The following is a 60,948-nucleotide window of genomic DNA, read 5'->3' as shown; positions in this document are numbered from 1 at the left end:
GATTCTGGCGTTTATCACCGTGATTGTGAAACATAACTTCTGCTGTTGCAGCACCCGCTTCCCTTTCTGATGCGTTCTGAAACTTGCGCACGGACACCGAACGTTTCCATTCTCGCAGGGTACGAAGTCCTAGGAAAGCTCGGCGCTGCAGGGCGAGGCGGTCACGTACACGCTGAAGGAACGCCTGCCACGTGCCCGAGCCTCACGGTCCGACCGAACCGAGGCGCAGTTCCCGCGAGCCTCCCCGCAGCCTCTGACGCTATCGGCAGGCGCCGCAGCGCGGCCGGGCGGCCCGGCCGTGGCGCGGCGCGGCCGCAGAGAGGGTGCCGGCTCCGCCCTCGCTCCGCGGCGGCGGCCCCGCGCGGCGCCATGCGCTGCCCGCTCGCCGCCTGAGGGAACCGCCGCTGCCCTATGGCCTCCCCGGCGGCGGCGGCGGCGGCGGGGCCCGGCGCCGCGCTGCCCCCGGGCCCGGCGCGCCGCGACTTCTACTGGCTGCGCTCCTTCATCGCCGGAGGTGGGTGCGGGCCCTCCGCAGCGCGGCGTCCCGGCCGCCTCTGCTCGGCGCTGGGCCCGTCCTGCGAGCCGGCTGGGGCAGGGCCGCTTCTGCGTCGGGGTTCCGTGACGCTCCTGCCGGGGCAGAGCGACCTCGGGAAGCGTGGGCTTTTTAAAATTTATTGTTATTTTCGCCCCTAACGCACTTGACTTCGTACAGGCGGGTGGCTTGCGTGCGTTTCGGAGTCGGTGAGAGGCCCAGCGTAGCTGCCGGCTGAGCGTGCCAAGGCCCCGTGCTGCCGTTGTGACTCCGGGGCAGCCCGCTTATCGGTGCCCCGAGAGCTGCCGGCCGTCGGGCTGCGGTGGTGCGAAGGAAGTCAAGCCAACGCCAAACCGCGCCGCCGGCTCCTTACAGCAGAAGCACGTCGTGTTCTCCCTGCGGGGTGTTGTCACAGGTGTCTTGTAACGTGGCAAGGAGGCGTGAGGTTTATTTCAGGTTTTCTCGTGCTCTCGCTGCGGTTCTTGCTTTCAGCCTGGAGCCCCAGAGGAACGTGTGCGGACGCAGGCTGCCGCTCTGGGGAGCTGCTCTGCCCACACATAGCTCAGGCTGGTACAGAGGAAGCAGGCGTTGCTCTGCGGCAGCTTTCTCTGGAATTTATTGCCGGGACCTGAGCAGCCAGCCTCGGCTGTGTGGTTGAGCAGAAGCAGGTTGTGCTGATTTTCAGTAGAGCTTGAAGAGTTGTGTAGCATACTTTTAATAGGAGCCTTTTGCTCCTAATTGGGACTTTCTCGACTTACTAATTAAGTTTCTCATTACCTACTCCATTTAAAAATAGCTTTTAAAAATCCATTGTTTATCTGCTGAGTCAAAGGGCTTTGGCATCCCATTGGTTTTTCTCTCCCTTTGGAAAGGTGTTGCGGGATGCTGTGCCAAAACAACCACTGCACCACTTGATCGAGTGAAGATCTTGCTGCAGGCTCATAACCACCATTACAAACATCTAGGTAAGATGGCTGCTGCCTGCATCATCAGCATTTTTAAAGTGTGGTATGTATCATTTAGGTTTGCTGATTTATTACGTGATCCAACTGTGATAAAGAGAAGTGCTGATCAGACAGTAGGTTGTTTCTGGCTGGCTCGTCCCTTTGCCATATATTGTGTTAAAAAACACAACAGTGTTTGAAGAACACCCTTAAATAAGAGGCATTGAGCATGTACAAGTGGTACTGGTTGACAGGTTAGAGATGTTAGAATAATCCTTGATACTGCGTAAGAGCTGTAGCTTGATCCTCTTCTTACTGAAGTCAGCAGGAGATTGGTAATCAGAGGTTCAAGCTCGAGATTGTGTATGTAAAAGCTGCCACCACTGGTAACTGCTATCCTTATAGGTGGTACTAGTGTGCAGGGCGTGTGGGAACAGGTGCTTTCCAGAGCCTGGAAGTCCTTGCAGAGGGGCTGGTGTTTACAGAGCCATGAGTGCTGAGACCTGCAAGACTCCTGCACTTACTGCTGCAGACAGAAGTGTGATCGATCCAAGTTGAAAAGAAAAGTGGACTTGTGCTTTGCATGGGCTGATGTGTTCAGCATCTGTGCTGCATCATGGTGAGAGAATAAACTCAGAACTGGCAGCATGTTCAGAACTAGTCTCTGTGGGGCTGTAACAGTGCCCTCTTGTGCGGAATATGGAGATATTTTATGTCATACGTTCTTCAAATGTGTTATAACTTACATTCAGAAAGTCAAGCGTGTATCAAGAAGAAATGTTTCTGATTTAGTTAATTTCTTACATGTCATGAAATTTAGAAGTTTTTGATTTAAAGATCATGTTTTAAAGGCTGGAGAAATAAATATTGAAATGAAATACAAGGGTGGTACGTTAATGGAAGGAAGACAAGAGGCATATGACAGCTCGGTAACACAGTCACTTAAGTATGCATTCAAATGTGCAGCCTGACAACTGAAGGCTGAAGTAATTGGTTTGACTAATATTTTAAATAATTATTTTCTGTTTAGTTTGTTTAGTGCAATAGCTGGCAAGCTAGGTCTTAGATTTGTTCCTATATACAGTGCTATGTGTGATTTTGATCATTAGAAATGCGTTTGACTTGAATTAATGTTCCTGTTACGTGTAGGCAAAGAAGAAAATTATGTGGATGACATACCTGTTTAGTGCAGAGAGAGTAGGTTGGTTCATCATGGCCTCAATAAATCTGTTTCCTGCCCTTTCTCTGTGGAGTTCATGGCATTGTGGATCTCAGAGCATTTGCTGTAAGAAATAAAAACAGTATCTCATCAATTCTAGTCACGGCATAAGCATTTTTAGAGGCATGTAATAAGTGTAAAATATTGAAGATAGATTTAATACTGTATTCTCGGAACCCCTGAAACTAACATTTGCTTGATTTAATTTTTAAATGGAAGCTTATCGTCAGCCTTCCTTGTCTTTTTTGCCTGAAAAGAAGAAATGTGTAAGCTTTTTTCAGGTTCAGCTCTACTGTTATTAAGCAGCTGTGTACGAATGTGAAAACAGATCTACTATTATAGTTTTTTCTTTACTTGAGAGAAAAAAGGCAAAAAAACCCCAGACATGTCAATTTGGTAGCATTTGTGTATAATTAAAAATGCGTTCAACATAAAACTGTAGGTTTTGCCCTAACTTTGTGTGATCTTGCATTAACACCTGTTAAGAGGGAGTAGCGTTGCTTCTTCTTACAATGTCTCTGGGACAGGAAGTGTAAAATGCCTAAGTTGTAAATAATGATAGTCTCAAACTTGTTTAATTAATTTCCTCAGTGATGGTATTTACTTTCTAGTTTGGCAAGTAACAACAGTTGAATGTTTGCGCATTATTTTAGATATTTATTTTTATTTTAAATTGATTTTTGATTTAACTGAAATGCAACTCAGCTTGCTTCCTTCTGTTGCTAATTGTAGCTTTCGTGTGTGAATATTATCATCTGCAGTGGGATTGCTGGTAGTCAAGTAAACATGGGACTGGAGATGCAGGAATTCAGAAAGCTCACTGAATCTGGGAGGTGGGAAAGTTGGTAATAACCTTAAACCTCTTCCCTCTGTCAGTGGCTGGGCATGGAAAAGTGCTTTTTCCACTCTCCATCGTTACAGGAGCAATGAGGTTGGGCTGTATTACTGTGCATACTTTCCTGTTGTCAATAATACTCGCTTGAGTTTTTCTTCCCCAATGTAATTGTTAAATACCTCTTTTTGCATTGCTAACAGGAGTGTTTTCTGCGCTGTGTGCTGTCCCCAAAAAGGAAGGTTACCTTGGGCTGTATAAAGGAAATGGGGCCATGATGATTAGAATCTTTCCATATGGTGCAATTCAGTTTATGGCGTTTGATCAATACAAAAAGGTAGTGGTATTTATTTTGTTCTCTTTTTTTCCCCTGGTTACAGTGAATACTGATATTTTTTAAGTGATAAAAACTAACACTGAAACTTCTGTGTCTTCTTATTACTCTGTACATCTTCCACAAGGTTGCTTGATTTTATCTGAATCTAACCCTTAAAAATGTCAGGGCAACAGTGAAACAGCTTGCAGTGTTTAAGGAAAACAAAATTCCCAACAGTTTTTATAGCTTTGTATTGTATATTGTATGTGTGCCTATGCGTGTACAAGTATATATATATATTAAATCTGCTGTTGTGTTGCTAAAAAACAGTGCTTTGTAAATGAAATAGGAACAAAATAGAAAATGTAAGCTCTTTAATGTTAATTATACTGTGTTGGAGTTTCTTAGTACCTGATGGGTAGAATAACTTCAACTTGCAAATCTGTCTGGCTGAATGACTGTTAGGTTTTACCTGAGAAATGACTGTCAGTGTAGATAAAAATGAGCTGGAAGAAAAGATATGCTTATTTCAATGGCCTGCAAAATGTGCATGTTCCTTTCTATTCTCATGCATTTACTCTTTCCTAATGCATTCATAATAAATTCATCAACATCATTTGTGAAATGTCAGACGTTAGCATGACTGTGTTCTTAAGCTTCTACGTGGTGAAACATGCAATGTTACATTAGTTGTGAGAAATTTCATATTGAAAGCACAAATTTAGTACCATTGAAGTAAACAGTAGAACCTTCACTAGAGAGTAAGTTTCAGATTGGGATTCCTTTTCCAAAAGAGCAAATTCCAGCAGGGTGATGCAAAGAGCTAACTGCAGTGAGCTTGGTATGTTCTTTTATGTGGTAATTATAAATGCTCTTGATCAAAACACTATGCTTGTTTTATGCTGTGTTGAACAAAGGAGTAGGTGATATGTTTTATAAGGAGGTGGTTTAATAATCCACAAATTTCAAGAAAACATTTAATTTCATAGCACTTTCTCTTATCTATTAACAACAGACATTAAAGATGCTTTGCAGGAGAGTTTGAAAGGCAAAAACAAAACCAACAAAACAGTTCTTAAAGAGAGAACATGTGAAATAATCCTGTGAATGATTTGTCATAAGATTAACCACTTAATATTTCTGAGTTACTTGATGTAAGTCTGAAAGCTAGTTTCTTGCAAGACTTAATGTAGTTTAGGAAGTTCTTGTTCTCAATACTTGCTCAGTTTCCCTCTTTTTTTTTTTTTTTTAATGCAGTTGAATTCATAAAAGTTTCCTTATTAGAGTAAGTTTCACATGCTCTGCACGAGAAAACAGTTTTTCTTATTAAATGTGTAAGTCTTCAACTTTGCTCAGTGTTCTTTGCACCTTATAATGTGAAAGAGATAGTATTCAGTTTGCCTTGGTTGAACCAGGTTAATAACTCAAAAAGCAGTCAATAAGCTTCTGAAGTACAAATAATTTCAACTGATCATTCTGCCTAGCTAGAGGAATGTTGGTCCTTTGGTGTCCTTAGTAGGAAATTGGTACCAACCTAAATTTTCAAAAAAAGTTTTTAGCAGTGATTAAGTGCTCTGGTTTGAGTTTGTGGAGTTGTAAACTTGTTATAGGAGCCACAGAGTTTGCATTCATGTGCTGGTGAAACGTTGTGATGCATTTCCCTGTATTTACTCCTATAAAACTGTCACAAATGTTCCATATTTTGTAGGTAATAAAGAAGTACCTTGGGATTTCAGGGCATGTGCATCGATTGATGGCTGGATCCATGGCAGGTATAGCTTTGGACTTGCATTTCAGACATCCTTTTCACTGAAAAGTCAGTGTTTATTCAGAGGGTGATTTAATAAGTTTTCAGGTCTAACTTTTGCAAATTTGTATTGAGTAAAAATACTTGTAAATGGTTAATGTAACAGGTACCTAATTGAAAAATGTGTATTCTTTGAAATTGTTCAAACACTGAATTCCCTGCTGAAATGTAAAGCGTGATATTTGTGGTGTTCATTGTGGCTTCTGAAAAATGAACAATCCAAGTGCCATCAGGATGAAGAATAAAGATGGAGGTTTTAGCAGAATTGGCTCATCAGCCAGTCAGCCATTGCTGTTAAGTTGAACGTAAACCCAGAAAAGTTGAGAGATTCTTTTGGTTTCCCAGAAATGTTTATATTTTTGACGTGTGACGTAGGAATTTGTGCAGTAGCAATAGGAAAAAATGATTGTAAGCTGCCAGTATATAAAGTAATTGTATGTGTCTGTTCTTCTCCTGCTGGTCATTTCTCAGCCAAAGTAGCTCAGAGTGAACAGAGGAAGTTAAACAGTAGTGAGCAAATTTTTGGTCAGCATGGTTCTTTGTATGTGTTTTGACATCGTAAAGCAGTGTTTATACTGTCCATTGACAGTCCTTCATTAGCTGTGATGTATGAAAACGTAGCTTCTTTTTGAGGGGGAGAAAAGGAAAAAACAAATGCAACTATTAGTTAAACTAGAAAGAAGCATGAAAGCATTTTATTTTGCATGCCATCTGAGAAAAGGGTAAGAGAATGAAGAGAGGCAATTCAGAGATCTTAAAATCTAGGAAGACTTGGAAAAATCAGTTAACCTTGTCAGTGTTGACATGCAGGAATTCATAGATAATTCATAGATAAATTTCTAGGATCTGGTGTAGCTTTGAGTAATTTTCTAGTTAAGTCAGTTTTGTGTGGTTAGAGTGACAGAAGTAAAATCAATATACATTGCTGTCTGGTAACCTTGATCAAATGACATGAGTAATGTGGTACATTCTACCAGCAGTATGAGCTAGACATAGGTGTGCAGTGAAAATGAATAGAGCACACAGGTAGAGTAATATCATGACATTGCTGAGTATAAGTAAGGTATTTGTTTACCAGGTAGCATTGGCATTAGATAAGGAGGGTTTGTATGCCAGCAAAATACGGGGGAGGAAAATGTTACCAAGAAGAGCACAGCCCAGAATTTTAGATGTACGAGTTCTCTGGAATTGCAAGCGAGATGAGAAGACTTTTAAAAGCAGCTAGAGATATTTCTAGTTTTAACTCCCACGACTTAGGGCGCCTGTAAGGGGATGTTATTTTGCTTCATCCGTATTTAAATAACTAAAGGAGAATGTGCTTCATGCACCTTAGTGTTGGTGGAGAGAAGTCTTTACAGTTTCATAAGGGGTAAGGCTGTGCAGCTGAAAATGGCTAGGTATTTCTTTTTGTCCCTGTTGTGCCCAGCTGCCTGCATTCACATGAGTGCATGATACAGTTACTTAAATCTTGCTTGTGTCAGTGTTTCCAACATTGCTAACAATCATCAGACCCGAATCAGCTTCAAAATGGTGGGAAACTTTTTAGTATCTTTTGTAACTGATAAACGGGATCAAAGGCTTATCCACAGGGAAAGGCAAGGCGGGGAGGTAGTGGAATGAGAGTCAAGAAGAAGCTATTGTAATGCATACGTTTAAGGAGGCCGAGCTAAAGTTACTGGGGAAACTTCAACTCTGAATTTCCTGAGTCTTGTGTGATTCAAATTTCAGCTGTAACACCTCATTAACAGATAAATTACTTATAACTGCTTTTAAGTAAAAGCAGAGCTGAGGAGAAGACAGAGAAATCATAGATGTTAGTAGGGTCTAGGAAACGAAGTAGTCAGCTAATGCCTGTATTACAGAAAGGCTTTGCAACTCTGAATATTTCAATTTTCCTACAGAAAAAAAGTGAAGTAAAATACAGAAATGCCTGTTTTTCTCCCCTGCATTTGATTAACCAGGGAGAAAAAAAAAAAAAAGCCGAAAAACCAAAACACACAAACGAACTGACAAAGACCCTAATACAGAAAGCCTGGTGGTTGTTGTTTGATTTTGTTTTACTTAATAAATGCAATTGGAAAATGCTGTGGATTAGAAGAATAATGCGATGTCAATTTTAAATGGGATGTAAATAAGTCATTTAGTCGAGTCAACATTTTAAAACAAACTGAGTCTACTTTTTCAGGTGCAATTTAGCAAGAAATACAGGCAGGTGCTAAGTGTCTAGACATACCCGGACTTGTAAATCATGCAGTTCTTTGACCTGTCTGATGCATGTTCTTTGTCATCAGCTTTTTCTGTCTTCATATAGTTCATGAAGCTTTGCTTTTTACGAACATGCTTTCTTGATAAATTAATCTCTTTTATACTTGTGAAGGAATATGTCTCCTGCAGTTGAAGGCTTTGACTTCTGTTTGTAGTTTTTGAAACTGTACACCTTAGAATAACTTGGTAGTACTAATTTGGTCTATGCAGAGCGTGATGTAGAATTCAGAAAAACATGTGCATCAAATATATTTGTGCTACCTGATCTTTGTAAGCCTGTTTCACTTGTTATTTCTTCACCCTGGGTATTTTATTTTTTATTTCAAGGAAAGAAAATGAGGAATAGTAGGGAAATTGTGAGACAGCTATTTTGCCTATACAGCTAATCTCATTGTCAACTTCCAAAGCATGGACCGTCTAATACCTGTTGTGCTTCATTTGTGCTAAGCCTCAGTAGAAGTTTGTGTAACCCAGTGTCTTGTCCCCAAGAGTGGTCAGAGGTGCTTGAAGCAGTGATTCAGTAAAATGTTCTCTCTGTGACAATTTTTTTACTTCAGCGGGGTAGGTACTTCTGAGTCAACATTTGCAATGAAAAAGTTGCTGTATTTGAAGAAAGTAGTACCTTAGAGGAGGAGGAATGGTATTTGTCCTATTAGGATTACTTCAAATAAGATTTCAGATAAGATATCTTCAGATAAGATAAGATGGGATTTGCTGTACCTGTCTCTGAACTGGGCAGAGACTTCCAATTCTGTCCTGTTAAACCAGCCATGGGAGAGATTTCTGGATAGACTTATGTTAGTTGAAAAGCATTGCTTCCTCGGGAGAGAGAATCAGCCTTAAGGTGTTCTGGTCTGTCTTCTGTTAAGTCATAGTCTTTAGGGAGCAGAGATGAGATTAGTGTTTTTGTAAACTTCTCCAAACCTGACTACTGTTCCTCACAGAGAGATGATGTCTCTCCTGAGCCTCAAAGGAAGTGTGGATCCTTCCTGGACATAACATTCAGCTCTTATGAACAGTAAGCAGTAACATGCCACTTTGAGTTGCTTCAGGAAAGCATATTTTGTAGCTTTTTCAAACGGCAAAGCTTAGAAATCCTTTTTTTTTTTTTTTTTTCTTTTCCTCCCCAGAGTCCATCTCTACACAATTTTAAAATAAAGTGAAAAAATGAGTCCTATTTAAAGGTCCTGTTTAGTGGATATGACTTCTTTCAGTCCAGTCTGATTTTTTTCTTCTGACTTGTGCTGTTTTTGGACTTAGTGTTGAATATTAGTACTCCTACTAACTCTTGGTTGGTCTGTTTGCTTGTCTTTGTACAGAGAATATTCCTGGATGCTTATCAGTGCATGACATGAAAAAAGAAGGGGGATAAGTTTGCATTTTGTATTAGGATAACTTTCCTGTGAATTCTTTAAGCTCCATAAAAGCCTTTTCTTTTTTTCCACTCTTTTATTGAAATTGCTTGAATTGTCAATTTTACAGTATTTCTGGACATCTTGGAAAATTCCTTGTGAAAAGGGTGCAGGGACTGAATTTAATAATGTAGGTCAGTGGAAAGAGTCCTAAGATTGCTCTGGTGTTTTGCAGCTTCCAGCTTTTGAATCCTGTGGGTGAGACTGTATCAAAAATCAGCTGCAGTTGCCTGCTTTTTGTGGAGGAACGGTCCAAAATATCTAAAAAGATGTTTTTTGTCTTCTAGAATAAATGTTACTGGTAGGAAACTCCAGAAAGACACAAACTCAGTTGATGGTTGACCAGTATCAGCTTTTTCCATAGCCTCTTCATAGTGTTCTTCTTTTTTTTCCTAACCCCCATTTGATGTTGATGTTTTATGTCAAGATCCTCCTGCCACTATTCAGCGACTGTTCTCTCTCCGGATATGAAAGTTAGCACACTTTGCTGAAACAGCTGTTGTTTTTTTAAATCTTTCTTTCAATTTCATCTCTTTCCTGTTGTGGCTTTCTCTTGACCTTATGCAAGAGGTGGGAAATTGTGCACATACAAAAAGAGATATGATTAACAGACTATTAAAGCTTGAGAGGAAGTGCAGTTACCTACCAGTGCTCAAAAGGTGCTCATCTTCTGTAGGGTCAATTTTAAGGGTGTTCTTTAGATACAGTAGAGCAGCTGCTAGAAAGCGGAATGTAAATCACAAACACTTTTGCTTTCTTTCTCTCTTTTTTTCAGTTATTTTATTTTTATCAGTGCCAGTGTTAGAACACCAGAAAATAATCTGTTTTTAATAATCTGTTTTAACCATTCCCTCCATATAATTTGACAGTAACTGAGTGGCTTAACTCAAAGACTAGCAGTAGCAAGGACTTGGTGTTCAGGTAACTGTTAGAGGAGTTATTCTTTGTACTAGAGGTCTGTTTACAAAATGATAAGTTGACTCCTAAGATTTGATTTTTTTTTTTTTTTTTTTTTTTTTTTTTTTTAGCATCTTGTTAAGTCTAGAAATAGCTGTTTTAGTTAAAGCTTGAAAAACAGGTAGTGTAATGTGAACTGTAAAAATACAGCAATGCAGTGCAGTTCAGTACTCTTCATGACTAGGCTCCTGAATGGACTTAAATACTGTATTTTCAGGTGCAATAAATAAATAAATACATCCACTAATCACATATTTGAATGTTGACACAAGTTTTTGGAAATTAAACATATTAATGGTGCTTCGTTTATTTTCTAGATAATGTAGGATTAGATTTTGTGATTGCAGTCCAGTAAAGGCTGATGCACTTGACTAGCCATATGTTTGTGAGCTATGAAGAAGACTCCTTGATTACAGTTAAGTCTGTAATCAAGGCATAAATGTGCAGCTTCAGTGAACACCAAGTATAAACATAAATCCTTTGTGTGTTGCTGAGGTTCCTGTTTGATAAGTGGGTTTTCAAGTACTTTTTCAACAAAATAATCTTGTGTATGCTATTACATTCACTGCCACAAAAGGAAATTCTGATTTTCAAAATAATCCTAGAAACAGATAAGGTGTAGGTGAGTTTTGTTTGCTTGTTTTGTTTTTGTTTTTAATAAAGGTATTACAGCAGTGATTTGTACTTACCCTCTTGATATGGTTAGAGTTCGTCTGGCATTCCAAGTAAAAGGGGAACACAAGTACATGGGAATTATCCATGCATTCAAGATGATTTACACAAAGGTATTTTTTCTTTTAATCTTCAGTCCTATGAAAGCAAAATATACTCTTTAAATGATGTTGCGCTGCACTGAAATTAATTACCTAGTGGAAAATGAGTTCACTGCGTGCGCACATTGAACTTAATGTAAAGAACTATCTGGATGCTTCCTTCTACTTAGGCTGCTAAGATGGAGCTAAGACTTATATAAGTGGGAGATGAAAACAAAGAAAAGTTGTTTTTCAGTAGCACATAGAAGTGTTACCAAAATATTTGGGGAGGAGGGATATGTGTAATGCCAAAATGTCTCGGAGGTTATGATGCCGGATGCAGATTTTTTTTCATTTTCCCTTCTGTATCTCCTGTGGAGCTAGGTAGTTGTCCCATCAATTCTTCAGACACAAGAAATGCAACTTGGTTTTAGCTCCTTGTTGCTACATGATGCTAGTCAGATTGCTGTTGTGAATCTGTACAAACAGATGTGTAGTTTAAGACACTTGTTGTATTTCTTGCCACAAATGTGAATGTATTTTTCTTTCAAAGGAAGGTGGTTTTAGTGGGTTCTACAGAGGGCTGATGCCAACTGTGGTAGGAATGGCTCCATATGCGGGTAAGTTAAAAACAGAACACAGAAATCCCTCAGCATTTATGTGCACTACTAAGTTTGCTTAATATATTTGCACATCAAATTAAGTAGCTTACATTAAAATGAAGGCTTTTGTATTTTACTGAAAGGAGAGCTAGAAGCATTTGTGGATGTTCAGTCTTTACCTAAATTGATCAGTGTGTGTTGAAGTCCCTTCTGTAGGCAAAATTTACGTTTTCTTGAAATCAGGAGTGAAAGAGAGAAAGTAGTGGTTCTTTTGTCTGCTTCCCAGTTTTATCCCCCAAAAGGTGTGCAGGTTGTCTCCCACATAGATCCGTAAGAGGGCAGAGCCTTGTAGATAGTCGAGTTTTAGAGGCTCTCTATTGGCTCCATCTCCTGGTGACTTCTGTATAAATACTTAGTCAAGCTAAAGCAGTGGATGACGTGGGATGGAGGAACATCAGAAATGACTGCTGAAACTGCACTCATCTTTAGATGATGAGACTTGTTTTTTGGTTAAACAGATCTTAGGGGTTACTTTTAACAGCAAACCAGTAATTTGAAAGCCACAGTTGAGTTATTTAAAGCACTCTTAATGCTAATTATAACCAGTAACTAATTTGAACAGAAATCATGGTAAAGCTCTAAGTATTATTTATCTGTTTCTCTTACTTAAGTAAAACTTCTAATAGGATTGGAAAATAACTTATTTTTGTAATTGCAGCTTTTTGTTTATGATGATGATAAGTACATCAACAAATATTTTGCTCTTTTATGAAAGTACATAAAATTAAATTTCCTTTTAGGTTTTTCTTTTTTTACCTTTGGTACCTTAAAGAGCATTGGACTTGCTCAAGCACCTAACTTGCTTGGACGGCCTTCCTTAGATAATCCCGATGTCTTAGTTTTGAAAACACATATAAATCTGCTGTGTGGTGGCATAGCTGGAGCAATAGCTCAGACGATATCGTAAGTTTGGGTATTGATTGTTATTTTTTTTATATAGATATTTGTTCTAGAAAAAAGTGTTTTGTCTGAGAATATGATTTTTTTAAAAATAAGTCTAGTGTCAATAAGGTTTTTTTTCAGTCAGACTGTGATTCAGTTATTTCATATCGTTTCACTTAATAAGTATCTAATCCTCAGCAGCTGTAAAGATAAATGCACTGAGTCAATTAAAACAAACAGACAAAACTAAAATCAGCTGGAATCTTGTTTGGGATGCTATGAAATTTGGACCATTAACGTCATTTGCGTAACTGTATTATTCCAGTTTATTTTAAGATGGTATAACCTGCAAACTCTAAGAATTCAAAAAAGAAAGCCTAAGATATTGTGCTTAGCATTACTTTCTTATTACTTTGCCTGTTTCCTCCATTCTCATACTGTCCTTGCCATGTTTTCTTTTGGCCACAAATCAAATCGATCTGGTAGACTTCTATGGCATCAGTTTTTCACTGAATCACTCACTGCATTACATTACATATGTAACATGCATTTTCTGTTAATCTTTAAACTGTTTATTTTATTTTTGCTTCAGGCGTCTTCTCCCTCCAGTGTTTTACAGACTGTTTTATACTCTCATCTGATCTTCATGTGTCTTCCTTACTCGTGCCAAATGGAATATATTAAGAGATCTGATTTGCTGGTTTTGGTTGTATAGAGGGAGTCTCCCTTTTTGGAGAACTTTCAGCTGTGTTGAGAATCTAAGCCGAATTCGTGACTCATTGAAAAGGGAGCTTGGAGTTTGCAGATGGACTCTTTATATATATATTTTTTAAATTAAAAACAAACAAACAACACAACAGTATTCGTATAGTCATCACACATCTAGTTGAACTGCTGTTCAAATATCTCCTGTGTAGATATCCCCTTGATGTAACTCGCAGGCGAATGCAGTTAGGAGCAGTTCTCCCGGACTCTGAAAAGTGCCTGTAAGTATTTTCTTTTCACCTTCAGTAACTGAATTCTTTGATATCTGAGTGATGTTGCATTCTTGGTTTAAAAGTTAAAAAAAAAAAAAAAAAAAAAAAAAAAAAAAAAAAAGAGTTCCTGTGCTGTTGATTTCTTCATGCTTTTAGTGAGATGTGTTATGTTTCCACACAGTTGGACAAAAGCTGAGGTTCAAAAAGAAACACCAAAACTGAAGTACAGTTTTGTGTTGCTACTAATGCTGTATATGAGAAGATGTTATGTGCATTTTTACTCAATTAACTTATCCTTAGCATCACTAGGATTCCTGAGGGACAAACTACCTGCTTCTACTGAAACGATGTGTTGTTTCAAGGTATACTTTTAGTGGTTCAGAATCTATTCTCAATATTATTTTATGTAATACTGCTTTATTTAACCTGCTTGATTAACCTCAATTACAGTAACATTGCACACACTGATTGTAGTTGGAGTTCCTACACTTTTTTAGTTACATGCGTGAGTCCAGTAGAGGATGAAGTATCATAATATTCTTAAAATCGTAGTATTAAATTAGGCATCGTGGTGGAAAACATTCTGAGCTTCAAACTGTTTTTCATTGGCAGAGTAAGGTTTTCCCCTTGACTGCTTTCTAGTCCAGGTGCTTCTAAAATAAGAATGTGCTAATTGTCCTTGGATTTTGCTTCCTGCATTTGTGAGAACTCACACTTTTACAATTAGACTTTCCCACTTAACAATTCTGTTATGATTGTTTGGAGAGAGTAGGATAGTAGCCATTTATCTTTAGAGGATGGTAGAATAATAGAAGAAGGAAACCTTGAAGTTTTGAAGCATATTGAAGATGTTTTCAAGGAGTAATAATTTTAATAGCTTGGAAATGTTGAGCATCTTACAGATTTTTACTCAAAGGCTTTGCATTTTAATGACTACTTGTTCAGTTTCAGTACAGGTATGTGAGGAAAATCTTCCTGCTTGCATAACTACTGCAAATTGTATTTCAAATAAGGTCAAATATCGTATTTCACACAAGTTGTTGCCTTTATCTCAAGAAGAAACAGTTTTTGCTTGGAGCAGGGAGGCTTACACATGCGAGTTATAGCATACAGGGCTAAACAGAAACTTTATCTGCAGAAATTTAATGTGTGATCCTGTGCTCAAACAAACAAACAAAAAGAATGGGATGCAAAACCTGAATACTGATGATTAATGTAAGAAGTGTGCACTGCAGTGGGCAAATTTGTTTTTGTTAGTCCATATTACAAAGGAGTAATATTAAACTATTGTCGTCTTCTGTAAGACAAAAATGGTGCTTCTCAACTTCTTCCTGACAGATAGAGAATAATGTGTAGTCACCATTCTGGTATAAAATTTCTGATTATGTCTTTTAGTGCAGATTATTTTTAGGCTGAAGCTTCTTTAGATGGAATTGCACCATCCTCTTTCCAGTTTCCAGCCTTTGAGCCCAGATTTCTGGCAGAAACTCAGTCTGTTTTATGAGTCCTAAAAGGATTGTCATGCTCTGCTATATGGAGTCTCATGTTTTTCCATATGTCGCTTTTAAGAACCAAGTAAAAGAACGTCTTATATTTAAGAAAGTGACTCTAACTATCGAATGTGTATATTCAATAATGATCCAAGTTCCTGTTTTTCCAGTACAATGGTGCAGACACTGAAATACGTGTATCAACAACATGGAATACGAAGAGGACTGTACCGTGGTCTGTCACTGAATTACATTCGTTGTATCCCTTCCCAGGCTGTGGCTTTTACCACGTATGAACTTATGAAACAATTCTTGCGCCTCAACTGAACTTTTTTAAGCTTTAATGTAAAAGTTACGCTGGTGAATAAACTACTTGAAGTTAAATATATATTGTGGCACTGCTGTTGTCGGACAACTTAATTTTAATTGCCAAGATTTAATTAAATTGGAGTCAAACTAGGAGACAGATCATAATAAGCATTAGTTAGCGAGAAACATTTTTTGCACTTAATCTTATAGGCTTCATTAGATAAACCTTAAGAACTGCACAGTTTTAAAATTACACCCACATTTTATACAGGTTTCAAGCTGTTAGTTGTTTAGCTTTATCACCATTCCAGGAATTAAACACATGATTGTATTGCTTTCTGAGCTACTCGTTAGACATCTGTTCTTCCTTAACATTTTAATTGATTAAATTTATTTGAATAAAATGGAACAGTTTTCTTATTCAACTACTTGCCAACTCTGTTGAAGCTGAACTTGGTAGACCACAACTTAACCATTTTTTCTTTTTGCCTTTTGTACAAGTTTTCTGTATGTTAAGAACAAAGCATGTATCTTTGTGTGGGTATATATGGGAGTTTTTTCAGCCTCTTCAATAACAAATGATGAGATGTATTTAAAATCATTGGTAATCCTGCAATTTAGAAACCAGTTTCGTTGCATGCATTCTGTTCTTAAAAAAAAAAAAAAATCTACACAAATAAAAATGGGAAACTTGTACAGTGATAAGTGGTAGAAAAGATCTTAAGGCAGTTAGCATGTAATCTTACAAGGCATTTCTGTACCTTTTCTGTAGAGCATAATGTTTTCAATTCAGTTTATTGAAGGCTTTGAGAACATGACGTACTTTGCAGGACTGGCTCTTGTAAACAGGTCTGCCCCTACCTTCAAACTTGGGACAAACAGGACTGCATGCTGCTGCACTTATGTATTTAGGCGTATGGACCATTTAGGCACATGGAGAAGAAAATGAAGATTATATTAGAGTCTGTATATGTGTGTATGTGTTATTTCTAAAGTATGGTATGCAATACATTATTATACTTCTTCTCCTTCAATTCCTTGTAGAGAAGTTGTTGTTCGGACTCATTTATACATAATTTGCATTGGTACTCCTGATTTTATTCACTTGAGTTGGGAAGCTGTAAAGCATTTACTTATGTGATATAAGTTATTTATTTATTGCAATATTTTTAGCAGTGTCCTTTAAGAGTTGGTAATGGTTGTATTAAATAAACTGGTGGATTATGTGATCAATTTACTTAATTTTGAAAAATTAGACTGGATTTTGAGTTATGTATCTCAAACCAACTGTCATGACTCTTTTTTTTTTTTTCTGGTTTCTTAAAAGTATGTATTTCTTTTATATTTAACAATACAGTTATGGGCAGAGAACAAGATATATTTGAATTTATTTTATTAAAAATTTTGAATGAATATATTTGTGTGATTTGTGTGTGTGTAAAGCAGAATCCAGCATACTCACGCTTGAGAAGAAAGCAGCAGTAGAATGTGTCAGCAAAACAACTGAGTAGGATACTGAATGTGAAAAACAGCCCTACAGTGCTGTATCTTCAGCATTACTTTTTCAAAACAGAGCTTACAAGCGTGTTAATAATTCTACTTGAAAGTACTAAAATACTTCAGAAAGGTGTATGAAGGGAAAAAGGGAGCTGGAAGGGAGGAGACTTGTTTCTAATTTTTTTGGTAGATATTTCTAACCTTTTTTGAAAAGATTATTATTAAATATATTTCTTAATCAGCACACTATTTTGAGTATCTGACTAATGTGTTCCATATATCTGACTGGCTGTGTTCCCTGGTAGTCCATTTTACTATGGACTACATAGTCATATGACTATGTGACTATATGACTATGGACACTTTGAAGTGTCTATTTTCTGCTTTTAAAATACTAATAAATACACACATAATTTAAATATATTCTATATATGTAAGCTGTGAGAAGTTTTTCATTGCTATTGAAGAACATTTTCATTAGTCAAGATGCTGGATTTGAGTTAATCTTCCATTTAAATTGTCTCTCCTTGAGAAGGTGAGCTTACTTCTTTTGAACCACTCTGTTACCACACTGAAGTTATCAGATTGTCAGCAATTAAATGTTAGGGAAGCTGGTGGTCATTAGTTCATGGTTTTATTTTCGATCTAGTTCTAGTTTTTTAGATTTCACAGCATAGCAATTGAACAGGTTTGTACACATCCTTTCTAGGAACTTTAGAAGTTACTATAAATTGATACAATTGCTTCAAAATCAATTTTAAAAGCTTTCTCTGTGTGGGGAAACAACCCCACAAAACAACCATGTTAGAAAACATTTTTTGCAACTTCAAGATGTTTTTAGTGTAGTTTTTATTTGCAAGTGTAGATGATTATCCCAAATGTCAACTTTATTATACAGAGAGGCTTGAATGGAAGTGGATATAATTATTATTGCCATATTTCCTGAAAACCTGTTTCCTAGGAGTCTTGTAACTTTAGTTCTACCCAGTGAAACAGTTCCTTCTGTGAAGAATTGGTAATGCAGCCTTGGGTACTGCTTTTTATTTTCTGTTCCAGCCATTCCAATATTATATATTCTGTTCTCAGCTATTTCCAATATCCTTAGATATAGAAGTGGAAAAGGTCTCTCCATTTCAGAACTCCTTCAGGTCAGAATCTCTTATCCATACTATCTCCTGAAAATCTCAGATGATGGTTTGTTTCCAGTTATTAAACACTGTCTTTAAAATAGAGTTCAATTCTTTATCCTTACAATGGAAATTTCTGCTTGCTGTAATGGAGGCATTTGTTTTTGCATTACGTATGTAGTTTGCAGTTACTTCACACAAAAACTTGTATTTGAATCTTCTTTTTAGACTGCTAATTTCCAGTGTCTGTATTGTTTTGTCTTATTCCCTCTGCATAGGAATGTAGAGATAACCTTGCATTCTGCAGCCTCTATCACATGTACAAAGCAAAAAGCTCCTGTACAATAATCTGTTTTAATACTGTACTAAATTGTGTGCCTGTGTGTTTAAAAGAACAAATTATTCCATTATGAATATTAGCAGTTCTGCAAGGGAAAGCTTATAAACATAGGCTATGTGTACTTGAAGGTTAACCCTAAGAAAAGGGGCTCATTTAAGTGCCATCTTACCCTTCAAATGTCAAGCTGGATCCTCCTGCTGGGTACCTGACCCCTGCTCGTGTTGTCTTCCCAGGGCTGGAGCACAGTCCTGTTTCTCAGAGTCTGGCTACATTAGGAATACAAGGCCAAACTCCAATTACTCCACTGTTATTTTTCCTGGCATTTTAAGTGCAGAATACTAATATATCGAGAATAAACTTAATACCTGCGTTCTTTAGTCCTAGCTCGACTTGACAGGAGCAAGAACGGTTTCCTCAAGTAGTGCTCTTGTGACCAAAAAGTAGCAAAGGGGGCAACCGTGCACGTCTGAGACTGCTGCATCGCCTCAGAGGGCTGGTGCTTGGTTGCACCGGCTCGTGTTTGTCATAAGGAAAGCTCAACTCCTGGGCTGAGGTTCACCCACAAACATTTGAGAGAGAAAAGCACCTTTAATTCTGCTTTTTCCAGCAGTCCCGTTGTGAGGAGCGCTGACCGCAGCCTGTTAGGCTTCCTCACAGCGCAGGCCGCCCGCACAGCTTCTGCTTTTCATCCCGCGCGCGGGAAGCTCGCGCCGCCCTCCGGCAACTCCCATTGGTTGCTCTGCCTTCGTCCCCACCAATGATCGAGCTGGGGGTGGAGTATCTGGGCAGGCGAGATGGGAGGGCTGTGCTGCGCCTGCGCGGAGATTGGCGCGGCGCGCGGCGCGCGGCATTCGGTTGGGGTGCGCTGCGGGGTTGAGGTGAGGCTGGCTGCTGTGTAGCAGAGGGACTGCGGTGCTGGGCGGCGGGAGGGAGAAGGGAAAAGGCCTGTGTGCAATTTAAAAAGCACGCTGTAGTCGTCTATTTATCCGCGCTGACACGCGTTCTAGCAGTGGAGGTGGGTTTGTGCTGGTCTGTTTCCTCGTCAAGCACTGCGGTGGGTTTGGCAGCGTTAATTGTGCTTTCAGAAGACGATGACCGAGTCCTGTAACGCGGCGCTCAGGAGCGGGCTGAACAACAGGTACCGCGTGTTGGAGGTCCGCCCGGTGCGGCGGGAGGGACGCGACCCTGAGAAGCACCTGGCGGTCAGCGCTTCCACATCGCCGGGAGATACGGAGCTGTGCGTCCTTCAGAACAGCTGGTGAGCGGTGCTTTGAGATTCTGCTGAGCTTCTGAAGCAGTTTAAGCCCTTAACTATAAGGAGATATTATAAGCATCAAGTATAGCATGTCGGTGTAAAATATATCGGTTCTAAAATGGCTGAAAGGATAAATCTGTAATGACGAATCTGGAATGATTTGTAGTCATCAGGATTTCTCTTCATGTGGATTTGATCCGTGACCTAGTGCTCAGAATTAAAGTTTTGCCAGTAAAAAGCTCATAGTAACCTCAGGTTTTGAAGTATATTGAATCTGTTAGTTTCTTACATATGGTATCCTGTGCTTGCAAATTGTTGTTGAAATGTTTTGCTTTACAGGGAGTCTGTTCCAGTTGTTCCAGGAGACATTGTTCATTTAGAAGGGGACTGTAGCTCTGGTACCTGGATAATAAGTGAGCAGTCTGGATATCTTATTCTTTACCCAGATTTGTTGCTCTCTGGCACTACGATATCCAGTAGCATTCGATGTATGAGAAAAGCGGTGCTGAGTGAAAGGTTTAGGGTAAGTGTTAAAACACCTGATGTTGTAGCATTAATAAGTTAATGTTTCAGCTGAGAATGGTGGCTTAGCTCAGTACTAAAACTGTTTGAAATGTGATGTTGTAAAATGTCAGTAGCTAGTCATAACGTTTACAAAAAAAGAGCAATTCAGAGGGAAAACTTGCTTTTTGGACTACTTTTTTTTTTTTTTGTTATGTTTGTTTTTCAGAATTTCAGTTGAAATTATTCTGAGTTGTTAATACAGAAAACGGGGACAAAAATATGCTTCTCGCTCTAGTTTTCTGGCAACTTCTTTTATACTCTTCTTGTTCCTAGCCATGTTTTCTTGTGCGTAAGAAGTTTTCGCTAGATGTGCACCTCTTGTTGGCTATATGAAAATGTAGTCTTATTTGGCTACTAAAAAGCTTCTGAAACATCAGCCATTTCAGCAAAGGCTTTTCTGGTACCCCATGAGAAGCATGTGTTAGCTCCAGATCTAGCTACTGTATGCCTGTACTGTAGTCAGGGTTGGTGTGGGCTAATTCTGAAATCTGTGCTGGAACTCAAAGAGAAAAAAGGTTTCTTGTGGTTGTCCTTGCTGATATGTGAGTGGTAGAGTAGCGATGGCTGCCAGTTCCAGCTGAGGAAAACTAGACATGAGGAGCATGTAAATCCAGATGGGCAAGGGAAGTAGTAAACAGGCTGGCTGGGGAACTGTGACCAGAGCAAGAAATCAAAGTGCAGGATGTTCAGACTGAAAAGAGATGTCAACAGGAGGCCTTCATTAGAGAAGTAACGGGAATAGATTAATTGTTGGGAAGGGACACATATAGTCAGTGAGTATAAAGATGTTATAATTACGAAATAAGCAAGAGAATTTGGCAGAGCAGATTATAATAACAAAAAGAAAATAGATAGAAAACTTACCCATGTCCTGGGCTCGCTGCAAAATGCCAGAGGAGGGATCTCCAGAAGAGATCCTTCCCCACTGGCAGTCAGCTCTTAAATGGGTCTAGGAGAGATGGAGCCAGGATCCACCCTTCTGGCAGCACAGGAGAATTGCCTTCACCTATGCTTCATGGCTGATTCACTGCTCACTTCAGGTGATCAATCGGAGGTACGGGCTGTGATTCAGCAGTTCCCATACAGGACAACACAAAGGGTCCTGACTCTGATAATGCCACTCTTTGAGTTGTGTTCAGGTTCCACACCACTGGTTCTGTGAAAGATACCATTAACTTCCAAACAAACTGATTGTCTTTCCGGCTGTTTGGTAGGGGCTTATGCAGAAGTCATAATTTATCCATTCCTGGCAGTGAACTAGGTGGGTTTCTGAGCCACTCTGATGTTGGAATAATTTTATGTGAGTTCATAAAATGCAGGAAATTGCTTCAAATATGGATAATGTAAACATAGTATTTCTGGGATAGTAAAGATTGTTGCATTAGGAAGTGCTGCTGTTAATGCTGTTCACAAGGAAAACCTTCTTGAAATACACTTTAAAATGTGAATCTGTTCCTTCTTTAATTGCTTAGGGATTGTATCCTAATAGTGGATTTGGAATAAAAATGGGAGATAAAGCAATAGAAGAGACTCACTGCAGTTTGTCTGTATTTGCAATCACATTTGAATCCATATTAATAAGTGAGATAAAAGATCTAATGATTTTGCTATGAAAACAATTGAGATGTGTCACATGCAACAAATAAGTCCAGAAATTCTGTGGAAAATCTGCATGAAATGAATATGAATCTTAAACCTTTTGTACTGTGCAATTGTATTGCAGGGCTCTGAGTGTGGTTCATGGCAAACACTCATTGGTACAGTTCTTCATGAAATTTTCCAGCAATCCATAACAAATAACTTGTCACCTGAAAAAGTGGAGGAACTAGCAAATAAAATTGTTTTTGGGCAGAAGTATCTCAGAGAAATGTAAGTACATTGCAAGGATCTAGTTTTATGTTTGGGAGATTAGATGCTTTAACAAATGGTTACTGTTATTAGGAGAGCATCTTACCAAACAATCTTAATGAAATTTTGGTATCTCTTATTTCCCTGCTCTATAATGTAATTTAATATGCCTGCCCTGCTGGAGTTAAATGGGAAATGTAGTTTATTTCTCTTAATGGGTGCTCAGCTGTAGTTTTATGAATTAATAGGGTGATGTGAATGTGTTGCTATCTGTGTTTTAAAGATGGTTCTTTAAACTTGACAATTATTTCCATGAATGTGAAGTACTTTTGTACCAAAGGTGAAGCTAATTTTGCCATTGCCCTAATGTAAATGGCTTTGTTTTGTAGGTATCACTTAAAGCTGAAACAAACAGAGGTAATGCAGGAGATAGAAGAATATTTGCCTTCATTTTTTAAGTGGACAGAAGAGTTCATGCGCAATCCAGCTAACCAAAATCAAATGCAACTGAAACTGTAAGAATCCAAAATTAGAAATGATTCTAATTTGTGTATCTTATTTGGGACACTTTCAATTTTTAGAAGAGAGCTTTTTATACAAATCTCTTAACTGACATGGAGCAATTAATTGCCTGGATACCTAAATAGCTAACATTGAGCTCCGTATTTAGTTGCAATTATGAGTAGTGGGAAAGACATCAAGAATGATTATTACAAGGCTGAGGGAGGACTAACATAAAAATGACAGTGATGTTAAAATCATTGTGAGCAATGTGGTAGAGAGTAGATGCGTTAGTACTTAAACATCCTTGTTCTTTTAATCAGCTGGCTAAGGTAGAAGTTGCTGTAAATATGACTAAAAACTGGAATATTAAACTACTATTCAGATGTTAATAGTTTGTCAGCACACGCATACTGCAATGTGTTTTAATCTTGAAATATTAAGGAAAATCATTATCTTCCCCCTTCCTTTGGTTTCTTCCTAGGCCAAGTGAAGAGAAAACAGGAGATTGCTCTTCTAAGGTAGAAATTGTAGATATCTTAGACGTTGAAGAGAACATTTGGTCTCCCAGGTTTGGATTGAAGGGAAAGATTGATGTTACAGCCAGGGTGAAAATCCATCGTCGGTGCGGAGTACAGTCCAGGATAATGCCATTAGAGCTCAAATCTGGCAAGGAATCAAACTCTATAGAGCACAGGAGTCAGGTACAAAAAGAAGTGTAATTTGACTATTGGTGGCTATGAGCAATCTGTCTTATTAGAATGACTGACTTTGTCTCAAGAATATGAAACATTTGGTTTGTATGTGATGTAATCTGGATTTATGGATGAGCAACCCTGGCATGCTCAAAGCTGATGATTTAAAAATTAGCTGAGGTGTGGGAGATATGCTTATTTAAGTCTTTCAAACAGCTTTATGGCTTTTATCCTGAAAAACTGTTGATTAGTCTCTTCTTACTAAACATTTGAGTATTAGCTCGAGGCAAAGAGCTTGAAGAACTATAATTGTACATCTTGACAGATAGCTGGTCTGAGTGAGGGGCAGTCATGTATAAACTTTTGTTAAGGAAGATGCCTTTTAAGTCAAATGCTTGGTTAGGTGCTTTTTAGTTATGCTTTCTAAATTATTTGTAATAGTAATGGCTACATAAATTATCTTATGAAGCTGTTTTAGTATTTATATATACATGACACGCAGTATGTTTCATATAAAATGTTTGCAGGTTATCCTGTATACGTTGTTGAATTTAGAAAGGAGAATGGATCCTGAAGCTGGATTTCTTCTTTATCTTAAAACTGGTACTATGTATCCTGTTAGTGGAACTCGCATGGATAGAAGAGGTGACGTTATCCTCCCGCCCTTGAAACCTACTTGATTAGTTTAATCATAATGAAGCATTTCAGTAATAGTTGAACTAGCAGGATTTTCTCTCATGGAGCAAGTTATACTTGGCTGTATCATTTGTTGTAATTTTATTTATTCTATGAAGTTGATGTTCAAAACTTAAATATGTTTTATTAATACTTCATTAGGACTTTGCTATATGAGTATCTACTTCTTAACTGACTGAAGTGTGATGCATGGTTTCTTTTGGACTAAGAATGATTAAAAGCTACACTTAAAATACCAGCTTAGTTCGTTCTTTTCTTGACAGAATTAATAAAGCTAAGAAACCAGGTGGCCTTCTACTTAATGCACAGTATGTATAAATCTGCTGTGGGAAGACAGCAGTCACAGCTTGCTGCTTTGCCTCCTGTAATTGATGACAGTCAAGCCTGTAAATACTGTTCCCAAATACACAATTGCTTTCTATATAGCAGGTAAGAAAAAAATCCCACCACCCTGGTTTGATACTTCTTTTTTAAATAAGAATAACTTCAGCCTTTGATACTATTATTTGACCTTTGTGATTTGATTTTATTTCTTCATGACAACTCTTGCACTCCCAAACAATGTTCCATAAACTCCAGCGTAATAACTCTTACATTTTCTTTGATCCGACCATTTGTTTTTTCAGGTTGTAGGAATGAAATTTTGAGGGAACTGGCTTTGTGCATAAGTGTAATATGGTTTAGTAATTGCTTCATAAATCATTATAACATTCAGGTATTGCGGCATTATGTTATTCCTAAGTCACCAGCTGTTTTAACAACTTTTGAACTAACTTTTTTTTCACTTGGTTTGCATTTTTAAGTGCACGATTATGTATAAATGCCTATTGAGGCTTAATTCCAAGGTGAGTTGACTTGAAGTCTGCTTTTTTATTAACTGTTAAATCCCATTTGCTTAAGTAAGCACCACCATGGTATTCATATCTTACTAAAAAAGAAATAGAAGATGAAATGCTTTAATGTTTGCAGAATTATTCTTGGGAGGTTTTCAATTGGTCTTCTACTTATTTTCCCTAATTCAAAGTCATACAGATGATGTGAAGTGATTAAATGAGATTGTAGGAACAAAGGACATGTAATCAACTTTATTTCAGTGATGATAAATTAAATGCTATATTTTTCAGTGTTTCAGTATAAACTTAAATTGGTCTCATGTACAAACTGACTTGCAGGAAATGTGGTGGAAGTTGATTCTTTGCTGTGCTTGGTTCTATTCTTAGAGCTGTAGAAGAAAGGATGGCTGGTGTGTCTTTTCCTCCTGCTATGATACCCATTATTGAAAAAGAGACACAGCACCTGAAACCTTCCCACTTAGAGTACTTCAGTCTGTGGTATCTGATGTTAACCTTGGAGATGCAAAGTGGAGACAGTAAAAAGGGGTATAAAAATATATGGATGATACCTTCTTTGGAAAGGTAAGATGAATTTCTAACCTGGTACAAATGAATGCTTGGAAGCGAGGCATTGTTTTCCTCACAAGGGAACCTAGATGTTTTCTACTGCTTGTAGAAATAATCAGATGTACTTCTTGTAAAGTAGAGTTTGAGATGTGAGCTGATGAAATCATTAGCTTGCTACACTTACAGGATATATATTTTTGATATATGTTTTTCTGTTGTTGTTGCTGTTAAGTCAGGCGTGGGAAGCAGTAAGTTAATTGCAGTCTCAACCTTCCAAAGTAGAAATTGTATCATTTTGTTTCAGTTCCTGAAGGCTGACACTGGATGTTGGCTGTGAGTCCAGCTCACTGCACTGGTTTTCTGAGGGTTTTATTGACAAATAATGATGTATTTTGGGCTCTGCTCCTATGTTTGCCTGAGAATGTGGATAAACACTAAGGGCTCTTGCTGGCTGAAGTACTTTCTGTCTTACATCCCTGGACATAGTAGCTATGCAAAAATTAATGGGTGGTTTGTGGACCCATTTAAATGAGTTTGTTTATGTGGTGTTTTAGGTGAAACAAGCAATTAGGTTGAAGCAAGTATAAAGTGTTTGTATATCTTTACAATTCTTCTCTGGTCATAGAGGCTATTGAAAACTGACTAAATTTTTTTATTTCTTGCTTACGTATATAAAATATTTGTCTTACTGAGGGGATCTTATATTGAAAAATTAATTTTTCTGTAATATCTTCACAGAGAGAAGGCTGGAGACTGTGTTGGAAACATGATCAGAATTGATCAAGTTCAGGAAGTTTCCGAAGGACAATATCTGCATTCTTTCCAACGTAAAAATGGTGTTGTACCTGGAGCAAACCTCTTGGTTGGTGATAGAGTCGTTGTGAGTGGAGAAGAAAATGGTTTGCTTGGCTTGGCTACTGGCTACGTGAGAGAAATCAGTGCAACAACAATCTCCTGTTTGTTGGGCAGGTAATAGAATAAAAGGAAAAACATCTGCTTGGCAGCACTGTGATATGAGCTTCAAGAAAGGCACTCCCAGGCCTCAAAAAAGCTCTGAAATGGTCTGACTCTTCTTGCTTGGCTCATGCAGGTATATTCTAAAAATCATGACTGAAGGTGGCAGATCGGTGTCCCTATGCCTATGTTGACTGATTAAAAAACATACCTGCAAAGTGTATCTCCGACATAAGTTTCCATGGATACTCTGGTTGTTTTTGTTATTAGTAACTTTAATTATTCGGACTACACTGCCTTGAAATGTGCCCTTATTAATGAGACTTTTATCATCAACTTACTGCTTGTAAGCAGAATTAATTTGTGCATCTTACTGTCGTCCTTCAGGAATTTATCAAAGCTCCCTGAGAGTACCACTTTTAGGTTGGATCATGAAGAAGGAGACAGTGGTATAGGAGTTCCCTTTGAAAACCTCTCTAAACTGATGAAAGATTCCCCAGTCAGGTATGAAGAATCAAATTAATTTCACACTTTGAGTATTTTTAGGTTTTTCTCAATGAGAAACTCACGATTCTTGTATTTTTGCATCTGCAGTGAAAAGCTCCGCAACTTGATCATTGACTTCCACAAACCTCGTTTTATTCAGCATTTGAGCTCAGTCCTTCCTCCAGGAGCAAAGGAAGCTGTTGCAAGTATTTTAAAGGGTATTAAAGCTTTGTTTTTTTCCTCCCGAAGTCTTATGATTAATGGTATATTTCTATTGCCAAAGCATTTATCACAGTTAATACAAGTTCTCTTTTTCTACATCAGGGTCTAGTAGTAGTTTTTTGTTTAAAAATAAATTCTGGCATTGCATGTCTTTCTGTGACATTTCATTACATTATATTACATGTATTTCTGTGATCAGTCGAGCTACTTGGAAGATGTGACCAGATGTCTGCTTAGAATTTTGTTTTACTTTTAATAGTTCCTGTAGCTTGCAGTTTTAGCATTCTCTAATTGTTACAAAATTGAGAACAAGAAAGACTTGGGATAGAGGAAGTGGACTTTGAGGCAGTGGAAGGAAGGAGATGGGCTTTGATGTAAACATTCACTTCTATAGGCTCTTCTATTGACTTGTTGGCTACTCTGCAATATATGAAGCTTTGTGGCACTCCTATTTTTTTTGGTTTTTTTTTTTGTTGTTGTTGAACAGAGGATGTATGTGATAGTGTCATAGTCAGTGAAAATAGCACTACTGCTGACTGAGATGTCTTTGAAAACATAACTCACTTGTCTTAAATCAAATAACTACTTATAAAAACTTTCTGAAAACTAAAGATGCGCCTTGTTGCTTGGAGGTCTGCTTCAAATAAGAATTTTGCCCAGCCTTCTAGCAAACCACTGAAAGGGGAAGGAAGTGAGAGGAAGGTGTATGTGCTAGAACTGAAGAATGATGGATTAACAAATACTGGAAGACAGGGAGTAACAGTTCCTTCCCATACTTGCAAACAAAACCTGGCTTTCAGTAAGACACCAATAATTCTTCATGCCCCTTGATTGTTTGTTTGTTTGTTTTTGCTTGAGCTTTGCCTAATCCAAATAACCAGACTGTACTGCTCATCTGCATCAGACTGGGAAACACAGCTCTGGTTTCTTCCTGTGGTGTTTTTTTTTTTTTTTTTTCTGAGCAAGATGATGCTATCTGTGCAATTCACTTTGCGTGTTTGAATATGAAAATGGGTATGATCGATCTGGACAGGCTGGAGAGCTGGGCTGAAGCCAATGGGATGAGTTTCAACAAGGCCAAATGCCGGGTCCTGCACTTCGGCTACAACAACCCCAGGCGACGCTACAGGCTTGGGGCGGTGTGGCTGAAGGACTGCGTAGAGGAAATGGACCTGGGGGTATTGATTGATGCTTGGCTGAACATGAGCTGACAGTGTGCCCAGGTGGCCAAGAAGGCCAATGGCATCCTGGCTTGCATCAGAAACAGTGTTGCAAGCAGGAGCAGAGAGGTGATTGTTCCCCTATATTCAGCACTGGTGAGGCCGCACCTCGAGTGCTGTGTCCAGTTTTGGGCCCCTCACTGCAAGAAAGACATTGAGGCCCTGGAACGTGTTCAAAGGAGGGCAACAAAGCTGGTGAGGGGTCTGGAACACAGGCCATAGGAGGAGAGGCTGAAGGAGCTGGGAATGTTCAGCCTGGAGAAGAGGAGGCTCAGGGGAGACCTCATTGCTCTCTATAACTTCCTGAAGGGAGGTTGTAGTGAGCTGGGGGTCGGCCTCTTCTCTCGTGTCATTAGTGATAGGACCAGAGGGAATGGCTTCAAGCTACAGCAGGGGAGATTCAGGCTGGACATGAGGAAGTATTACTTTTCAGAAAGGGTGGTCAGGCACTGGAATGGACTGCCCAGGGAGGTGGTGGAGTCACCGACCCTGGGGGTGTTCAAGGAAAGGCTGGATGTTGTGTTGAGGGACATGGTTTAGTGGGAGCTATTGGTGATAGGTGAACGGTTGGACTGGATGATCTCTTAGGTCTTTTCCAACCTTGGTGATTCTATGATTCTATGATGAAAAGAAAAATAGAAAATAGCAACAAAATATCAATCACATTTAGGCTATCAGAAAAAGTAAACTGCAGAAGGTCACAAAACATCTTCAATGATGTGTTTCTGAGATTGCAGTACAGACCCTGTACTACTTGTCTGCATATTGCAAAGTTGAACATTATTGCTCTAGCAAGTATAATTATGAAGTGTAGACATTTTCCTGTTATTTTTTCTGCTTTAAAGGTCTGAATAAGCCTCAGAAACAGGCAATGAAACAAGTGTTGCTTTCAAAAGACTACACGCTTATTGTGGGTATGCCAGGAACAGGAAAAACAACTACAATATGCGCTCTGGTAAGATCCTGTGCTTTGATTTTTGAAAAGATTTGTAAGATTTGGAGAGCATTAAACACATTTTATGCTCTTCTCAAGTAATGGCCCTAACTCAGTGTACTGCTATTGGTGTAATTTCAAAGAAGGAAACTTTTTGTTTCAATTTAAGAGCTTTTATTTAGTAGAACTGAAAATTTGCTGTGTGGAATAGGATTGTCTTTTGCTTCTATGGGAATATGTGAGAAGGAAGAAATTGAAGTAATACCTAATCACTTTGTGACATTTTAATGATACAATTTTTGTCCCTAAATGCCAACAAGTTCTCAAGCCTTCAATTGCAGCTCAAAAAAAGGACTCTTTGGGGAAGTCTACAATTTGCCCAATGGGAGCTGTATAAACCCAAGGTGCTGAAGCTGTGTGGTCCGGTCACTGACCCTTCTGGCGAGTGGTTTTCTCTCCCCAGAAATGGGCTGCAGGAACTTACTGGGTTCAGGCCGTAGGCTGAGCTGTTCCTGAAAGAAGTGATATTTCACATCCAGTTGTTATCTTTCCTGACCGGGTGTTTTGTCTTCTGCCTCCTTTCATTTCCCTGCTGTATGAGAACTGGTGGGGCAAGAGGAAGATGAAGAGTGAGCAAGCTGCTGCTGTTACTGGATCAGCTCATTCCACTGAATTTGACGTTAAACTCTCATGGGGAAAATTATTTCCAGAATTAGTCTGGAAGGCTTCTGCATACAGTATTGATGTTCTTTGGCACACTGCCTTTTTAATGTAGTTTGCAAGCATGTGTAGATGTCCTTCTCTTACTCTTCTGTATCACGTGTAGTAAGCCTGCTGTTTAGGAGATGTGTCAGTTCTATTGCTCATATTCCCTTGATAATAGCACACTAGCTGATTTGGCTGGGAAGAATTATATTAATGTAGTCATACTTGCTGTTGGCTCCATTTGAAAACTTAGTGTTCCACCCCAGCCTTGGTCACGCTAAGTCTTTCTGTAAGCTAAAAGCAATTTTTTTTTCCTCTTCTCCACTCACTAGGTGAGAATTCTCTCTGCTTGTGGCTTCAGTGTTCTTCTGACTAGTTTTACACACACTGCTGTGGACAATATCCTGCTGAAGCTAGCCAAATTCAAAGTAGGCTTCTTGCGTTTGGGAAGAGCTCAGAAGGTTCATCCAGATATACGGAAATTTACAGAAGAAGAAATTTGCAGGTCCAAATCAATTAAATCTGTAATGGATTTGGAAGAGCTCTACAACAGTCAGGTGAGAGAAGTGTTTCTGCAAGGCCTGCAATGCATATTATGTTAGTATTCTGGTTGGTCGGATGCTGTAGAGTTAGGAACCCATCTCAAGAGTGTGTTACTGGCAGGAGAAATCTGTGCTGAAACAGATGCTCAATTCCTGCATCATTGCAATTTCATTACAGCCAAGAATGATTAATTCTAGTAGTCTAAAAGCTGAAAAGCATTTTTTATGTTTACACAAAATAGCTGATAATTACATTTAATAATTCCCAAAGAGTTGGAGAAACAGGTGGTGGCAACTTCAAAGTAAATTAATTGAAAGAGTGAGATTTCAAGATTGCAAGACTTTTAAGAACACAAGGTCAATATGTGTGCAGCGTGAATGGCATTGATTTAAAGGGCTAAAATTTATTGGTTTTATCTTTAGTTAATTTAATTTTTTTTTTTTTAACCAGAAAAATGTTCTGTGCAGGGATTGAAGCTTTCTCTTATTAGTGTGTCTCGATTTTTTTTTTTTTTTTTTTTTTTTTTTTTTTTTTTTTTTTTTTTCAGCCAGTGGTAGCAACAGCCTGCATGGGCATAAATCACCCCATCTTTGTTCAGAAGCAGTTTGATTTCTGTATAGTTGATGAAGCTTCCCAGATAAGCCAGCCCATCTGTCTGGGGCCACTGTTCTGTTCCAAAAGGTTTGTGCTGGTGGGGGACCATCAGCAGCTGCCTCCACTTGTACAGAATTCAGAAGCAAGGTGAGATTCGCTGGACAAGTACCAGTAATATGAATTTTGGGAGGGCTTTTGCAGTATGTTGTCTGACATGCTTTTGTGAATTGTTTACTTTGTACTAGAGATCTTGGTATGAGTGAAAGTTTATTTAAAAGGCTGGAGCAAAACCAAAATGCTGTTGTCCAGTTGACTGTGCAATACAGAATGAACAGGTATGTTGGTATGTTAAACTTATTTGTTACAGTAGTTTTCCTTTGTATTTTTTTTTTTTTTAAATGAGATTGAAATTACAAGATTTGACACCACTTCTTTCTTCTTCATCCTTAGTAAAATTATGTCACTGAGTAACAAGCTAGTGTATGAAGGCAAACTGGAATGTGGATCAGAGAAGGTGTCAAATGCCACTGCTAATTTGCCAAATCTAAAAATGCTGAAACTGGAGCTTGCAGATGCTTCAAAAATATGGTTGAAAGAAGTACTTGAGCCAGACAAACCTGTATGTTTTCTGAACACTGAAAAGGTCAAGTTCATTTATTTCTCTTCCATTTAAATTTTGTTATATGCTAGAAAATCCATCTCAAATGTAGAAGTCCGTCTTCAATACAAGATTCATGTATTACAGCAGTCAAACAAAACGAAAAGAATCCTCACCACAAAGTCTATTTTTATTATATGTATTGTATAAATGTGAAATCAGATGATGGAGCCTTGACAGTTTCTTGAGGTGACTTGCTCTTACTAGAAATTTGGAGTTATGAAATGGCTATTACTGGAAACAAGTTCTATCTAATTGTTTCAACATGTTTTGTAAATGCTCTGAGGTTAATTTCCGATACAAGTACTGTGTAGAATTTAGCATTTACCCCTACCTTAAAATAAAAAGTAGCATAAACAGTGTATGATAGAGTGAGTTAAGGATCAGAATACAGTGCACCTTCAGAGATGCTCATTATTTTCCATTTATATTTTTAAAGGTCCCAGCACCAGAACACACAGAAAAAGGTGGTGTATGTAATGTGACAGAAGCCAAACTAGTGTTCTTCCTCACAACTTTATTCATTAAGGTATCTTTTACTTGAATGTTGCTTAAGAGGGAGTGTTCTGTAATTAATCTTACATTGCTGTGGAAATTCTGACTACGTGTGTGTGGTTATTCTTGGAGGGATAACTGTGAGGGTAAATTCATGGTTGGCTTTGTGCTGCTACATAAGGGGTCTGAAGTCCGCATTCAATTCCCTGTCACATGCCTGGTTGGAGTTTGGGGTGAAATAAAAGCTGAGTGCTAAATGCTTTAAGAGATGAGGATGGGCTTTCTTGTGAGGGGGAGGGGAAGGGATTTGCCTTTTTCCCTTATTTCATAGAATCACAGAGTTGCACATGTTGGAAAAGACCTAAAAAGATCACCAAGTCCAACTGCAACCTAACCACACTACCCTAACTCTAACCACCCACCGCTAAATTATGTCCCTGAGCACCACATCCAAACAGATTTTAATCACATTCAAGGATGGTGACTCAACCACCTCCCTGGGGAGCCTATTCCACTGCTTAACAACCCTTTCTGTAAAGAAGTTTTTCCTGATATCCAATCTAAACCTCCTCTAGAGCAACTTGAGGCCATAATCTAGTCAACTTGAGGAGTGATGCAGACTAATGAATAGTTCTGCATATTTACTTCCCAGTCTGAAGAAAAAAGAAGAATGAGGATTTTGAGAATGCCTGTCTATGCTAGGTGAAGACAAAGCTTGGGATCTTGCAGTAATTAATATTTTCCTTGATTTATACCAATCTCATTTAGAGTTCCATTGATTTCTTATTGCAGAGATGATAGCTTGCAGCACTACTTAAAAAAAAAAAAAAAAAAAAAATCCTACAGGCTTCTTCAGCTGGAGAAAAAAAAAAAGAAAAACAAGTTAACTACAGTGACTATTTTCTGTTTTTGCTTCACTTAGGCTGGCTGTAAGCCTTCAGACATTGGTATTATATCTCCATACAGACATCAGTTGAAAGTCATCACTGATTTGATGGCAAGACTGAAGGAGAGCAGAGTGGAAGTCAACACTATAGACAAGTACCAAGGAAGAGACAAAAGTATCATAATTGTGTCTTTTGTTAGGAACAGTAACGATGAAAATGTGAGTTGTTCATCCTAACCTGACATTCATTCCAGTTTAAAAACTATCCTGAACCTTAAACTTAGATGCATTTTGAAAATTATCCACCTCTAATTCTGCAACTTACATGGGAAAAATAAAAGCAGATTGTTTATTTATCAGCTTGGTGCCCTCCTGAAGGATTGGAGACGACTCAATGTTGCTATCACAAGAGCCAAGCACAAACTCATCATGGTGGGCTGTGTTCCATCACTCCGCCGCTACCCTCCTTTGGAGAAGCTGCTCTGCCATCTGCAGTCTGAGGCAATGATATCCTTTTTCAACACTGTTTTGTGAAAGGGGGAAGGTAAGACTACTTTGGATAGGAGGTAAGAATGGGAAGACCTTTGATCGTTCAGATTATATTTGTAATGCTAATTGTCAGCACGGTATGCATGCATGCATGGTCTGCTTGTGCCAGGAGCAGGCTTTGATGACAAGCTAATAGGCAGATCTAGGACTTCCATTCTGTCTTGAAAAGTGGAAATAAAACTCCATGGTGATTTGCAAATCAATTTTGATATAGACTTTTATTTAAAATTTGATGAGTACATTTTTAATGCTTTTGCTTTCTGCATTTTCTTTTTCCTGATTGTCTTAGTTTCAGGGCATCTTCATGTCAGTGTGATGATTATTTTTGGAAGAGCCATTTATTTAAATACCTATTGAGAGAATGCTTCAGTATTAAGGTTCCTAACTTAGAAAATTGTTTAACCTGTGACCTGTTCATCTTTTTCTTCATTCTCTCTGGCACTGTATCAAATCTGTTCTTGTTTCAGCTCCTTACATCTCCTATTTAAATAGGAAAGTTAGATGTTTTCTTTACAGATGATATCTGTACATACTCGTACACTTCCTGTTTGTTTTGTTTCTGAAAGCAGCACATCCCTAAGATGCTTACGAGCTACTTCCTTAACTTCTTACATCTTCAATCTTCCCGCAGGGGCTCATGAAGGTATCCACAAATGTAACATTTTATGATTGTGAAGACTGAGTGTTTTAGAAGATATTTCTTGTATATTTTGTTCTGGTGCTGCTGAATGTAAATTATTGCTTAGTGGAATGTGAGTGCTGACATGCACAGTTCAGTTTTGGCTTCATTCAGATTGAAATTATTTTCAATGATTTTAAATGTTTCTTTCAGTAAAAGTAACGATACACATTTCTTTAATAAACTGATTGTTGAGTCGGTCCTTTTAGAACCAGGGGACGTGTAACAAACCAGGAATGTAAAGTATTCAGGTACTGTTTAGCTGTTTCTATGCTCATTTTTTATTTTGGTAAACACATTTCTGCTTATATGGATGGGGGGATAAGTTTGAGGAGGAGGGCTGGGCAGAGTTCAGTGCTGTACTGAGCCACTACTGAGTTCTCTGCGCTCAGTTTGATTTTACACATTAAAATGTAGGTCACATCCGCTAATCCCATTTATTAACATTCCTAATTAAAATGCTGTGTTGTGTGGTTTGGGGAAATATGCCTCTTGGTCTTTGATTTTTGTTTTTAAGTACAGAACGTTTTAATTTTTATATATATATATATATATATAATGTAATGAATCTCTCAGCTGAAGCTCCCTTGCTTATTTCTGTAATCCCTTGGTTTTTCCATGCAAGTGGGACAAGGGTGATACGGATGCACTGGACTCCTTTTTCTGAGCAGTTCGAGGGAAAGAAAGGAACTGGACCAGCTCTCCCTAGCTGCAGCTCTGCCTGGGGCTCATAGTTATTTCAATCCACCAAACGAGGAACCAAGTGGTTCGCATTCCTTTGACCTGTGTCAAAGTCTGAAACTTTCTCGTACAGGCACAGTCCGTGATGCCAGGTTTTGAGCAATCCTCCGTGCTCTGCTCTTTCCTGGGCTAATTCTAAAAGTAAAAACGAGCGTGACCAGAAACAGCGTGTTTCCGTCCTGAAATGCCCGCGCCTTCCCTCCCCCACAGCCAGGCTCGCTAACATCCCGCGCAGGGCCGGAGTATCGCGATAACTGCGAGCTGCAGTGGGGGGCGGTCTTCCCGCCGCCGGGGGCGCCCTTGGGGCCGGGCTCCGGCATCAGCGGGTGGGGTGGGGCGGGAGGAGGCGCAGGGAGCGGCCGGGGCGGCGGCGGCGGCGGCGGCTCCTCCTCCTCCTTTCCAGCCATGGGTGAGCGGCGCCGGGCCGGGGGCTGCGGGGCATTGGGGGCGCGAGCAGAAAATGTCCGCTGTCAGGCTTCGAGGGGCGGCAACGCGGCCGGGGCCGTGGCGGCGGGCGGTTGTTGCGCGGGAGCCGAGGGCTTTCCGCCGTCTCAGAGGAGGGCGGAGCGGCGGTGGGAGGCGCGGGCGGGACCCCGCCGCATCCGTGGTGCGGAGACCGCTCGATATCCGCGGTGCGGCTCGTCCCGTATGCGGGGCGGGGGGCCCTCCGCGGTGTTCCTGGAGCGGCCGCCGGCGGCCCGTGCAGCCCGCGCGTTGCGTCTCAGCAGCCACGTGAAAGCAAAGAGCGCCGTGCGGGTGGGTCGGGCTGGCGCTGAGCGGGGGGCTGCGTGCTCTCGCAGGGCTGGGGCTGCTCAGCACCTCGCCGGCTGTTCGTGCTGCCAGCTGTGTGACAGTGTTTTCTATTGAAGTGCCTGTAAATTGAGGCTACGTGGAAGTAATCGTTAAGGTCGTCTTAGGTGCGTTACCTCAGCAATGCTGCTTTTCTAGAAGAGGTGAGGTAGGCTGGGTTGTGTGCTACTTTGGTGTTTGATGGGCAGTTAGGAATAGAGAACATTAAGAAGGTAGTTTTCTAAGCTTCTGATGTCTAAAAGCCTAAAGTGGTGCTATTAAAGAAGTCAGACAAGTGATTTGATTGCTTTTGGAGTAACCCAGTGAGAAACTGGCTGTTATAAAGAAAATGCACGCACACATATATAATATTTAATTGCAAACAGCAGAAAGCAATCAATCATAAACTTCTTTTCCTTCTTTCCAATCCTTTTGATCCTGGTGAATGAACAGTGTGGCTTTGTCTCGTGTTTCCATTTGGTAAAATAGATGGCAGCCTGAGTGTTTGAGATGCTTCATTATGAGTGAAAATGAAGTAGGAATCTCCCGAATACTGCTCTCATTAGCTGCAGCTCTAAAGAGAGGAACCTTGTCTGTTCTGTCTGATTAGAGTGACTTTGAAAAGCTGTGGGAATCTTACTGATAAGGTTTAACCCCTAAACGTAAATTTCTTCGTGTACATTCTGAACAGTGCGTTTTTAATTAGAACTATTGGCAAAAGCTTTATTTCCTACACTTAGATTTTTTTCTGCCTAGGAAATGTTTTGTATCTATAACAAGGATCTTGGGTTTTCATTTTTACTTATTTTTGTTGTTGTAAAGAAAAAAACAAGTGTGCATACATTATGTTTTCATGAAACCACTCTAGATTTACTCACTGAGAGTAGCTCCAGCCTCAAATGGAAAACATATCCTTTAATCAAGTAAAGGATAGTAGAGCTACTATGGAGAATAATCCTATAGAGGAGAGAACTGTTGTGAGCCTATTATGCTACAATATACCAAGCAGGAATGCTTCCTAGATGCAGTGGTAAGGGCACTGATTGCTCCTAAGCAGCTGAGCATTTTAGCACAGCATTGATGATCATGCTAGCTTGTTTCTGACTGCTACCGAGAGGTGCAAGGATGACAAGGTAACTGAGAACTGATGTTTTTGGCCTCCATTTTTGATTCACCTGTTACAACAGCATAGGATCTGTGAAAGTGTTTGTTCTGGACCATCTACCTCTCTATGACGTGGTGGCCTGTAGCACTTACGGAATTATTCCTTTGAATTTACCTAGTTTAAGGTAAGCTTTCTTTGAGTAAGGCAGCTATGAATCATTTCATCATTTTGCATCCTTCTAAAACTTGAACCATAACATTTTTTTCTTTCTTGCCTTAGCTGTAAAAGATCCAACAGCTGTAGAAAGAGCAAATTTACTGAACATGGCCAAACTGAGTATCAAAGGACTCATTGAATCAGCTTTGAGCTTTGGCCGTACTCTGGATTCTGACTACCCTCCTCTGCAGCAGTTCTTTGTTGTCATGGAGCACTGTCTGAAGCATGGCCTTAAAGGTGTGGTGGTTATTCTAGATGCATGTTTCTCATCCCAAACATGCAGTCTTTCTTCCTTTCTCTGTTGAATAAGATCTAAGTGTGTGCCTATTTCTTTAAGAAGAGAGTAAAGTATGTAAATTCTCTCCTTCTGTAATCGCTGCTGTCACTAGTACTTCACAACTTGCATTTCTGCATCTGCCAACTTTTTGCTTTGTAAACTGTTTATTGTGAGTGATCCAGGAATTCAACATCTGTATGTGTGTAGCATGTAACTAGCCTTTTTTTTTTTTTTTTTTTTTTTTTGTCTTGTTCTAGCAGCAGCAGTTTAATGTTCACAGCAAAGTAATTTGTAAGATGACTGGGCACTGGCGAACTGGTCAGCTATTTCTGAAGGAAACTGCTCCAGCATTTCAATTAACTTAGTGATGTTTTTTGTTTTCTAGTAAGAAAATCCTTTTTAAGTTACAATAAAACTATCTGGGGTCCTTTGGAACTTGTGGAGAAATTATATCCAGAAGCTGAGGAAATAGCAGCAAGTGTCAGAGATTTACCCGGCCTCAAGTAAGTTGTGTTGGTAAAATATACTGCAAGAAATACAGGATCTGAATGAGAATCTACAGTTGTCATTATTTAATTTGGCTTTAATCAAGCCTTTGTACAGCTATCACCTGATATTGGGGGAGTGCACAGGGGGATCTTGCTGCTACTTATGTTCCACATGAAAGACCTACGAAAGTGGGAATTCTGTGTGCTTTTCTGATATTTCTGGGAGAAAACTTCTCTGAGGACAAAACCAGTACAAAAAGAAATAGGTTCTGTATCACAGTCTACAGTCTAGAACTGTAGCAAATACATACTCTGATCGAAAAGAAAAGGTACCATACTGAAGTGAAAAGAATGGGACGGCTCTTTGGATTCTCATAGAAATATCCTCCAGCGCAGGATCCTTCTGGAATATGAATTTATGCTGTAGGCTACAGTCTCTTTCCATCCCTCTGCACTCTGCTTTTGCATCTAGCTGTGTAGCTGACTGCATATTCAATTCTGAAAGGGCTCGTTTACATTGAGAGTGATTATGTGGTTAGCATTAAGATTGTAATTTTTAGCTTTAGACCTCATCTAAAGTATATAGGTATACTAATTATTATTTACTCTTGTATCAAGCTTGATGATCAACCTTTGGTTATGTTTGTTGTACTTTCCATCTTGATATAGCATATCAATGTGGGTTTTGACTTTTTTTTTTTTTCCCTTTTCCACTTCTGTGCACATCACTTTGTAAGTGCATACCTACAGGAAAACGTTCAGGTTTAATTTGTTAGATATTAATGTTTACTAGCTAAATTTGCCATCGTTTTCTTTGAATTATCTTATTAAGGTACCACAATTTTTGAAGATATACAACTTGAAGTTAGAACATGGCGTGTGTTGTGTAGAGTTGTACTGTGTTGTTCAGTAGTTTAAAAACAATTTCTGAAACCAGAATAGTTTTGGAAATGTTAATTGCTCTATCGGTAGACTGATAAGATAATCAAGACAGTAAATTAATCGATATATTGTTGATTTTGGACTGTTTGTTTTCTCCATCCCCTTTTTCCAGAACACCACTGGGCCGTGCCCGGGCCTGGTTACGGTTGGCACTAATGCAGAAGAAAATGGCTGACTATCTTCGCTGTTTAATCATTCAAAGAGAGCTTCTCAGGTAAATAGATTTTGCTTAGAATTTATTTTTATACATGTAGTCTCCTGAAAAATAGTGTTTCCTATTTGCTGCTTTTTAATATATCCTTAAAAAAAAGAACAAACAAGACATGGCTTCTGGCATCTGGGCTGATTTCCTCCAGTCCTTGTGATCAAGAGACCAAACCTTGTTGTCTCATGAAGACTGAGGGCCAGCTGATGGATGAAGAGATGTCTCCCCCCATCATCTGCAGCGTGCCTCACTGCTCTTTCATTGATGAGGTGATGGGGAAGGGCTCCTGCTGTGTTCCTCAGCCATGCAGAATGTGGATTGGAAGCATGTGGAGAGAAGATTAATTCACCCTTACCATATGCATGGTTTCCTCCTAATCGGCCATTGTGTGGAGGATTGCTGACTTGAATTTGCCCTTCCTTTCACAGTACTAAATCTGACGCTGCTTTCTTCTAGTATAATTTCTCCTTTGTGATGAGCTGAGTGAAGCACAAAGGAAAGAAGGACTTACCGTCTTATTTTCAGTTCTGTCACTTGTGAATATTTTGAAGAATTGTTGTTTACCTCAGGTAATGCTGATGCATCAGGATGACATTGATGGTCAACAGTGGTGGACTTTTCCACTGAATGAGCAGTTTGTTTCATAGGGTCTAAAGTTTATTTAGAGAATGCAAGGAAGATATTGATATTCTGTGGCTTGGAGTGTTTTTCTTTTAAAAACCTTTACATGATTTCATTTCTTCCTGTTTTTCTTAAACCCTTTAATCTCTTACTTTGCTTATTTAATTTCAAGTATGTCTTCATTGATGTCCAGACTGTTTTATCACAAGAGTTCTGTCAGAGTGGCTACTACAAGCATACAGGGAAGACCCTTATTTAAAAGCAAGAGAAGTCTTCCTGCCAAAACTTTCCAGTCCTCTACCAGCTTGTGGGTTAGATTTCTGTAGCCAAAGGGTCTGTCTGTATTTTTGGATAGCTTCTGAGGCAAACTGTGCTTCCTAGTTTTAAACATTCATGGAAGCAAAATGTGCACAGTGTTTAAGAGTGCTGGAGGAAGATGAGAATCAAAGAAAGTTCAGATTCAGGAGTCACTTATACATATTATATAATTATATATAATTATTATATATTATATAAAATATAATTATATTTTATTACATGTAGATATACAGAGTGTACTAATTTAGATTGTGTTGTTATGTAACAGTGAATTTTACGAGTATCATGCGCTGATGATGGAAGAAGAAGGAGCAGTTATTGTTGGACTGCTGGTTGGGCTAAATGTAATAGATGCTAACCTGTGCGTAAAGGGTGAAGACCTGGATTCACAAGTAAGTCATTACAGGTAAAGTAACATGCGTGCAGTCAACGAGCATTTTGTGTGCAGAGAATGTAGAAATCTGACCAGACTGCTCAGGGCATGATCCTAGATCAGAGGGGATGTTGTGTTAGCCTCAGTATCAGTTGGATCAGACCTTTGGATGGTGATAATCACCAGAGTGCAAAGGTTTCATTGTCAAATGGATGCAGTAGTAGCAATGGGAGAGTTGTTTCTGTTCTAGTTGTGCTCATCCTTTTCTTTGGGCATTGTTCCACGTTCAGTTTATCCCGTTTGATCCATTTATTGTTGGAACGCAATGGGAATGCGAATAAAAGAAAAACTAGCATGCTTCACTTAGTGTAATAAAAGACCTTACAAGAGGGGGAGACTGCTGACAAAGCAGTATCAGTAGCGTATCAGTAGAGCTCTGTGTGCTTTGCAGGCTGTTTTGAATTCCAACTCCCATTTTTTCTAAGTGAATCTTGATGGAATCTTTTTAAAGGCATACATGCAAGTATTTATAAGCATATGTTAGTTGTGCTCAGCCCTGATTGTTTTTTTGCCAGATAATTTGGAGAATTTCTGAGTAGTTTAAATGGTAATTGTTTATTTCAAGTGTTTGATTGAAAAAGCAATTTTTCTGTCAAAGAAAAGTTCTAGCTAATAGGTTTTGTGTACTTTGAATCATAGGGTTAACAGAGTTCATGCTAGTAACTCTCTAAGGTTTTAGGTACTGATATTACCTACCAGAAGGCACAATACAGAAAAGCATGTGACTATAGAAGCCTTATCAGCGTGCTTTCCTCAGTACTGAGAATTACTGTGTGTTATAAACTACAAAGTAGCTATTGCTAGCTGCATCTGTGCTATCTAGGTCACTCAGTGGCTTAGTTCCATGAGGGGAGAGAAAACTCATTTTGGGAAGGCAATTGTGGATGTCATGGTGAGGTTTTATAGGAATTCCCTTTGTGAAGAGTAGCATAAATAAGACATTTTCTTCAGAGAAACCAGAAGTGGTAAGCTGAATTAAGTAGAAAGAGACTTAGAGACTTCTAAAGGATGGTTAGGATCACATCTGGGAGTATGTTTCTGGTGTATTGGAAGATTCCTGTTCAATGGAGAAATGTGTGTTCACATTGAGGATTAAAGGAAAACTTAGGTAATATTTTGCTAAATATGTTTAAATAAAAGTTTTTGGAGGAGGGACTCTATAGAAAAGTTGTGGAAAGAACAGACAGAAGACTATGATAGGAAATGCATGGGAGAACGATGTACAATCCAAGGAAATGTAGTGAGTTATTTGTATGCAAAAGCTAAATGGAGCTGAAGAAAGAAGCAGTAGATCAGAGAAATGGAAATATGATTGTAATGATGGTGCTAGAGATAAGAAAGGAATACTTTTGGTAAAGCAAATGAGTTACGTACAGAATTGTGAATAGATTTGGAAGCAGAGCTCAAGGTGATAATATTTATGGTATATATGACTGAATTACTGTTGAATAGAAAGTAAAGATTAAGATTTAGCAAAGTTTAAAAGTAGAAATGGAAAGTTGTGTGTGCATACCTGGTAGTCAGCAAGTGCAGAGGGGTAGTGCTACTGGGCATGGAATTTTGAGAAGTTAAGCATGGGAGAAACATCATGGGTGGCGTGCTGTGAAAGATTGTTACGTGAAATACCGCAGACTAATTATCTCAAGCCTCCTCAGTCACCTATAAGGTTCAGCTGTACTGGAAATTTTCCTATAAGCTCTTGGCTAAGCTCATTCAGGTTTGAGAAGTCATCATTTCTTCATACTGAGAAGGATTTGGTTCATGGTTTGTTTTTGTTTCCAAGGAAACATGTTGAACAGATCAATGAGACTGGGCCCGTTGGTTCAAAATGTTGCTGTTCAGTTCTTCTGAACTTCACTTAAATAAACTGAAACCTTTTGAAAAGCTGATGTAACCGAGGTTTTAGGAAATGGATACAAAACCCTGAATGTGGACAACAGTTACTTTCACCATATGAAACTGTATACATTTGTTTGCTCCTAGGTTGGTGTGATCGATTTCTCTATGTATTTAAAGAGTGACGATGACATTGGAGGAAAGGAAAGGTATGTCCTCCGTAAATCTCTCTGATTTGGGATATTAACAAATAATTTCTTGATTGATGAGCTGTCCTTTGTAGAACCAAAGTTTCCTAAAAGCGAAATATTATAATCTCACAGTCTTGAGGAGAATGGCACACTACACTGTTCCCTATTACTGGTTCGTTATCAGAATGTGCGCGGTCTGGATCAAGCTAAGCAACTTCACCTACTGCACTGACCTTGATGGACAGTACTGAAGGATTGCAAGGTAGCTGAGTAAAGGAGCATATTTCAAAGAACCAGAGTTATGACTGAGTAAACAAGTTATTTGCAATTAAAGCAGTGGGTTTTTATTTGTCTCTCACTGTTGTCACAACATGTAAGTTACTCACTTCAAGACTGTGAGATGAAATTGCTTTTTATTATTATTATTTTAAAGTACAAAATGTGAACATTTGCATTTGAAGTTTTCAGAACATAATTCACTATGTCGTTTTGTTAAAGCTCTATTTATGGTTTTCTTGCTTTAGAAATGAACAGATTGCTGCAATTTTGGACCAAAAGAATTACGTTGAAGAACTAAACAGACAACTGAAGTAAGTATTACTTTGAAGTATGCATGTCTGTCTGTTCAGGCTTACAGGTAAAATGCCTCTACCTCCTTTTCTACCACAGCTTTGTGAGAGAGAACTTCAGGGAAATGGGTGAATATTTTTCATGTTTAAACTGAGGATGTAGAGAGGCTGAAAGAAGTCTCTCTTTTGGAAGACTGAGGGAGGAAATTGTTTTCATGCTTCTATTTTTGATAGTCAGAACCTTCTGAGAGAGAAATAGCAGGGCAAAATTGATTGTGGTGTTCAGGATTTATAACTTCAAATGAAAGAAAAACTTGATCTGGGTGCATTGTCAGAAATACCATTTGAACTGCAGACTGTTTAACAATTGTCAGTTTATTACTGTGTGTTGTGGATGAATCTTCGTTTTGCATCTTGCCTTGGCAAAAAAAAAAAACCAAACTGCTCAGATCTCCCTCTGTAGAATCTGTAGTGTAGCTGATCTTGGTCCCTTTTTGACATGCAATTATATTTATTCATGTAATGCTGATGACCTCAACTGTTGGTCACTATGTGGCTGCAGTTGGGGTGTGGATGTTTTGATTTGAAACAGTGTCAGTCACTGAGCAGAAGCGTCCTACGGGACACAGAATCTTTGGGCATCCAATACAAGCAAAATTATACTGTATTGAGGAGAAAAGAACTGTCACAGTTAAGCATGGGGGTGGTTGCTTAGTAATAGCTGTCATCATTCAGGCGAGAGCTGCTGTATGTTACTGTACACTGGTTTATGCACAAAGTTACTTGCAAACCAATGCTTCAACAGCTCTCTTCATTTTTAAGGTTGGTTATTTCTTTTCAGAAATCATGAAATGTGTCAATTTCCTCTACCTTGCCATTCTTCATGCACTGATGGCTTTTGTAGACCCCACCACAGAAATAGGTGGGAAAGTCAGTGGTGTTTCAGGATAGGTGTTTTTTTCAGTGCAGAAAGGGCAGCATAAAATTATGCTTAGAGCAGAGATGGGCTGTCAGGTGATGGAGAAGTTCTGGTCAAAGGATGTCTTTTTTTTTTTTTTTTTTTTTTTTTTGACAAGTGTTGTGAATTAAGGCGAGAAGCAGCAAGAAGGAGGGACTCTGAGAATAGTATCAAAAACTGTGGAGAAACAGATGGTTTTATAAAAGACGAATGAATTTATAAAGGAAAATGAATTTTTGGAGAAAGAGAATCCAGAGCATGATTTTCATTATATATGGGCTGGGGGGCTGGGAAAACAAGATTGCAAATCCATTTTTAAGCAAACTCCTTAAACATTTGGGTACAACATGATCCAAAAACTGGTTCAAGTGACCAGGATGACATTGAGCACTGGGCAGAAGTATATAAACATTTGTCAGAGGAGCGTGATTTCCTTCTGTTTAAGAAAATCTCAAATAATGGGAGAAGATCTTTTGGCTCTTATTAACGGTTAATGACTGTATGTCACAAGAAAGCTTTTGAGCTTGGTTAAGTGGGTTTTGATAGAATTCTGAGTAATGGTTTCTTTCTTTCTCTCTCTCAGTAGCACAGTTAGCAGCCTACATGCAAGAGTTGATTCGTTAGAGAAGTCAAACACTAAACTGATTGAAGAGGTATTATTTTTTAGTAACATACAATACATGTGCTTTGATATCACACTTCTTTAATAAAGATGTTTAAATTATTTTAGTCTAGAATATGTTCAGATGTTTTTAATTTATCTTGAAGAAAAGATGCAGTAGCTGCAGGAGTTTGCAGTCAGCTTGCTTAGGTAGCATGCAGCATCAGTAAATGATTTCTACAGAGCATGACAACTTCCCACTCGGGTCAGCAACAGAAAGTAAGCATTTCTTCAGGCCAGCTGTCAGGCTGATTTTGTGCAGCCAATTAGTGCTCGATGGATGACACCGGTTGATACACAGACAGAAAGTGGTTCAGTAAGCAATTTCTCTTACAGTTCTCAGCATTAGCTGAATAACTGCTTGCTTATTTACCATATGCAGTCTTTACATTTGTCTGGATCTGGTATTGCATTTATTTCTTATATTTTCGGTTACCTTTGATACTTCACTAGATTCTAAATTCTTTAGCTTTGTAAGAGTGAGAGCCTTTCTTTTTAACACAAGCTGACTGAGAAATAGTGAATGAGGTGGAAACTGTGAATGTCTGAATTCAGTTGTGGAAGGAATAGCTAGCTTACGGTGGGTGCTCATGTGTTCAGAGAGAGGAAAACTTTTTGTCCTGAGTGTTAATTCTCTGAGTTTTCAGTCTCCTTTACAAACCATCATCTTTAGCCATCCATCTGTTCTGATCAGCTGGCTTGTAGGCCCAATGTTAAGGGTATATAATAAAGGGTCCAGTTATAATGTTTTCTCTTCTGTATATATGTTTTCTCTATGTCTGGGAGAGCCTTTCTTATTTAAATTGCTTCATATGATATATTAAGCTGTTCAGAAAGAACAAAATTGGATATATTTCAATTCAAACAGAAAGAGAAAAATATAGGATGAGAAAAGGGGATTTGAGGCTCGTTGAATCATAATGAAACTGTGAAAAGAAAGCATATTTTCTTTGTCAGACATAAAATAATGAAGTATCTTGGATATGCATGCTGTTAAGAATTAAACCTTTCTTTGTTAGGCTGCAGGAACAGGGCAGAGCATTCTTGGTCTCACATTCATCAGAATGCTTTGATTTTTTTCCCCGCTTATAACAGTGCTCACTTTCTATTTGTTATTTTTCATCATTATTGCAGTTAGCAATAGCCAAAAACAATATAATTAAACTTCAGGAAGAAAATCATCAATTAAGAAGTGAAAATACTCTGATCTTAATGAAAACACAGCATCATCTAGAGGTATGGCAGTTTTACTTTAATATAGTGTGGTTAGTTGTCATTTGACTGTCCTTCCTTTACAGCTTGAAGAAACCATTAGTTGGCCAAATTTAAAACAGCTCTTTTTTTTTTAATGGGAAGAACCTGGTAGATTTGGGAAGCTTTATAATAGTTTAAATAGGTTGAAGGTACAGGATTCTAGGTTGTTTTGTAAATATATATGTATTAAAAATATATATATATATATGTATATTGAATTTAAGCTGCATCTTAAGGGCATCTAGGAGTATTATTTGAGAATCTTGTCAAAATAGAGTGTTTTGGCTGGTGAACTGTGTTGTGACCTTTCTTATTAAAAGAATGATACATCATTTAGAATAAATGTGTGTACAATTGCTTTTTAAGCTGTAATTTGTATCTCCTTATGTAAATCCCTGTACAGGATAAGAGGTAAACACCCTTTACAGGTAAAAGTACAGATTTTTTGTGTGTTTGGATTGCTGAATATTGAAACAGCAGCGTTTTGGATTGACTGAAGGATAAGGCATACTGCAGTACAGTTTATTTTGCTAGTTTACTCAGTTCTCGTAGAACTGATGACCACTAAGCAGAAACAGAAGCTATTTTCCTGTTTGTACCGTGATTGGAGTTTATGGCATTAGTGGCTAAACTTGTAATGAACAAAGATTCTGCATATCCTCCTAGGTAACTAAAGTGGATGTTGAAGCAGAACTTCAGACGTACAAACACTCCAGGCAGGGATTAGATGAGATGTACAATGAAGCACGGAGGCAGCTTCGAGAGGAGTCACAGCTCCGCCAGGTGAGTGCTCTTTCATTGAAGGACCCAGCATTTCTAGGAAGGATGATACTCAAGTCAGTGTATAGCTATTTCTAGTTTTGGTTTGGCTCAGGTTAAGCTCTGCCTTTAATGCAGTGTTGTTTCCATAACAGCAGACAAGGAGAGGTTTTCTAAAAAAGCAGTCAGTGCCTTAGTATTTCTGTAACAATGTTGCTAAAACATAGTAAGGAAAATAGAATTTATTTGAGAATGTTTTAGATAGGGAGCACTGCATGTTCTGTATGTATGTTAACTTTTTCTTGCAAAAATAGAAATCCTGTAGCTCTATTTTTGAAATTAATACTTAGCTCTGCGTCTACGAGAAATGATGTGGTATTGTGTACTGCGAGTTCTCTTATCCAAAAGTGTTTTATTTCTTTTTTTTTTTTTCAAGCGTAAGTCACTAAGTACAGGAGCGTAATGCTGTTGTAGTAGATCATTGCTTTGCACAGTTACAGAGAGTTTTGTGTTGGAACGATGTTGCTGCAGCTCTGTTAGCTTTTCTCTTTCTAAAACGTAGATAAAACATTGCATAATTGGTGAAGGATTTTGTGTTGTGTTGTCTGTGTGTTTTGTAGGATATGGAGAATGAGCTGGTAGTTCAAGTTAGCATGAAGCATGAGATAGAGCTTGCTATGAAGTTACTGGAGAAGGACATCCACGAGAAGCAGGACACGCTCATAGGCCTTCGGCAGCAGCTTGATGAAGTTAAAGCAATTAACATGGAAATGTACCAAAAGCTGCAGGTAAGGTCTGCTGTTAATGTGATGAAACGACAGCAGTAAGAGAGATACATTTCCATTATAGATACTGCCGTTTGTCTAATTACTGCTTTCTTTCGGCTTCCTAGGTCAGCGTGTTTGTTTGGAACATTACTGATGCTGGTGTGATTTAACACAGGGTGTTGTTAAAGGCAGTCACTTCATCACTTCATTTTCTTGAGATTATGGGAAAGCAAATCATCAAACTAAGAGCGTGGCCTTTTAACTTCTTATGTGGAATAGAATAGTTGTATACCTAGTGGTGTTCACATTCCTTGACCTGTCCAGTAAGGAAAATGAGAAATACAACAGGTGCAGTCATATAGTGATATTAAAGGGAAGATGTGAGCATTCGAAGCAATGCAAAGCATTTTGGAAAGAAGATTTTGTGTGCTGTTAACAAATAAAGAAAATCTGTAGTGTGCAAAGCTAAAAAATGTTTTGGGAGAGTATGGATTTCAGAGACCCAATGTTCATTTAACAAAACACCAGGGAAATTGAGCATTAAATTCTTTACGCAGAAGGTTTGATTTAGGGAAGAAATAATCAAAACTAACACAAGAAAACAGTCAAATTCTGGCAGAGTGAGTGGGGAAAAATAAGAATGCTGCAGAGAGATAAGCAAGGTAGTGGACAGAGGATGTTATTTTTCCACTGAAAGCAGTGAGGAAGCTGGATTTCAAGAGTGGAAATGCAAATAGAAAGAAAAGGAAGATGGGAATGTAATCAGGACTTGCAGATTTTTGTTTTTTGAAGCTGTGCTTCTAGGGAAGGTGATTTTATATAATAATGTTCATTCTCATTTTTGAGTCAACTAAACAGGTAAAACAGTTTAATCATGCCCAATTTCATGTTCAGGGATCCATTAATAGTGTTGATCTGTATTGTGAGGGTGAAGCTCACCCTTGTGTTTGGGTCTTCCAGCTGGGACTGTGACAGCTATGCAAGCAATCAAAATTGTACAGCATGGTAGGAAAATTCCTAAAATATTTGCAGGCACGTTAGGTAAAGTCTGGTAACAGAGAACCTTTGTCATTTCCAGGACTCACTATCTTGGTTTGTTATTGGTAAGGGTCTAATGAACAACTTAAAAAGGTGATCAGTGAATTTAAGTTGACATACAAAATGATTAAGAAAGCAAACAAAAATGAAAAGTTCCTCCTTAGTAAACTACAGGTTTGCTAGGTGTGAAATTCAGTGTCAGTACCATTCTAACAGTTCTTTTCAGGAGAAAAAAAGTCTCCTTGGAGTAACAGTGCAAAACTACTTTGTCTTTGACCTTCTTTGTAACCCAGGTTTCTGAAGATGCTATGAAAGAAAAGAATGAAATAATTGGTCGATTAGAGGATAAGACCAATCAAATTAACGCTGCTATGAAACAACTAGAACAAAGGTACAGATCCATCTTTGTTTTCCTTCATTCATTTCTCCATCCCTGTATATTTTACTGCATTCCCACACTGTTGCCACTGAAATGTAACTTTAAACTAGAAAATTTTAAAGGAAAATTCCTGAAACTGTAACTAGTGCTTTATGGATTGATTTTTGTTTTTCTTTTTAGCAAATGCACTTATTTTAAGTAAAAACTTAATCTTTCATTTTTCTTTGTCTGCTATCTTTCTTCTTTTCCCCAGTTTTTGTGCTAATAGCAAAAGCTGTTATTTCAGCTGTTAAAAATGTGGATTCGATGTTACCTTTTTTTTTTTCTCCATCTGAATGAAATGCAATAGTAACGAAAGCATTAATGTTGCTTATTCCATAAGCAAGATTATTTGATATAAGCATTTACTGCCTTAATGAATCACTGCTGAGTTTGCTGAAGCTATTGAAAATCATTCAGTTGCTTTAGCAACTTTTATTTTTATTATAGGGAGTTTTTACACTGAAAGATTGAAAAGTGAAAGACTAAAAATCTGCCATATGCACTTCCGTTGTCATTAGACTGCATGCATAATGTAGCATTGAAATGTGATTCATGTGTTTAATTTAGTGGCCTACGTGCAGCACTGGTCTTTTTTAATAGACTATATTGTAGAGTATAACATCCATAAGCACTGTCATCTTGGTGTTTGACATGTCTTTTTTTCATTTAAATTTGATTATTAAAAACATGGTTATATATTAAAAAAAAAAAATTAGTGACATGAATATTCTTTTATTGACATCCTTTTTCCTCTTTTTTCTTTTTCTTTTATCCTTTATCCTAATTTTTGTTTTTACTATTTTGCTGCCTTCATCTGTCTTTGATTTTTGTCCGCTGCATTCGTGAAGTGACAAAGATCTGTTAACTCAAACTAGGACTATTGCAATGTCATTTGTCAAATGTGCCAGCAATGAAGCTCAGCACCAGTATAAGCTTGTCAAAGATATATCATTCTGAAAGCTCCTCCAGCTCTCTTCTGTTTAAATATTACTGATAAAATGCAACTTCAGAATTGTAAAGTGACAATTTGACATAGAAAGTGGAACTAGAAATCCTGCACTGTAACTGATTGTAGCTGGGTTCTGTTTTGTGTTCTGTAAGATCATCATTTCTGATCTGGCTTTACTCCTCTTCTAAAAAGAAAGAGAGAGAACAGAAATTATTGCACTACTGTTAAGAAAATGTATGCTAGTTTTCTAATGTTATTTATTCACTTGTTTGTTGTCAAAAAGTTTATCAACTATCTTCATTTGGACTATACTTACTGCTGACATTTGTTTTTTATTTGGCAATTTTTCCTGTTCATTACGGCACTAAAAGATTTAAAAAGTTGCCCTGAGTAGTACTTCTCTTCATCTCTGCTTGTTTCTTTTGCTTTCAGGGCTATATTTATCCCAAAAGCAAGCTCTCTGCTCTTTTTTTTTTTTTTTTATTTCTTTTTTCCACTTGTGACTAGCACTGCTTTCTTGAACAGCATGAACAGGGCTTTTGGGAAAAGGGTTAAAGGGGCTTGAGTGCTGCATCACAGTAGTACCTTTAAGGAAAGAGGTGTAAACATACATTCGGTACGTACGGTAGAAGAATTCCAGGGTTTGAGAATAAAGCACTTACAGCACAATTCCATTCTCCTGATGTGATGGAGAGTAGCAAATTTTCATGAATCACACTGTGTTTGGAGCCTGGACTTAGGGCTCCAGAAAGGGCAGCAGGGCCTAGAGAATGATGTGGCTGCAGCTCTTACCTCTGCTGCTCCAGGACAGCTTGAGTGGCAGCAGTAGTAATAGATGGGATTTACATGTAGGGTACCTGTCTAACTTGTTTGTCAGTGGCTATGTCAGTACTGTAATCCTAACCCGTGGTTTTGCCCAACCTTTTTTCCCTCTCCACCCATCGCTAGGCAGTCTTTACAAATCCTGTTTCTGCAATGAATTGCTGCTTGCCTGTGCTGCTGAAATAAGGGTTTTAGCTGCTGGCTGCCTTTGATGCACTTCCCCTTGTTTCCTCTGAAAAGCAAATGTGGAGTTGACTTGGAAAAGAATCTTTTGAGTCTTTCAGCAGGAAGGAATATTTGCAAAAGCGGAGGCAAAACACCATAATACAGGAAGGGTTTCTGCTGCATGATTATATATAATCTTATTCCTTGCTTTGGAAGAACCAGAAAGAGCCTTTAACACCATCTTTGTATTAAAAAGAGAAAAAGGAATATCCCCCTGCCTCGAAAAAAACAGAACCAGTGAATAAAACAAGGATAGGCTGTAGCAGAAATGGGAACATTAAACATCTCACAGTCACTCTGTGCAAACAAGTATCTATCTGTCAGTGTCATCTGAATCTAAAATCCTGCTGCAGACTTCAGTCCCACTCAGCCTTTGTTGTCAGCTGTGTTGTCATTCTTGGTGCTAGTTTAGAATACAATGCTGTAGCCTGGGTTGGCTGGCATGTTCCTTGGGCAGCAAACCCCCTTTCTACCTTGGTTATACAAACTGCTCTGTGGTTTAATTTGTAACTTAGAGACTTGTGCAGCTTGATGTAGTGTCTTTTGTCCAGTTAATTGGCCCTGCTTTGTCCTAGAATACTCCTTTCCAGACATCTGGTTTGGGCCTGTGTGCTCTATCACTGCAAATGTGTCTGGGAAGATGCTCACAACAGCAGGTATAGTAGAGTGGGACAGTGCACGCTTTGTGAAGTATTTAGTTCTAGGCTTGTATCACTTGTTTGCTAGCAGCTTTCGGAAATTTCCACCGGGGCAACGTTATCAGTTGAAGCACAAATGTAGACATGTGGCTGACTTGATATCTTCTTATCTGACACTGGGAGCTGTGAGTTGACTCTGCATTCAGCTAGCTGCTGGTAATTGGGAAATCAAGCACAGAATGAATCGGAGATTTCTGCCCCACTTCCCTGAGCAGGCACTTGAAGAATTTTTGTTAAACAAGATGCAGCAGGTGGGGACTATTTTACAGGTGTAATATTTTACAGGCACTTCTACTTCCTGCCTTTTCTTCAGGGCAAGTATAGCCTCAATAGGACAAGTTCTGTCTTAGCACCTTTACTTCTATAACAGTACCCCTACCTTTTTTTTGGACTGAGGAAGTGGTAAAGCAGAGAGAAACCGGAATGGGCTAATGGATTCCAAGGGCATTGGTACCTGAAGCAGAAACAAACCCCTGGCATTCAGAAAGGAAAGATTACATTTAAAAAACAGCCCCTCACTTCTTGACTAATCAGTTTTATTTAAATTGTCTGTAGTATGGAGCTATTTTAATTAATGTAAGAATGCATTATTTTTAATACAGACTGTTTACATTTACAGATGTGATGTAATTGAAGTAGTTCTGCAAATGTAGTGGGACCTATTGGGGTATGTCTTGTTGTGTTAGGCTAGTTGAGTGTTTCGCTGTCTGATTGCAGTGCTCTGTATTCAGCCTTATGCCTGAATTGTTTTGAGCTGCTTTTGCACAATACACATCCTGCCCTGGGTGATAAGTACAAGCAAAGGGATTCTGCTGGGGCTATTAAAAAAAGAAAAAGCTTCCAAAAATAACACAGAAACATATGCTAAAGAGGAAGGAAAAAAAAAAGCATTAAGATATATGCTGCAATTCTAAAATATGTATCGTCATGCTTTGGCATCTGTTATTGATTAGCATAAAATAAAAATCCTGATTACTTACAGTGATCGCTTTCTGACTGTATGAAAAACAGGAGCTAATCTGTAGGCATTGTATGGATTTCTCGTTTGAGTTTCTAAGTTTCCCCCAAACTTTGTTTTTATTTAGAAATGTTTCTATTTCCCCATTTTTCTTTTATTTGTCTTCTTCACCCTCTACATCCTAATTCTAGCTTCAGTTTTACCCAAAGTTGATTTGAATTACACCAGATTGCAGCAAGCAGAGAAGGCTCAATTGGAAGCTGAGAATGAGGACGAGAAACTTAAACAGGAGTATGTGAATAAGTCTGAAAGTCTGCAGAAAGAATTCTCCCAGAAAGAGAAACAGCTGTAAGTATATCTCTTCTGTTTGAAAAAATATTCAGCAGTAATGTTTTGTGCATTCATACAAGTTGGCTGTTGATAACTGATTGTGAACAGAATGTAAATACTAAAGATATTAATGTTGCATACTGGCAAGATGGAAGAAAGTACACTGTTCCAAGAAGGTCAGGCTACCTTTGGGCACCTCTAAAGTGCTGTGCAGCTCGGAAGGAGGGGGAGGAGCTACAGTATATTTCGTCTGAAGGTGCTGACTTACTTCATGAGGAAACTATTGTAAGCAAGAGAAAATATCTAGTATAGTAGCAGTAACCCACACTTTTAATAAAGCCCACAACAGTGTAATAGTGTGAACCTGAAGAGAAATGGTGTGAGAATAGTTTAATTGATCAAGATTATCAATAAGGTAAAATCCTTTAAAAATTGTTTAATTTGCCACTGCAGAAAAAAAATAATCCATGGGAATTATAAATAATAAAATGTAACATAAAAGCCAACCCTCTCCCTTCCTCTTGGTAAGTTCTTCATTAGTGATCTAAGTAGGTATCTAGTGTAAAAAGCTCCCTGCAGAGGGGCAGATGTTTATCCTGTTGGGAGATAACAGCTACATTATTGAAGATAGGGCAGATCTGTGACACAAAGATTGGAGCTTAAAAGATAGTGATTTCCAATCTGATTACTAGCCCATCCTGCCTCCCTTAAAACTCTGAATGTCAGTAAACTGGTTTAACTGTTGCGACAAATGTTCACTTTACTGCTGCAGTCATCTTTGCAGATTTTGGCAAAAGAACAGTTTAGACCCCAATCTTATTTTATTATTATTACTACTTCAGAATTCTGCAATTCTGAAACCTCAAAGTCATTTTCACTTCTGATCTTTTCCAACCAGGTGCTGAGGTAGTGCCCCAAATGTAAGTCTTTCCTTTAAAAATGGTTTTGATTTCAAAAAAACAACAAACAAACAGGAAAATTAACGTAGCTACAAGTTTTTCCATCAAAAGAACCTTGCATGACAACTCTCAGTTTTTTTCCTTTTCTGTTGATTTGTCAAGATTTAGATGTAGAAGGCTGAGCAGTGTGCTTCTGTCCTGTTTGCTCTGTAGCACTCTAAACACCAGCTCTTCCGTGATAATGAAATTCCAGCTGGAGTGATTTTGCGTCAGAATAATCCTCGTGCCAATGGCTGGATTTCAGTTAAACTAATAGGGTTTGGATCCTTCTTCATGTTGAACCTCAGCAATGTAGGAAGCTCAGTTAAAATAGCACGTTAAAGTCTTTCTTTCCTTATCTTTGATTCTGTTCAAATTTCCATAAGCCTTAGTCTAGACAAAAAGATTAACACCTGAAAGCATAATATTAAATAACTTTTATGAGCACCAGGGATGCGTGCAGTCCTTCTTTGTGTCATCAGTGACACTATGGTTGTTTTTTTTTATTTTAGAAACAAACTAGGTAGTGTTAAGAGGAGGGCTTCCCTTCATTCACAAATTAAAAGCACCTTAGAATGTTGTGATTGATCTTCTCTTGCTTACTGAGGTCAGCTTTTCAAAATGTTGCCACAGTCTTGATCCTTCTAAATATGATTCTTTTCAAAAGCACTCTCTAAGTGGTAACATTTTAACTATTACCATGTCTGAAATGTTGCAACATTGCTGCATTTTTTTCTGCTTTAAAAAACAGGTCAGCTGATGGGCTGCTTATTGTGGCAACAATATGTTGCATCCAGAAATAAACTTCTTTTTGTTATGTTTTAAAGTGATACTGTTTTGCACAGTGATTGTGTTCTTTGTTTTGCATATTTTAGGCTCCAGCTTGAAACAGATTTGAAGATAGAAAAGGAGTGGCGGCAAACTCTGGAGGATGACCTTCAAAAGGAAAAAGAAACTGTATCTCATCTGCGAATAGAGACTCAAGAAATAATTAACCTTAAAAAAGTAAGTTCTGCAATAAAACTTGAATAGTAACTTGGAAATTAACTGAAAAGTTAATTATCTACTTAGACATGGGACTTCTAAGAATTTCTGCAACCAGATCAGAAAGATTAGATTAATGTATTCTCACAAGTAGATAAGAAAAAAGATTGGAAACATTGTTTCTCTTTTTACTCCTTTCTTCTTCAAATCAAAACTCTGTCCTTCTGCTAAAGAAAACCAGAATCCTTATTTTTCTTTCTCAGTTTTGTTGAAGACTCTGTCCTCTTGTGATAGGCCAGAAATTGCTTCAGGTTCTCTCTAACTTGGTGCACGTGGCGACATGGTGCTGTTGATGTCTGCAGTGAATTGTGTTTGCTTTCTGAAGAAGCAAGTAGGTGTCATCTCTTAGGGCCTAAGAGAGTGTGATCTCGAGTGTTGCTGCTTGAATTCAATTTGGAAATCTTTATAGTGAGGGTGATGAGTCATCCAGCCGCTTGGCTTTCTCAGTAAGATCAGCTTTGGTTAGGACCAGTTTTCTAGGCATTAGGCGTTTGTGTATGTATGTGTGTATATATATATATATATGTTTTGATTTTTTGTTTGTTTTTACTTATTTATTTATTTATTTTTTAAGGAGTTCATTAAACTTCAGGAAAAGAACAGGCAACTGAAAAGGATATGTCAGGACCAAGAAGCTGCTCTCCAAGAACTGGCATCTAAGCTGAGCGAGTAATTTCATTATTCCTGAATGATTATATTTGTCTCATAAACACGAGTTAAGAAAAAGAATAGGATGGCCATCATGCAAACTACTGTGTAGAAAGCAACATTACCAAGCCAGTTATCAGTAGGAAATACTTCTAGTTAGGTGAAATGTGTTGATTTTTCTCTTTGGTTTGTGCCTGTGACCTCATATGCAGTTATAGTGTTCTGCAAAGAAAATCTTAGCTAGATCTTAAGGCCTGCAGGGCTTTAGGAGGTGTTTTTGCATTGAAAGTAGTTGACTAGTTTGCATGTCTTGGTTTTGCTAAAGAATAATCCAAGTAGAAGATAACCGCTTATACTTCAACAAGATAGTGCTTATCTTTTATGAGGTTGCGTGCTCATGGGTTCCTTTCTTTAACGAGATGAGGATTCTCATCTTAGTCTTAGACCACTGTTTATTGCTACATCTTCAGGCTATGTAAAAGTTTACCTTATCAAAACCCACTCAGACTATGGTGAGCAATAAGCTCTGAACACAGTAGTTGTTGCTCTCCATATCTCTCTACTTCATTTAAGGATGTGCTTTATAAATTGTTTTGCCGTGACTGCTGTGGGCTTTTATGCCCTGTACAATGTTGCAGTTTAGACAGTTCTGAGTGGCACTGGGTGGCTGTGGGAAGATTTCCCCAGCAAGACAGTCCAGAAGTTTGAATTCCTAGTTTGCACCAATGCTGTGTGCTTGTCTGGTGCCCTTAACCGCATAACCTCAAACATACCTGCATTCAGAGGATTCTTAGCTCTTAGTGCAGAGCCTGTCTTTGTGTAGTACTTAGTACATCTCCTAGATGCTGCTGTGATGTAAAATACTAAGTTCAGAATACATTACTTAATTTTTAAATACTTAAACCTTGCAAGGTTTTTTAGACTGCGAGTGAAAATAACAGTTTGAAATATTATCTTATTTTTTTAGATCCAAGCTGAAAATAGAAGATATAAAAGAAGCGAACAAAGCATTGCAGGTTGGTAGGATTTGGAGGAAAGAAACATTGGTGTTTACTGTTCCCATTGAAATGTTTTGCAAGCTTGAAAAAGCTTCTCTTCAACAGCAGCTATTCAGAAGAGACTCATTTTATTATATTCTGGTGGGAGGGAAGCACAGATTTCCTGTAGACTCAGCAAAAGAAAATACTCAGTTTGATATAAAGTTACACATTTTGCTATGTTTTATTGCAAAGGTGCACCCTTTTATTTTACAAAATGTATTTGGGACAGTGTATGTAGGCACCAATATGGCATTTGTTAACTATAAATAAATATTTGATCATCCATAAGTCTATGGAAATAGGAACTATACTGCTGAAAGGCTGGGAACTTGAGCATTGTGCATCTTGAGAGCAGAGGTTGTGTCTGCATATGTTTGATCATAAGATGTGTGAGTTCACATATTCCTTCATTGAGCAGGGAAATAGGTTTCAGCTTTGAGACTTGGATAGCTTACTGTTTTTCCCAGCTCTGCCATAGACTAGCTTTAGTGCCTCCAGTGTGTCTTCTTTGTACCTATTCCTGCTGTTAGCAGTGCTTTGGAGCAAGCTTGTCCTGCCTCAGAGTGTCTACGTGACATTGTAGTGTGTCTCAGGATGTTCAGCAGGCAGTAAATATTACTCCTATTGATCTGTTTTGTCCTTTTGAACCCAAAGTTTACCTTTATCATATACACGTATTTATGGTCATTTATTTTTTTCTGCAGGGGCAGGTTTGGTTGAAGGACAAAGAGGCTACACATTGCAAGTTATGTGAAAAGGAATTCTCACTTTCCAAAAGGAAGGTAAAACTCAAATGAAATTTCTTCCAGCTCATTTATGTGTAGTATGAGAAATATGTCAGTTATCTTACAGATGAGATCAGCGTGAAATGTCAACCTTCAGATGAATGTATAGGTATTCTTTGAGATGTGCTACTCATATCAAAGAACAACTGGGCCCTACTTTCAAAAGAAATGTTGCTTGTTTAGTGTAGTGCTGTGGAGGACTGTACTTAAAGTTACTCAACCAACCTTGTGGAATCATTGTCTCATATACTTGGCAGCAGTTCCGCCATTAAAATTTGACACATGGAAGTCTTAGTACATTTTTTTTTTTTTTTAATATATATTAGACTTAAGAAATTATGAGCTTATTGGGGCTTTAAAGCAGTGTTAATTGTTAAGCTTTATTAACATATGCAGAAATTTTTATTTCACCTACTTCTTAAGTTAAATTTTAAGAGCTGCTTGACAGACTCTCATCCACTGTCATTGTTTATATTCTTAATTGGCAAAGCACGTTAGTTTGTCTTATTCTAGGGATTCAAACCTTGTATGTTTGATCTGTCTAGGATCGCACCATAAATTTGGGTTTAGATGAATTATCTCTTGAAAACTGGTTCCGTGCCCAGACCAAACGATTGCAAAGAATTCAGATTGTTCTCTGTGTGATTTATTGATACCCAATTACCAAGTATATTTCTGCTGTATATTTTTGATTTTGTGATTTTTTTTTTCTGCTCTTCTCCCTGTTATTTAGCACCATTGTAGAAACTGTGGTGAGATCTTCTGTAATGCTTGTTCCGACAATGAACTGCCTCTGCCTTCCTCACCAAAGCCTGTTCGTGTCTGTGATTCCTGCCATGCAATCCTTATACAGAGGTGCTCTTCTAATGTGCCATAAGATTATTTTACAAGTTATTACCCTGTGTATTTAGCTAATTCTGTAAAACAAAGCAAACAAGAACCAGCTACAGAACGTACAGCACTACTTCTGTTGATACAAATAGAGAGGACGGGACCCAAAGCCACAAAATGCATGTCTTAAAAATGAACATGTTAAAATTACAGATCGCAGTATTAGTCTAACAAATGACTTGGAAGCTCTTCTGGAGGAAGGAAGGGCAGTTTATAGAGGAGATTCAGTGTTAATAGGTATCTTAGTCATTACGATCTTGAGAAGGGTGACTTATTTACCTGCTTTTACAGGCTAGTCCAACTGAACTGTGATGTAAAATTTGCCTGTAGTATGCTGCTGTGAAGCAAAATGGGAGTAATGGTTTTAAACTGTACTTCAACGTAAGGAAAGAAATTAATGGAGGTGGCCCAGTAAATTATTGCCAAATATCTTTGTCATTTGCTTCCTCTCAGTTATCAAGATTTGATACCTCCAAGAATATTGCACTGACAATTCTGTAGTCAGAGGAGTAGAGGGAGATGGTGTCAGATAGGTGAGAAACTGTGTCCTTAGGCACTGGGAGAAAGGGGGTGCATTTTGCCAAATTATTTTGCAAAATTAGCTATTAATTTGACCTTATCAGTGTTGTCATGGAGAGATGTCCATCCTATTTTTTGATGCTTTATGTTGTTTGTAGCCTCAAGGAAGTGTCTTTGTATTATTTTCAGGAAAGTCATGCTTAGCTCTAGAGCAGCATCAGCCTGCTGCCAAGAGACACTAAAAGCTGTGGACCGTGTCCTTTGTGTGGTGCCTGTGTTGGACCAGAAAGTTTGTCTTTTTGTTGCCTTATTTCTCTAAGGTCAGTTTGTTCCTAAACATTTTCTTTTTTTCCAGAGAGCTTTTGAGTTCTGCTAGGTCTGACACATCCCACCACTGTTCATGTTGATGTTCCATGGTAACTTCTGCTGGAATGTACATCTCAGTTCTTCTAGTAGCCAGATAAAAATACAGCCTTTGATGGGTTGTATGTAGCAGCAGCCCTCGCTGTCGTGTCACTGCTCTAGAATCAACCTGCCCTCTGCCCTTCAGCCCTTCATGTGAATGGGTCCAGCCATGGAATTTCCACACTGGTCAGTGCTGGTGAGCAGTTAGCAGTAATCAGCTGTAGTTCATTTATGGGCCTGGAATTCCTACTGACAGGAGCACGGCAGCTTGGAAACAGGTCTTTCTTTTAGTCATTATTGCACTTTGTTTAGCTTAGCTGTGTCTTTTGAGGATTGGTATTTAGCTAATATTCCAAGAGCTAACTAACTGTTCTTTTTGACACGTCAGTGTAGTTGCTTATGTAGCCTTTGTAAAAAAAAAAAAAAAAAAAAAAAAAAAAGTTTTTAAAATTATCTAGTATAACTTTTTTGTAAAATACAAATGTTTGTAAATGTGTAAATAGCTTTTAGAAAAAAATAAATTTAATTGATCTTCAATGTAATGTTGGGAGTAATGTCTCTTTATTTAAATTTGCATTGCAGAATACTTTGAATGTTTTATTGACTTGCTTACATTGCTTGAAAAGTCTCTGCCTTTGTTGGGCAATGGGGAAGCTGCCCTGCTAATTATGTAAGGAAATGCTGCTTGCTTGCTTCATTAAGGTACTCTGATCTAAGAGTGTTTTGAAGTGTTGTGTTGTTTTTTTGTGGGCCCAGTATGAAGGCAAACTGATGTAGGATATAGAGCATGCCTGTCAGTCCTGATTCAGTATCTTTTCAAAAATTATGCAACTGAACAAATACAATTTAAAATGGGCAATTTTTTAAAATAAGAATATAGTGCAGTTACTGCCGGTGCTGAAATTTTTGTAATATACAGATGCAGTCAATTATCAATCTATCTGCCTAACTATGAACTCTTCCATTCCTCTGTACCACACTGTTTACGTGGAAAAATGTCACTGAATGGCATATAACCTACTTAGACTGCTTTTATTTGAGAGGAATTGCTGCCTTGAACAAAACGGTGAATGCTGTATACTGTTCCAGGTGGCATCCAGGTTTCCTTTGGCATCAAACTATGTATCTGGCCCACTTTCAGCAGGTTTTTGGACCACGCTACCATTACTCCATTAATAATGTAATAATTTCGTCTTTCTATAAAATTTTGTTCTGTGACAGATTATCTTGTGATTCTAAATAATATTCCTTGAACCAAGCATATGAAGGTATGCGGTGTACCTAATGTGTACCTCAAAAGAAATTGTAATTGTTCCCACAGCATCAGAGCAACCTTTGGGTAATTTCCTTCTAACTTAACAATATAAGGGCATTAACAAATAGGAAATATGCTTCTCCTTTCTCCCCCCCTCCCCCCACTGATTATACTAGCTGTCTCACCTTCTTGCAAAGGTGGTTAACATACTTGGCCCTCCTTCTCTGACAGCAAAGGAAAATCCATCCGATGGCCAGCATTCATCACACAAGAGATTGCAGGAACCAGTCAGTACTTCTCAGTGGATAACCAACCACTTTAAAAGAACTACACTTTGCAGCAAGTATTTCAGCTTTACATACAACAAATGTGAACTTCAAAAATCATTTTTTTTCTTCTCAGAACACTGCTGAAGTTCCTTAAAAGGGTCCATACTGTACGCTGCTCTCGTTACAGGACGATGTGTAAACAGGGATTGGACAAGCATAAGGCATTCACTCTCCAGAACAGAATTGTTATTCAAGAGTCATTCAGGATGACTTCTGGTAACTTACTTGGTGATGCCAAATAGCTTGAAGTGCAACTACTTTGTTCTCAGGTATGTCAGTCTTAAATCAATAGTAAGTGTTCTTTCTCAGAAAACAGAAT

At 38.4% G+C, this 60,948-nt stretch overlaps 3 protein-coding genes across 3 annotated transcripts; all 3 read left to right on the top strand.

The window, feature by feature from the left end:
• Positions 1-411: 411 nt before the first annotated feature.
• SLC25A16 (solute carrier family 25 member 16) lies at positions 412-15,374 on the top strand (the record flags this gene model as incomplete). The annotated part of the gene is made up of 9 exons (XM_079536283.1): positions 412-514; positions 1,405-1,497; positions 3,731-3,864; positions 5,552-5,615; positions 10,948-11,069; positions 11,590-11,656; positions 12,439-12,601; positions 13,498-13,566; positions 15,218-15,374. 9 exons carry the CDS (start codon positions 412-414, stop codon positions 15,372-15,374), a joined length of 972 nt encoding a protein of 323 aa, XP_079392409.1.
• A 796-nt stretch (positions 15,375-16,170) lies between these two features.
• Positions 16,171-34,194, top strand: DNA2 (DNA replication helicase/nuclease 2; the record flags this gene model as incomplete). The annotated part of the gene is given in 25 exon segments (XM_079535883.1): positions 16,171-16,197; positions 18,958-19,046; positions 19,048-19,069; positions 19,071-19,154; positions 19,157-19,198; positions 19,406-19,578; positions 19,915-20,098; positions 21,863-22,008; positions 22,377-22,502; positions 22,973-23,192; positions 23,711-23,828; positions 24,143-24,308; positions 25,100-25,294; positions 26,018-26,248; positions 26,621-26,737; positions 26,828-26,937; positions 29,007-29,116; positions 30,133-30,357; positions 30,891-31,084; positions 31,183-31,272; positions 31,388-31,580; positions 32,035-32,124; positions 33,013-33,195; positions 33,337-33,483; positions 34,138-34,194. Coding segments are annotated over 25 exon segments (3,339 nt in total).
• Positions 34,195-35,350: 1,156 nt separating this feature from the next.
• RUFY2 (RUN and FYVE domain containing 2) lies at positions 35,351-58,107 on the top strand (the record flags this gene model as incomplete). Its single annotated transcript, XM_079535882.1, has 19 exons — positions 35,351-35,778; positions 36,922-37,023; positions 37,108-37,292; positions 37,718-37,835; positions 38,875-38,976; positions 40,175-40,298; positions 42,323-42,384; positions 42,891-42,956; positions 44,477-44,546; positions 45,689-45,790; positions 46,475-46,591; positions 47,188-47,355; positions 48,666-48,763; positions 52,674-52,793; positions 54,589-54,718; positions 55,332-55,426; positions 56,373-56,421; positions 57,150-57,227; positions 57,964-58,107. The coding sequence occupies 19 exons, from the start codon at positions 35,351-35,353 to the stop codon at positions 58,105-58,107; spliced, it is 2,358 nt and encodes a 785-aa protein (XP_079392008.1).
• Between the last annotated feature and the right edge of the window lie 2,841 nt (positions 58,108-60,948).

This window comes from Tetrao urogallus, assembly GCF_951394365.1.
Source record: "Tetrao urogallus genome assembly, chromosome: 5".
NCBI lineage: Eukaryota > Metazoa > Chordata > Aves > Galliformes > Phasianidae > Tetrao > Tetrao urogallus.
This window is presented reverse-complemented; position numbering and strand designations above follow the sequence as displayed.